Below are 72089 nucleotides of genomic sequence, written 5' to 3' on the forward strand. Positions count from 1 at the left end.
AGAGTTGATGTGTTTAACCACTATTAGGAAATCTGGGCAACTTGCAAACCAGAAGAGAAAATGTCTGTGGAAAAAGAGAAAAGATTCTTGAAAGTGTAAAATGGGGGAGACCTCAGAAGGTGGGAAAACCAGGAAAGGAGAGGACAAGTGGTTAGTTAGGTAAGAGTTTATGCTGTATTCAAGATTACATCAACCAAGCTTAAAAGTTTCTACAGGGGAATGGAGAATACTGTTGCTTTACAGCCTTCTCTAACAATTCCAATATGTGGATTCCCTGTGGATCTATTTTTGTTGTCTGTTGTTTCTGTTCTTATTTGTGGTCTAAACTCCTCATATATCTGACCATCACTGCGTGCTGGTGTTGTGTTGTGTTAGAAATATTTTGAAGCCTAGAATTATATAACCATCCTCTAAATAAGACTTGTTTGATCTAGGCTTGTGCTAGATATCTGGGAACAACTTAATTCAAGTTCCAGGCTTGAGGTTTTCAGAACCACCAGATGGCAGTAAGCCAAGCCTTGCATGAGCTGGTTTATTTCAGATTTACTCTTTCTCCTGAGGAAGGACGTCTGGGTCTCAGGCCAGAGCAAAATACTATTTACCATGAGGAAGGTGTTATTAAAAACAATGAGAAAGCAATGAACAGATTGCTACACATTAAAAAAAAAAAAGTTGGTTTTGCATTTCCTATCTTAGACCTCTGCTTTCTTTGTCCCTATCAAGTAATGGTGATTTTGGACTATTGATTGCCACAGGTGACATAGTGAAAGATCAGGGTGGGGAGCACCATCAGTAACCCAGAAGGAGAGAAAGAGGTACAAAAATGGTTGAGTCTAAGTTAGATGCTGAGCTTTTAGGAAAACCCTCAATGACCTGACCTCACTCACTCTGCTTAAGAGAACCAAAATTACTAATGAGACTGCTACAAGCTGCTTGCTGGAGTCATCCTCTCATATCATGAAGACAATGAGAATGGAGGGAGGAGGCTAAGAGGGGCCTGCTCAAGCACAAAGGGGCCTAGACCAATGGGCTCCTTGACATTGTTATTCTGTCCCTACTTGTCCCTTGGCTGCTATGGGGGCTCCAAGGAGCTGCTAAGGGGAAAACAGAACACCGTGACTCAAAATTGACAGAGCAGGGAAGGTCATGATCTGGGACTTGATTTTATCATATTTTTAGGCAAATACATCAATCTGTTATTGTTTCATGAGTGTTGGCAGAAGACATCTGACTCATGGATCAGAGAGAAAGGACTTTAATACTCGTGGCACGGAAAGCATGACCACCAGCATGTTTGTGTTGGTTCTTCTTGCCTCCCTCTGCCAAGTCCCATGGGGGTAACACAGAGTGGCTCAGATGGATGCCTGCACATGCAATGAGTTGCATTACAGGAAAAGACATTGAACTTGAGGAACCCACTGCTTTATAGCAAGCAATAAACAACTTCCCCTTGTCCTAGAGAAAGATATTGCCTCATTTCTCAAGGGTTCTCTTTGTAAGCATAACCCTTAGAAATAGCCTAGAAAAAGACTGGCCAGGGCTTTGTTTCTCAGTGTTGAGGCTCAGAACACAATATCCCAAAATGTAGCACATTAGCAATTAAAGCTACAGAAGCAAGAAGGTGACTCTGACCTCCCACTACCTGCCTGTGTGTGAGTTGGCCATAAAGGAATTCTTTGACTGATCTTGCCTAGAAGTAGGTTACTAGGCCCTCATTCAAGAGGGGCCCTGCCCTATATCAGAGGAAAGAAGTGCTACACAGTCCAATGAGAATCTGAACAAACAGGCATTGCTGAGTTCCCTGTAGTTTATTACCATTAGGTCATATGCCTTTTTGTCCAATCACATTTCTACACAACTGTCCCCTCTTCATATAGCCTAGGCATAAACATAAAATTTTTCATGGGTCTTTGGGTCTTCATTTCTGAAGTCTCCTGTGCTACATAAAACATAGTTAAATAAATTTGTTATTCTTTTCTCTTGTGAATCTGTCTTTTGTTATAGGGGTATCAGTCATGATCCTTGCAACAGGTGAGGAAAAGGTGTTACTTTTACTTTCCACATTGGCATACCCAGCTAGAATGTATAGGGCTGTTCAGGGTTCACAGTAGATTGCATTTCTCAACAGGCAGAGTAGGGCGTGACTTAAAATGTGCATAATCTTTAAAAATTATCATTTTCCATTTGTATTCTCTAAATTTGGGTTAGCTGGATCCAAGCCCCATGATTCTGCTACATATGGGATCCCAGTCCACCTATCTCTAGCATACTTCCTCCATTATTCTCTCTTGACCCTTGCCACCTCATTTTAGCCAGCTGTGCTTGTTTTCACTTATGTTATTTTATTAGCACTGCTTATTTTGACAGGAGCACACATAGTGGAATGATGGCTGGTTCTGGCATTTAAAAAGTTGGATTCACATTCAAGCTCTACCATTTGCCAAATAAGAAACCAATACTCCCATGAGTCAACTCAAGTAGTAAAGTTGGAATAACATAGTGCCTTTTATTTTTTCCCTTATAGGAGTGTAGTAGTGAAGGGTATGTACCTCAAAATAATCTTGTTGAAAGTCAAGCTTCTCCTCCTTTCCCCAGAACTTGTTCCTCCACCTGAATTCTCTACCTTGTTACAGTCACCATCCATCCATCCTGACCTCCTCCTCTTCATACCTTTGCATCAAGGCTTACCAGTTTTACCTTCTCAGCATTGTTCTTCTACCCTTCTCTTGACCTCCTGACTGCCATTGTCTACCTTTATCATGTATCAATTCAGTAGTTCCCTGAGGGAGCTTCTGGCACCATGCTGGCCACCATTCTATGATGTCTTTCCACTGCCTGAGTTTGTCATTTCTCTCATTGCAAACACCTTTCATCCTCATACAGCCCCGTTTCCTTACACATGTTTTTGCCTTAATTCCTTCTACATCTCATCTGCTGTTGTTTTACACTGTAGTATTAATATATTAATTATTTCTTGTATTTCCTAATATCCACCATGGCGTTTAACATTTTTTGTGTCTTTGATGTTCTTCCTACCTGGAATGCCAATCCCGTCTTTGACTAATTACAACTCCTTTAAAAATTTAGATCAGCATGGGACGTGGTGGCTCATGCCTGTAATTCCAGCACTCTGGAATGCTGAGGCAGGAAGATCAACTGGAGACCAGCCTGGCAACATGGCATGACCCCCATCTCTACACACAATTCTTTTTCTTTTTTTTTTTTGAGATGGAGTCTTTCTGTGTTGCCCAGGCTGGAGTACAGTGGTGAGATCTCAACTTACTGCAACCTCCACCTCCTGGGTTCAAGCGATTCTTCTGCTTCAGCCTCCCAAGTAGCTGGGATTACAGGTGTGCGTCACCATGCCCAGCTAATTTTTGTATTTTTAGTAGTAGGGATGATGTTTCACCATGTTGACCAGGCTGGTCTCGAACTCCCGACCTCAAGTGATCCACCTGCCTCGGCCTTCCAAAGTGCTGGGATTACAGGCATGAGCCACCATACCCAGCCACAATTTTTATTTTAATTAGCCAGGCATGGTGGTGCATGCATGTAGTCCAAGCCAGTTGGGAGGCTGAGGTGGGAGTGTGACCAAGATATGTGGAGTCCTCTGTTCTTAGTCTTCTTAGGAGAAGAAATTTGGCCAAGAGACTAATTTGTAAAGTAAGCAAAGATATATTAAGGAAGTAAGAATATGCTCCAAGAGAGGAGTGGGCTGACCCTGCTGGGAGTGGTAGTAGCAGCAGTCTGTTTAAAGAGATAGTATGCTCTGAAAGACAGGTCAGAGTGGGTTGCTGGAAAGAGAATGAGCCAGCAGCCCCTAGGGTTCTGCGTTGAGATTTTTATTATGTTGGGACTGTTTCTTTAAGTTTCTGCCTCAGTCTCAAGTCTCCACCTTTATCTTTATCTAGCTTCCCCCTTCTGCATTAAGTCCCTGCTTTTTTCCTGCTTGGTTCCTGCTCTAGGTTTGTGGGATTCTCCTTTACTGGTAGTTAAGGCACATGCAAGGACTGGTGTTGGGTACAATCCTACCTAATGGCAGCGTTGCTTATTACTGCCACTCTAGGAAGGTCATATAGCAGTTATATGTGTATGTATTGCCCCTGTGTATCTCTCAGAGTCTTAGAAATTTCCCCTTTGCCCTCTTTTTTTTTTTTTTTTTTTTTTGAGACAGAGTCTTACTCAATTGTCCAGGCTGGAGTGCAGTGGTGCAATCTTGGCTCACTGCAACCTCTGCCCCCCAGGCTCAAGTCATTGTCCCACCTCAACCTCCCAAGTAGCTGGGATTACAGATACCCACCACCACACCTAACTAATTTTTGTATTTTTAGTAGAGACGGGGTTTCACCATGTTGGCCAGGCTGGTCTTGAACTCCTGAACTCAGGTGATCCATCCACCCCACCTCAGCCTCCCAAAGTTCTGGGATTACAGGCGTGAGCCACTGCACCCGGCCACCCCCTTTGCCCTCTTTCCCTCCTTATCAGCATGTGGCTAGTTCCATTCTGACAGATTAACTGCAGAGTTAGTGATCACTTGGCATCTTAAGAGTTGTTCTGAGGTATTTCTTCGTACATAGGTATTTTCCCTCCTTTCTGCTCATATCTAGCATGCAGGTTTCCAGTGGTCTCTGAGGTGTGAGATTTTCCAGACCTCCCTTTCTCCAGGCTCCCCCTCCTGCTCATGTCTAGGTATCTGCCTGCTCTAACAGGAGAACTGCTTGGGCCCTGGAGTTCGGGCTGCAGTGAGCCATATTTTGGGGTGAAATTCCCTGTGCTCCCTCAGTATGTCCACATAATTGGATATTATGTTGCTATAAAAAATGAGAACACTCTATTAATGGGGTCCAGGACAAGTCAACCCAAAATATGACTTTAGGAGACCAGAATATGCCAGACTAAAATATGACTCTAGCATAAGGATTATTTTGAGCTGTTATTTTGAGAAATTGTAGACACAGGAGAGGCTCTGAAAAGTTATCCTGTGTGAGATAAATTTACATCAATCAAAGAAATCTCCATTTGTGACAGTGTCTCCCTGGCTATACCAGGAAGAGAAGGACACTAGATCGCTAGACTCTTAATCAATGGAGAAGGCATTGACTTAAATCTGCATAGCAAAACTTATCTTTGTTTATGGTGCTTTTCCTGGTCATCTTGTCGTACTGAAACTATCATCGCAAAATCATAACTGAGACAGTAAAAAAGATCTGACCTAACTAACTCCATCTTGCTTCTAACTTCCAAGCCGTCCTTGTTCATTCCTGGGTGTAGGCCGAACTAACTTTGGGAGGAACTTAGTTTATAGTTTAAAACAAAGACAATAACAGCCCTTTCCCAAAACAGACCGCCTTCTTGACTGGGAACTAGACTGCCTTTGTAGGACTAACAAATTAGCCAAAAGATATGAAATTATGGTTTAGGAGTCATGCAGCTGGAGGCTGCAAGATTCTGATCCTCTTCAAGTTGTTCCTGGAGATAACATCACTATTGTAAGGCCTAAGATCAGTACTTGAGATATTTTGCAGAGTCATATTTTGAGGTATCACCTCTGTAGGGGTGAAAGTGTAACTGCCCAACAAGTTCATTTTGCCCACTGCCCAGATAGAGTCAATTTATCAAGAGAGGGGAATTACAATAGAGAGTTTAATTCATGCAGAGCCAGCTGATACTGAAGTTTTGTTATTCAAATCTGTCTCTGAAAATTCAGAGGCTAGGGTTTTTTTAAGGATAATTTGTTGGGGGGGGGCTAGGGAATGGGTGCTGCTGATTGGTTTGGTGAGTGCAATCATAGGGGTTTGGAAAATGTGCCCTGAGTCTGTTTGTGGGTGGAGCCACAGGACAGGTTGGTGGGTCTGAACAGTCATCAGAAACGCAAAAACCTGAAAATACATCTCAAAAGGCCAATCTTCAGCTCAACAATAGTGATGTTCTCTGCAAGAGTAATTGGGGAAGTTGCAACTCTTGTGGCTAGTTTGTTAGTACTACAAAGGCAGTCTGGTCCCCAGGCAAGAAGGGAGTTTGTTTTTGGAAAAAGCTCCAACTTCTGCCTCCTGGGTTCAAGTGATTCTCCTGCTTCAGCCTCCCTAATAGCTGGAACTACAGGCATGCACCACCATGCCCAGCTAATTTTTGTATTTTTAGTAGAGATGGGTTTTCACCACGTTGGCCAGGCTGATCTCAAACTCCTGACCTCAGGTGACCCACCTGCCTCGGCCTCCCAAAGTGCTAGGATTACAGGCATGAGCCACCATACCCAGCCAATAAAATCTTTAAAAAGATTTCTTTAAAAAGGAAACTGCCCATGTTCACTTAAAATGTTTCATTTCCTGAATTTTAATTAAATTTTTTTAATGTCCCTCATATTCTATATGATAGTACTGAATTTTAATCTTTTTTATTTATTTGATATGAAAGCAGCATCTCTGGGGGTGGGAGTGATACCCTGCATAATTGTTCTCTAGGTATGTGTGTGTGTGTGTGTGTGTGTGTACTTTATTATTATTATTTTTGAGACACATTCTTGCTCTATTGCCCAGGTGTAATCTTTGCTCACTGCAACTTCTGCCTCCCAGGTTCAAGTGATTCTCCTGCCTCAGCCTCCCTAGTAGCTGGGATTATAGGTGCCTACCACCATACCCAGCTAATTTTTGTATTTTTTGTAGAGACGGGGTTTCACCATGGTGCCCAGGCTGGTCTCGAATTCCTAACCTCAGGTGATCCACCTGCCTCAGCCTTCCAAAGTGCTGGGATTACAAGCATGAGCTACTGTACCTGGCCTTCTCTAGGTATATTTTTGAGTTGGTTTGGAAAATTGTGACAATGATGCCTGGTGCATATCTAGATCTTGTTTGTTTGTTTTGAGAGGGAGTCTTGCTCTGTCGCCCAGGCTGGAGTGCAGTGGCCGGATCTCAGCTCACTGCAAGCTCCGCCTCCCGAGTTCACGCCATTCTCCTGCCTCAGCCTCCAGAGTAGCTGGGACTACAGGCGCCCGCCACCTCGCCCGGCTAGTTTTTTGTATTTTTTTTTTAGTAGAGACGGGGTTTCACCGTGTTAGCCAGGATGGACCCAATCTCCTGACCTCATGATCTGCCCATCTTGGCCTCCCAAAGTGCTGGGATTACAGGCTTGAGCCACCGCGATATGTAGATCTTTATGTGAAATTTGTTGACATCAGTGCTATCTATGCCATTGAAAGATCATCTGATCCATTTCTCCACCGCTCCTCTAATTTTTATAAAAATGTTCTCTTAGTTTGGCTAATTTACATATAATGAGATGGGGAAAATGTTCAAGCACAAGGAACCCATCTTTTCCTGTTATGAAAAGGAACATTTGAATTCATGTTAGAGAGCAGAGATTTTCTCTAAAGGAGGGGTTTGTCCAAAGCTGCTCTGGGGAAAATCTATCCAAGTATTTGCCACGCCTATGGCCTGAACTCCTAAAATATATTTTGAAACATCCAAGAGAGGCGGGGTGCAGTGGCTCACTCCTATAATCCCAGCACTTTGGGAGGCTGAGGTGGGCAGGTCACTTTAGGTTAGGAGCTCAAGACCAGCCTGGCCAACATGGTGAAAACTCATCTCTACTAAAAATACAAAAATTAGCTGAGCATGGTGGCATGTACCTGGAGTCCCAGCTGCTTGGGAGGCTGAGGCATGAGAATTGTTTGAACCCAGGAGGCAGAGGTTGCAGTAAGCTGAGATGGCACCAGTGCACTCTAGCTTGGGTGACAGAGTGAGACTCTGTCTCAATAATAAAGAAAAGGTAATCTCCAAGAGAGTTATAGTGCATGCCATACAGCATCACCTCCGAGATATCAGGTATTTTTTTCTACAATCATGATTAAGACAGGTAAGAAATAACTTGGTCTTTCAAAAACAGCTGTGGCATGCTGGAGGTCAGGAGGGCAAATCTCGCCATTAGATACATGTTGGCTGGTGCACATAATGTTTTTAAAATTACTGCTTTTTAATACACAAATCAGAATTTCTGGCTTCTTAGGAAAATCAAGCTATATGACAACACAAGGTCCACATTCCTGCATAAAACCATAGGGGCAGGGGTTCAGTCCAAGTGTCCCCTTTAGATGGGCAAGTGCTCCTCAGTTCACCAAAGGCCCCCACCTCTCTACCACTCCCTACTCCTCCACCAGGCCCACATGTTAGTTACCTGTTGATGAAAGAGTCGAATTCTGTAACACATTTGAAGAGATTTATTTTGCGCCAAATATGAGTGACCATGGCCCATGACAAAGCCCTCAGGAGGGCCTGAAAACATGTGTCCAAAGTGGTTGGGGCGCAGCTTGGTTTTATACATTTTAGAGAGGCACGAGACATCAATCACACACGTTTAAGAAATACATTGGTTTGTTCCAGAAAGGCGGGACAACTCAAAGCCGAGGCTTCCAGGCTATAGGTGAATTTAAACATTTCCTGATTGACAATTGATTGAGTTTGGCTAAAGACCTGGGATTGATAGAAAGGGAATGTTCAGATTAAGATAAAGACTGTGGAGACCAAAGTTCTTTCGAAATGTTATAGCGGCTGCCCTAAGAGATGACAGATAACAAATGTTTCCTATTCAGATCTTAGTCTCTTCAGGATTGGGAGGGTCTGGAATGAAAAAGATCTAGCTATGTTAAGAGAGTCTTTACAGATTCAAACTTTCCCCCACAAAGAACAGCTTTGTAGGACCATTTCAAAATATGGCAAAGAAATATGTTTTGGGGTAAAATATTTTGATTTTCTTCCTTGTCTCAAAATGTTATGATGCCAGAGTCTGTTTGAAAAGCATGTCATGATATATAGAGTTAAATAAAACCCATCTGATTAGAATTTATGATTTGTAGGGCATGACTCCCCAGACCTCTTAGGTAGGAATTTGGGCAAGATAAAAAATCAGAGTTTGGTCGTTATATCCAATGAGGGCATTTGAATTAATGGCTTCTGTTTGCTTTGTTTTGTTTTGTTTTGAGTCAGGGTGTTGCTCTGTTGTCCAGGAAAGTGCAGTGGCACAAACATGGCTTACTGCAGCCTTGACCTCCCAGGTGTAACTGGGGTTACAGGTGTGTGCCACCACACTTGGCTAATTTTTGTATTTTTAGTGGAGACGGGGTTTCACTGTGTTGGCCAGGCTGGTCTTGAACTCCTGACCTCAAGTGATCTGCACCTCAGCCTCCCAAAGTGCTGGGATTACAGGCATGAGCCACTGTGCCTGGCCTGGATTTTTTTTTTTTTTTTTTTTTTTTTTTTGAGACGGAGTCTGGCTCTGTCGCCCAGGCTGGAGTGCAGTGGCGCAATCTCGGCTCACTGCAAGCTCCGCCTCCTGGGTTCACGCCATTCTCCTGCCTCGGCCTCCCGAGTAGCTGGGACTACAGGAGCCTGCCGCCATGCCCGGCTAATTTTTGTATTTTTAGTACACACGGGGTTTCACCGTGTTAGCCAGGATGGTCTCAATCTCCTGACTTCGTGATCCGCCCGCATCAGCCTCCCAAAGTGCTGATATTACAGGCATGAGCCACCGCACCCGACCCTGGCCTGGATTCTTTTTTGACGGTTTTTAAAAAAAATTTTGATCATTATTTTCATCAGTTAATTGTAATTTTTCCTGCAATTAACTGATTAAAAGATGTCAGAATCAATATTTTAGAATGAGAAAAAATCTCCTACATTTTAAATATTGGTCACATTAAACATTAGGCTAGATTCTGGTCTTGGTTTGACAATTTGTGGTTTCTGGTACAAAACGTTGAGGAATGTTGATTTGTAAACTATAAAAATGTTAGCCCGATGCAGTGGCTCATGCCTGTAATCCTAACACTTTGGAAGGCCAAGACAGGTGGATTGCTTGAGACCAGGAGTTAGAGACCAGCCTGGGCACCAGGTGGAAACCCTGTCTCTACAAAAAATACAAAAATTAGCTGGGCATGGTGGCGTGTGCCTATAGTCCCAGCTACTGGGGAGGCTGAGGTAGGAGGACTGCTTAAGCCTGGGAGGTCGAGGCTACAGTGAGCTCCCGACTTGGGCTACAAAGTAAGACCCTGTCTCCAAAAAACAAAACAAAACAAAATGGGACAGTTACAGAGCAAATGGGGAAACATATCTATAAGAACACACTCATCAATCAAAAGCTGAGTTAATTTAATGAAATACACATGGGAGAAAAGAGGAAAATTTATTAAGGGAAGTGTCAGGTAATAAATATTGAATCAGGTCTTTGATTTGATTTTCAAGCAGAAATGAGCTATGTATGAAGGAGGTCCAGTAATTATAAACAACGGAAGATTTATTCAATAGAGGTGAATAATTTTCTAGGTACTTGTACATTCTCAGCTGTAAATACCACTGTAGAAGCAGCTAACATCATAAAATCCAAATACGAAAATTTATCCATGCTAAGTATTCACTGCAAGAATCAATTGCGTAAGTTGGGAATCTGATTTTAATAATTGGACTATATTTTTAATTATATTAAAATTACTTTTCATCTTGAGCACTGTAAAATACCATACAAACTTATTACTTCATTAAGTCCTGATATGACCCAATGAAGTAGATTATTTGTATTCCCACATTTGCTAAGAAATTAAGGTTTGGAAATGTTTCATTCATTCATTTGACAATTATTTAATTTAGTATGCAGTAGTGAACAAAGCAAACCAAACCTCCTGCCTTCATGGAGTTTAAACTCCAGATGAAACCAAGTAAACAGATACAGTAAATAGCCTTCCTTTCAGACACAGCACTGTTTTTTAATTCAGGCTTTCTTTCTTTCTTTTTTTTTTTTTTTTGAGGCTGGAGTGCAGTGGCATGATCTCAGCTCACTGCAACCTCTGACTCTGGGGTTCAAGCAATCCTCATGCCTCAACCTCTCAAGTAGCTGGGATTATAGGTGTTCACCACTATGCCTGGCTAATTTTTTTATTTTTAATTTTTTAATTTTTAATTTTTTAAAATTTATTTATTTATTTATTTTTTGAGACAGAGTCTTGTTCTGTTGCCCAGGCTGGAGTGCAGTGGCATGATCTTGGCTCACTGTAACCTCCACCTCCTGTGTTCAAGCAATCCTCATGCCTTGGGACTACAGGTGTGCACACTTGTATTTTTAGTGGAGCCAGCATTTTGCCATGTTGGCCAGGCTGTTCTTAAACTCGTGACCTCAAGTGATTCACCCGCCTTGGCCTCCCAAAGTGCTGGGATTGCAGGCGTGAGCCAGGCTTTCTATTAAACCGCAGCTACAAACCTTCTATTAAGTGGCTGATGCTCTTCATTTTATTTTATTTATAATATATAAAATATATAACTGTATAAAACAATATTACATATATACATGTGTGCATATGTGTGTATATATACACATATGTATAAAATGTATACATAATTTTTATTTATATATAAATTTATATATAAATTTTTATGTATAATATATAAACTTACATAATATAAATTTATATTACATATATTATATAATATATAATATATGTAATATATATAATTTATATATTATATATAATTTTTATATATTATATAATTTTATATATTATATATAAATATGTATATATGTTTATAAATAATATATAAATTTATATGTTATATGTAAAACATATATAGGTAGGTATGAGCCACTGCGCTGGGCCTGGATGCTGTTTAATAATAGTAGTAGTTTTGAGGCGCCAGCAGAGTGCAGACCTGTGACCCAGTGAACGGAAGTTCTCAGGACAGCTGAGCAGCTGCTGGTTCCCTCCCCAGCCACCTGACCTCACCAGACGATCCTCTCTGCAGTTGGCTGTCCTGATCTGTGATAGTGGGTATGGCAATATCTGCTCCATGCATGGATGAGTTGGTGTGAAAATACAGCAGGAAATAACACAGGAAAGGTGTAAGTGCATCTAAAATCATGTGTACATATTTGTGTAATGCTTGATGCATTACATGAGTGTTTTCAAGTAAAATATAAATCTAGTGTTAATAATAATGACCCACTCTGCAATGGTGAAATTTTTAGCAATCTGAAAATTTGCAGTGGTGTTCTGGGTGGTTGCGTTACCTTTAACATTGTTGATTTAAAGAGAAGTGTTATGTAGCTGCCTTAGAAACATTTAATTACAGCTGGGTGGCAGAGGGGACCAGGCAAGCTGACCCAGACACAGTAAGAGCTACTGGAGAGAGCTGACTTCATCTAGGGAGGACATAAGTGGACATTCTTTCATTCATGTAACAAATATTAACTGGTTGCCTACGACGTCTGTTTTGTTCATTGCTTTATCCTCAGTGCTCAGAAAAACTCATTGCCCTTGAAAGGTTTGCGTTGTAATGGGGGAGGCAGTTAATGTATTGACGTGTTTATCTTAGGTCATAGGTGCTACAAAGAACAGTGAGACTGTGGGATGGACAGGGGATGGGAGGGAGGGAGGGAGATTAGGATAATTAACACAGCTGCCTCAGCAAACCCTGCAATTTCAGTGGCTTAGTCGGACAAAGGATTTTTCTCTCACAAAGTGTGATTGGGGTCGGTGACTCAGGGACCTAGGCTCCCTCTGTCTTCCGGGATCTCCAAGGCAGGAGAAGAAAGGAGGGATGGAAAGCCCCCATGGTTCTGATCAAGTGAAGCGATAATGTGGTATGGTGGATCTCCCGGGGAAGAGGGCTCTAGGGAGAGAGAACAGCAAAGGCAAAATCTTCAGTGAGAAACGTGCTTGGCCTGTCTCAGAAATAGCAAAGCAACCACTGTGGCTTCTTTCAGTGAAAAAAGCGTTGGAAAGATAGCCAAGGGCCAGGCCATCTAAGGCCTCTCAGGCCAAGGGAGGAAGTAAGAAAATGCAATTGTTTGGGGTCATTTAGTGTCCCCTAAAAACTTTACAGAAGCATTATGGGTGGTTATAATGATTTTGTAAACTAAACTGTGAATAATATGCTCCATTTTCTAGAGAAATCTTTACAAAATGTGTTACTGTATCTATTTCCCTGAGTGAACGGTTATAGGTTGTTAATACTTCAGCACAATTTTCTACATATCTAAGACCCTCTAGAGGTAGGGGTTTTCCTGCCACTAGTGGCCATAGGCTCAAACATCATGACAGCCTGTCCGCATCCTTCTGGAAGCCCAATGTGTGGCAAGCACAGAGGCCTCCCACTGGACTCCTACAAACTAAGCACCTGCAGATGCCCATGCCTCAGTGCTACAAACAACCTCGGACACCCAATAATTCCTCAACCACCATTTCTACACAGTAGCTCAACCAGTCTGTAAAAAACCATCACCTTAAACTCCTGGAATTTTCACACCTGAAATAAGCCCAAAGTTACTGTACTTTATTCTAAAAAGAAACTACTAAACCAATAGAAGGGGTGAAACTATTTATCTTACATATTCTAGGTTAGCTTTTCAGAAGTAAAATGAGTTGTATTCTAGAGGTTTAGTTAATGTGGACTTCATGTTTCTGACCACATGAAATGTTGGCATTGAAATTCAATGACCCCTGTTGCTTACTGTGAGAACAGTCAAAACCCAGAATTTTCAGCTAAAAATGTAATTTAGAATATGCTTACTGAATTGAATTAAGGTTTTGCATTAGGATAAACACTGTGGGAGTGATTCTGGTGTAGTGGGTTGGTGGTTTTGTGCAAGATGCTTACAATACCACAGCCCTTAGAATAATTGTACACTCTTCTGGCCCGTTTCCCAGATTTCCTTGAAAAGGGTCAGAGGACAGGCTGAAATTAATGACACATGAATGCGGAACCCCAATTAGAAGTGTCTTCAAAGGAATAATTAGGCTAGAATTAATAAGAGGGGATTATGAGAAGAAAAAGCTTTGGGCAAATTATACACTGAAGGAAAAGAAGATAGGAAACAAGGCAACGATAGATTGGAACTGATTATTTCAGGAAGTCATTTTTGTTCTATTTATCTTAAAAATAATATAAATATAGTGAGACATGGAGACAACGGATGGATGGTCACTGACCTCATACTAGGAGTGGCAATGTGAGCATTGGGACGCTTCCTCGTGCATGTACCCTGCAATTGTGAGTTTAGTACCCCTATTCCCTTTGTGAAAGAGGCCAGGGATTTTGCTTCCCCCAAATAACAGTAACAACAGCAAAAGCAGCAGCAAACCCTTCAAATCTGCTTACCCTGCCAGATATTGTTTCACTTTCCTCATCTGTAAAACAGGGATTACTTTATGATGAAATCCCCACAACAACCCCTGGAGGTAGGAACGATATAAGTGACTTGCTCCAGGTCATACAGCTAGTTAGTGTCAGAACACAGATTGAAATTTAGAAGCCTGGCTCCGAAGTTTGAGCTCTCATTCACTGCACTACATATATCTTTGGGAGGAGAGTCAACACATGCATGTAATAAATGTGTGCACATTTATTGTACTGGAAACTCTCCCTCTTTGCTTCTAATTTTGTCAATCACAGCACCTTCCCTGGCTCTTACTTTGTTCTTGTCAATCTCTCCTTGAGCAGAAGAGGGAAGGGAGCCTGCTCCATAGGCGAACAGCCCCTCCGCAGAGGCGTCCTGTTTTCTTAGTGCAATCACTTATTCGCATTGCAAAATATTACATGCGTGGGTTAAGCCATTCTAGGAGCATTCACTGAGCGCTCAGAGTGGAAACGTTTATCATGCATGCAAATACTAACTTACTTTCTAGAGAATGTTTAACTTAAAAGACTAAAAAAATCTCAGATAATTCATTTCGGAATAGAAACCGCCTTCAGCCGCACTCACTACGGCGCCCGGCTTCGCAGCACCAGCCACGAGGGGGCAGTGGCCGCCGCAAAGCCGAGGCGGGCGGTGGGCTCGGCGGCTCGGCCATCGCTTGCTCTCGCCTGGCAATGGGCTCTCGGCCGTGGATTAGCGTTGCTGGAGACGTGGGAGGCCGCCGGCCCCGCCCCCGACCGGTGGCGGCTGCGGCGGCGCAGCGAGGCAGTCGGCACTGCGAAGTGGAGGCACCGCGAGCGGAGGGCGCGACCGGCGGGTCCGGGCAGCGTGGGTTCGCCGCTTTGGGGGCTCCAGTCCGCGCGTCAGGGTCGAGCTGCACCGCGGGCTCCTTAGGTGGGCCTCGGCTCGGGACGCCGGGAGTCGGGACCGCTAGTCAGGGCGCCGGGACCATGGCGTTGCGCGCCCGGGCGCTGTACGACTTCAGGTCTGAGAACCCGGGCGAGATCTCGCTGCGGGAGCACGAGGTGCTGAGCCTGTGCAGCGAGCAGGACATCGAGGGCTGGCTCGAAGGGGTCAACAGCCGCGGCGACCGCGGCCTCTTCCCAGCCTCCTACGTGCAGGTGATCCGCGCCCCAGAGCCCAGCCTGGCGGGAGACGGCGGCCCGAGCGCCCCGGCACGCTACGCCAATGTGCCCCCCGGGGGCTTCGAGCCCCTGCCCGCCGCGCCGCCCGCCTCCTTCAAGCCGCCGCCCGACACCTTCCAGCCGCTGCTGCAGCCACAGCAGGCGCCGCCTCCGAGCACCTTCCAGCCGCCCGGCGCGGGCTTCCCGTACGGTGGGGGCGCCCTGCAGCCGTCGCCTCAGCAGCTCTACGGCGGCTACCAGGCCAGCCAGGGCAGCGATGATGACTGGGACGACGAGTGGGACGACAGCTCCACGGTGGCTGACGAGCCGGGCGCTCTGGGCAGCGGAGCATACCCGGACCTCGACGGCTCGTCCTCGGCGGGTGTGGGCGCAGCCGGCCGCTACCGCCTGTCCACGCGCTCCGACCTGTCTCTGGGCTCCCGCAGCGGCTCGGCGCCTCCGCAGCACCACCCATCGGGGGCCAAGAGCTCGGCCACAGTGAGCCGCAACCTCAACCGCTTCTCCACCTTCGTCAAGTCCGGCGGGGAGGCCTTCGTGCTGGGGGAGGCGTCAGGCTTCGTGAAGGACGGGGACAAGCTGTGCGTGGTGCTGGGGCCCTACGGCCCCGAGTGGCAGGAGAACCCCTACCCGTTCCAGTGCACCATCGACGACCCCACCAAACAGACCAAGTTCAAGGGCATGAAGAGCTACATCTCCTACAAGCTGGTGCCCACGCACACGCAGGTGCCGGTGCATCGGCGCTACAAGCACTTCGACTGGCTGTATGCTCGCCTGGCGGAGAAGTTCCCGGTCATCTCCGTGCCCCACCTGCCCGAGAAGCAGGCCACCGGCCGCTTCGAGGAGGACTTCATCTCTAAGCGAAGGAAGGGCCTGATCTGGTGGATGAACCACATGGCCAGCCACCCGGTGCTGGCGCAGTGCGACGTCTTCCAGCACTTCCTGACGTGCCCCAGCAGCACCGACGAGAAAGCCTGGAAGCAGGGCAAGAGGAAGGCCGAGAAGGACGAGATGGTGGGTGCCAACTTCTTCCTGACCCTCAGCACACCCCCCGCCGCTGCCCTTGACCTGCAGGAGGTGGAGAGCAAGATCGACGGCTTCAAGTGCTTCACCAAGAAGATGGACGACAGCGCGCTGCAGCTCAACCACACGGCCAACGAGTTCGCGCGCAAGCAGGTGACTGGCTTCAAAAAGGAGTATCAGAAGGTGGGCCAGTCCTTCCGCGGCCTCAGCCAGGCCTTTGAGCTGGACCAGCAGGCCTTCTCGGTGGGCCTGAACCAGGCCATCGCCTTCACCGGAGATGCCTATGACGCCATTGGCGAGCTCTTCGCGGAGCAGCCCAGGCAGGACCTGGATCCCGTCATGGACCTATTAGCACTGTATCAGGGGCATCTGGCCAACTTCCCGGACATCATCCACGTTCAGAAAGGTAAAGCCTGGCCCTTAGATCAGGTATAATGGAGTGTATTGTGCAGGCTGAAAGGGGTGACTTCGACAGCAGTACTACTGTGGGTAGTAGTACTGGTAGACTCATATTCTACCGGTGGGGAAGCGAGCAGAGACGTGGACGCCTGGCTCTTTTACCGAGTGTAAGGTGGATTGCTCGACAGGCAGCTTCCTCCTCGAGTATCTCCCAGTAGGGAGTGAGTACTCTTTCTCGAAGGTTCAAAGAGTACCTTTGATAAGAGTGCTATAGTTTTAGAGTTTGAATAGTTGAGTAATGAGCTGCTCAGATCTGTAATCTTCAGACGAGGGTAGAATTAGAAGGGGACCCAAACCATGTTGGGCATCTCTTTGAACACTGCACTGTCACTTAGTGATCGGTTTCAAAATGTGAGGAAATAGTGGAGAAGAACGGATGTCTGTAAACAAAGAGAAATCTGCTTTCACCCTTCCACACCTCTCAATCTCTGCTTCGGTAGAGGAATTAAGATTAATTCTCTGAGCTTAAGAACTTCCTGCAAAGAATTCTTGCCTGCAACCTTCGCGAAGTAAAGTAAAAACCCTAATTTACTTTGTGAAGTGAAGTAAAAACCCTAATTTTAGGAAAAGCGTACTCATTTTGAGTTTGGAATCATTAATGTACTGAAATTGAGAACGTTGTTTAGGAAAATTGTATAGGGAAACGACGTAGAGTGAATATAATCTGAGGATTGGATCTGAGAGCGGCGTTACTGGTATCCCTGTAAGTTAGCTGTCCAACTGTCAGAGTTCATGAGTTATTAATAGTTGTTAGTGTCTCTGACCTTTGCTAAAGCACTGGAATTTGCAAATTAAAAAAATATATATATAGCAGTAGTCCTTGTCTTAACATTTCTCACTAATGTGCATTCTGATATAATGCCTTGATTGAGAGAATGGGGAGGTGTGGGAGTTAGTGAGGCAGTCTTGCCTGTGAAAGTCCAGTGTAGGGGCGGCTAGGCAGCAGGGAAGCCTACTGTCCCTGTTTCCTGAGCAGGTCTGGCCTTTACTGATGAAATGCTCACTGCCTTTCTTGTGGGCCAGTCCGTTTATGAGCAATCCTAATCTCTAGCATGTCTTTTCTTGCATTGAACTGAAGTTTGCGTCCCTTGATTGTCTTTCTGTTCCCTGGGACCGCCTTCAGACATTTGGAGACAGCAGTCTCGCTTCCTTCCTCTCTGCTTCTCTCCTTCCCCTTCCAAATGTGTGACTGGTCTTCTGACTCTTATGGGGAAAGGGGCCTGCTGGGAGAATGATCAAACGCTTTCAGTCTTGTTGCCGCTGCTGAAAGGGAGTACCCTGGACATCAGTACTAATTTTAGTAGAGAGCGGTAACTTTCTTGGCAATTTGCAATTTGTAAATGCAGTCTAATATTGAATTCGGTTTTTGTGCAATCACATTGCTGTTGGCCTATATTAAACCTGTATTTACATTCCCTATGCCTTTTTTAAAAAATATAAATTATTATGAATCTTTGACTTTTTTGACTGGTGTTGGTGGAACTCCCTTTGTGAGCCTTAATGGACGGACTTAGCGTTCAAATTCCATTGTGTTACATCATTCTGGACCTATGCTGGCTGCCCTTTTACACATTTCTGTGAGTTTGTGCAAATTACCGGTAAATAGTTGAAAGGATGGAACCAAGTACAGACACTTGGACATGTGTGCTGGGCCGCCGGTGTCTGTCTACTTTAGGTTGGCATCAGTTCATTCACTGTCAATCACACCATGCACTCAAGCTTTTGTCAAGTGGTCTGCTTTTGAAATTATGTATTAGAAAAAGTATGGTGTGTGTTCTAATATCTATTTTGAGTTTATAGCAGTGGTCTACTTAGTCTATTAAACCATCTGGTTATGGCCAGGATCACGCCTGTAATCCCAGCATTTTGGGAGGTCGAGGCAGGAGGATTGCTTTAACGCCAGGAGTTTGAGACCAGCCTGGGCAACATAGGGAGATTCCCATGTCTACAAAAAATAAGGAAGTTAGCGTGGCATGGTGGCTCATACCTATAGTCCTAGCTACTAGGGAGGCTGAGACTGGAGGATTGCTTGAGGATAGGAGTTTATTTGAGGTTGCAGTGAGCCATAATTGAACCATTGTCCTCCAGCTTGGGTAACAGAGCAAGACCCTGTGTCCAAAACAAAAAAAACAAAAAATACGTAGTTTATTTACTTATTTATTTATTTATTTTGTAGAGACAAGTGTCTTGCTATGTTGCCCAGGCTTGTCTCTAACTCTTGGGCTCAAGCAATCCTCCCAGCTCAGCCTCCCAAAGTGCTGGGATTATAAGCGTGAACCACCATGTCCAGCCTAGTTTATCTTTTTTTAATTATAGAACTGGATTTGTCTCCTGTCACTTGGGGTTTGAAAAACTTCCTTCATTAAAACCAGTATCATTTTATATGGCTTAAACAGATTCAAGAGCACTAAACATAATCTCTAGGAACTTTGAAAAGAACAGCAGTTGATATTCAGTATAGTTTGTTTCTGCTGTAATCTTGGTGTGTAATGTACAGCGAGCCTGTGTCCCTAGATGACACATCTTTAGAAAGTACTACCATTTAAAGTGACAGTGTGCAGCACATAAGGTTAAAAGCATTTGCTTATAGCCAGTGTTTATCAAGGATGCTAGTGTAGGCCATTTTTAGGAGTATAGATGAGACGAATATCATAAGCCAGGATAAAAGCTTTTTGAGCGTATTCAGGACTTGTGATTGTAAAGAGCACCTCAATTCCATCACCTCCCCCACTCCAACTGTTACACACTTGAAATATGGCTAATGTGACTAAGGAACTGAATATTGGTCAACAGAGATGATAGAACTTTTCCATCAGTGCTGAAAGTTCTATTGGGCAATGCTGTGTTAAACTGCTGGCTGCAGTTTAACTATCAACCCCATCGTAAGCTTCTCCAGCAAATTATTATCTTTTAATGTACTTTCCTGATAGCTTGATTTTTGCCTGGTCATCTCATGGCACCTCCTCCTTCCCATGTAGGCTTAATTAATAAAAACTGGGAAGGAGAAGCAAGTCCTGCTAGACTCTTCTTTGCTGAACTTCCCAGGCACTCTGCCTGAGTGACATTTCAGTAGTGTGAGCATCTTTTGCAGTGTGCCTTTGTGTCCCATTTAGAAAACACACTGGTTTCGGGACAGATGTCTGAGGCCATCCTGGTGAGAACCCAGCTACAAAATGAGGGTGGAAAACTTGAATACTCTTAAATGTGGTGGGCTGACATTTTCCTGACTGTACTAAATACTGAACCCATTCTTTAATAATGATTTTAGTGTACTCACTTTCTGCAAAAGTGAAGAAAGCGATACAGTTCCCTCAGCCAAAAGAGAATTCTGGAATTTTGATTTTTTCCCATCGATGAATGGAGTCTTAGATAAACAGAACTATTTAGGTTAATGGAATTGAGCGAAGAAAGATGGTAGTTTGCTATAGTCTGTAGTACATTAGATGGGAATTCAGAATCTACTGAAATTTTATTTGTGTTTTGCTTTGACCTAACAGGAGTCCTTTAAGTTCTTTGTTCATAGGCAGCTCATCGATCCCCGACTAGGCAGTGTGCACATGTTTGTCACTGAAATGTAACCCTTGTGGTCTTGATTTTTTTTTCTTAAGTGATAGCATTTTATTTTCTCCCTCTTTATCATGCCTGTCTGCAGTATATCTTTATGGTATTGATGTTGGTGAGTTTGGGGTAGTACTGAGGAATATATTTTATTATTACTTTCTTGGCATATTCAGTTTTGTTTCCAAAGATGTGATTGATCTCTAATATTTAATAAAGCTAAACCTAGGGGCAGCAAGTTGAGGTTTAAAAGCTTTAGGTTTACCTCTTGGGGTTATTGCAAAAAGGAAAGACTGTAAAAGATGATGAGAAATACTGGTTTCATCCTTGTTTAGGAATTTGGACTAAATAAAGATGGCTAGAGGGAGTTCCTTTAAGTGAAATGTCTTTATTCTAGAGAAAAGGTGTATAATAGTGTTAAATTGATTTGTTGGTTTGGGCTGTGTAAAGCAGGGAGGCAGGACTAGATAAGTAAATAGGAAGTCCTGTTTTCTGTACTCTTTAAATATACAGAATCTACTTCATTGCTCTCTTAAGTGTCCCAGATGGAGCCTTTTTTCAATAAAAAATAGCCCCAGGACCTCAGGAATGGTATACCAGTAGTGGGCCTATCAGTCTTGCTGGGTAGAATTTCACCATTGTGCTTCCTTTTACTACTAGTAGAGTTGGCCTCATGTCCTTCAGACATTAATTAAAGATAGCTGAAGTCCCAGCAGAGCACACAAGGTAAGGCTGGGCCACACTGAGACCTTCCCTGTCTGCTCCCCATTCTCCTGTAGCTAAAAATAGCCCTGAAAAGGTGGTGCCAGGAATACAGAAAAAAGCTCTAAGAAGTCAGGGCAAATTGCAAATTCATCCTTATTTTTGAAACCTCTGGGCTAGAAATTGAGGCTGTTCATTCTTTCTGTTTTCACGCCATCTTTAGTTGAACCCATTTCTCCTCTCTGCTGCATTTACCCCCAGATGTTCTCTAAAAAGACTTCATGTCTCTAAAAAGAGAACAGGTCTGGGGCTTACCCTTTGCCCCAGTTTGTGTTTTCTTAGGGAAAATAAGGTAACCTTTAGTGCTTTTGAAATACATGACTCAGTTCCTTGGTTAAAATATAAATGTGACTGCCCAAGGACAGTCTTGGGCATGAAACTGGGTGTGGGCACTGCTCACACCACCCTGTCAGGGGTTTCTCAGACTTCTTTTTTGAGCCACATAGCCTTCAGAGTCTCACCGATCACAGTGGGACTGAAGGGAGGCAGAGGACCTGCATTCCCACCCTCCTCCCAGTAACTCAGGGAGCCTAGGGGGTTTCCTTGTTCAGAAATGTTGTCCTGTCTGGCCATCTTAGGACTTCCAAGCATGACGCCAGAACCCAAACAAGTGAGAAGTTCTGTGATTCACTTACAAACCCTTCCCTTAAACTATTTAACATGTTCCTTCTCTTTGGGCTGAATAAAAAACTATTATTGTATTGCCTCATGTATTTTTAAATCAAAGTTTAAATATCAAGTTAGATTTAATTTGCCATATAATTTTGAAGCTCCATATCATTAACTAAAGGATTATAAAGTGGCAGAGTAATGCTGAGCTCTGTTTGACGAGATTATATCCGGAAGGCAGACGTGTATCATATCCCACATTTATACAACGCCAACTAGAACCTGGCCGCTCTGCCGGTGTCTGCAGGAGGGCTGGGTAGGCCTCTGGTCTTTAGTGAGTTCTTTGACTAGCTATAAAGACAGGTCAGTCAGCCTCGGCAGTTCCTTGTGCCAGGTTTCTGAGAGCCTGGTAGATGGGCCAGTCTGCCCCAGAAGTTGCACCAAGGGGATGAGACTAGGCTGGGTCTGCTGAGAGAGCTGTGCCAGTGAAGGGCACAGCCAAGCCAAAAAGCCGTGGGTGCAGAGCCTCATCGCCATGGGAGCTGGCCTGTCGGGACCAGCATGGGCTCTGGAGAGCCAGTGTGCGAGCGTGGAGGAGTTTTGGACAAGTTATTTTAACCTGCGTAATGCTCAGTTATCTTTGGCCAAGTGGGGGAACTTCCTCACAAGGTCAGCATAATAATTAAATGTTATGGTTCATAGTAGCTAGTCACTAAATGTTTATTTTTGAAAAATAGGTGAATTTAAAAGGCAATGACAGCTAGGCATGGTGGCACATGCCTGTAATCCCAGCTACTTGAAAGGCTGAGGAAGGAGGGTCACTTGAGCCCAGGAGTTCAAATCCAGCCAGGGCAACACAGTGAGACCTTGTATCTTAAAAAGGAAAAAAAAAAAAAAAAAAAATTAAGAGCACTCTCCTTTGAAGGACAATTTCAGTAATCTTATCATCCCCCCTGGCAAACTATTGCCACCCGAATTGCAGGCAAAAGTACAAAAGCTCAAGGAGTCTTCAGTCTAGCAATTAAATATCTACTTTAATCAGTTTGCCCTGTATTGCACACCGGAAGTAATGGTAACTGGGATAAATGTCGATGTTATTTGGAGTAACTGGTTTGTTGTTGTTCACATTGAAGAGTGTATGTTAACTGTCTCCTGCTGGCTCCCCCCAACCCAAATCACTTGTATTCTGGTGCAAATCACTTAACTTTCTGAGCTTCAGTTTCCTCATCTGTAAAAGTGAGGTTCATCATTTCCTAGGTACCATTTTGTTAGTTGACTTTTTAAGAAAATAAGATGAGTCTTAAGTATCCAGGAAACTTTTAGACATTGTTTCAGGCTGGTTTTAATAGTGTTCTGTCTGTTTATGTGACTGTTATCTGGGAGTTTGAAAAGCCCTTACTAATTGGTGTGAAAGAACATTTATGTACGTTTTAGTTCAGATCAGCAAACATGCATTGCAGGCTTACCTCACTAGGAACTCGGAATGTAAAAGTGATTAATACCTGGCCTGCTGCCGCCTGGTGAGGGTTCCCAGGTATTCTGAAGCTGCAGTGTGGTAGACAGCTGGAGCGACTTCTCTCTGACCCAAATTAATAGGACCACCAAAGAGATAAATTATGATAGTTTTTTTAAGATGGAGGCTTGCTCTGTTGCCCAGGCTGGAGTGCAGTGATGCGATCTCGGCTCACTGCAACCTCCGCCTCCCGAGTTCAAAAGATTCTCCTGCCTCAGCCTCCTGAGTAGCTGGGATTACAGGCATGTGCCACCAAGCTTGGCTAACTTTTATATTTTTTTAGTAGAGATGGGGTTTCACCGTGTTGGCCAGGCTGGTCTTAAACTCCTGCCTCAAGCAATCTACCCACCCACCTTGGCCTTCCAAAGTGCTGGGATTACAGGCATGAGCCACTGAGCCCAGCCTCTGATATTGATCTTATAGCTTGATTAAACTTTAATTTGAACGAGTTTTAGTTCATATGTCATTTCTGTACCTTTTCTTATGACTTATCTCTCACTGTAATTTGACTTTCCTCTTCTGCTAAATAAATTGTTATTTAGCAGGTAAGGGGACAGTGAAGGAAGGGGAGCTAAAATCATTAGATTTATTCATAGAACGCTCTAAAAGATAAACTAGATTTTATTCAACAAATAGGTGTGTACCCTTCATTGTCTAGGCACTATTCAAGATGCTAGTGTTGCATCAGTGGCCAAAACAAAGATCCCCACCCTTGTGGAGCTTGCAGTCTAGCAGGGTGGAGACACTCAATGAAAAACAAACACAGGAAGTAAGTTTTAATGTATGTTGGAGTTTGGTATGTGCTAGGAGAAAAAAGTAGAGCAGGGAAAGAGGGCATGGGAGGCGGGATGAAGTACTAGAAAGAGTGCTCAAAGTAGGTCTCATTGAGAAGGTGAGATTTAAGCAGAGACCTGAATCACTCTGGAGTCGGGGGAGTCATCCAAGCAGGTATCTCAGGGGAGAGCTTGTCAGGCAGAGGGTTTAGCTAAAGTGAGGCCCTGGAGTGGGCATGTGCCAAGCAGGTTGAGGAACAGCAAGGCCAGGTGGTTGGAGTTAAGAGGATCCTAGGAGATGAGGTCATGGAAAGTGAGATTTGCAAGGCTTTACAGGTCACTGTTAGGACTTGGGATGAAAGCCCAAGTCAGATGGATGCAATTAGAGGGTTTTGAGCCAAGGTATGACATCCAACTGGACATATTAACAGACTTAGTCCAGAGCAATGAGAATAGAATGGCGTGGGGCAGTCAAAGGTGGATGGAAGCAGGGAGCTAGTAGGAAATTCTCAAGTAATCCGGGTAAGAAATGCTGGTGGCCTGAACCAAAGTGGAGACAACAGAAGTGGTAGGGGAGGGGATCCCCCTCCGGATATATTTTGGAGGTAGAATCAACAGGTTTTCCTGAGGGATGGGATTGTGAAGGATGTGACATGCGAGAGAAAGAGGAGTCATCAAGGGTGACTCCGCAATTTTGGCCTGGCCTACAATAAGAATTGTCAGAACAGCAGTGGGGAGCAGCAATCAGGACCTGAGTTTTCTCCTTTTAGGTAGATCAGGCTCATGCATTCTGTTGCATGTCTCCCCACCCCAACGCAAGCACTTTCAAGCTTCAGGTCTAGTCTCCTTCCTTGGAGTATCCCCCTTGGATTGTAGTCCTTTTGTGAATAATTGTCTTATGCGGTGCTCAGTTATTAGTGTGTGGGTTTTTTATGTTCCTGTGTTGTGTAGCTGTTAAATACTGTTTTATACATGCATAGCAAAGTACTTAATGAATGCTTGTTGAATTAATGAAGTAAGCACTCAGTAGCTACTTGGTTGATCTTGAAATAGATTTATAAGATGTTTTTGTTTTTCCATTTATATGATGATGGATAACAGTCTAAAAGTGTACAGGAAATAAAGATAGAATCTGGATGTATTTAATGGATGAAGTCATTAACAATGTGAGTAATTTAAAAGTCTTAGAGTTATGTGTTTATGAAATGACTTTCCGTAATTCACTGGGGAGGGGAGAGGAAGTTTGAAAATGCTTAAAGTGCCAGAGAATTAATATTGTATACCTCATGATTTCACTTTATATTGATTATTGGTGTTTAAACTTACGCATGCACACACACACATATACACACACACATTTTCCTCATTAGTAAGTTTTAGTTATAATATTTTTGCTGGGGTCTCATTTGCTTAATTCAGAGCACAAGATCCAGAGAATACATTCACCTTGTTGCTTGACTTGGATGCACATGGAGCACTGAGCTCATGTGTGGAGGTACTTGCCCTCATGGAAGGCTCTCTCAGTTCCATGAGGGAAGTAGAATGTGTGCACAGGAGACTGAGATAGAAGGTAGATTTAACTTAGTGCTGCGAATAAGACGGTGCATGGGAGTCCAGGGGATAGAGAGGAATTGTCAGTTTATGTCACAGGCTTGAGTGGGCAGCATTTGGATTCTCCCTTTGAAACATGGTCACAGTGTGACTTTTGGAGGAGCATAGGGGGAGAGCGCACTCCTGATCTTGAAATGCTTTAGCATAGGTTTGATAAGCATACAGTAATTGATAAGCAAAGTACCCAGTGCTCAGGTCAGTGAAGGGAACTGAAGTGAGGAGCTGTCACTGTACTGTGCGACACACAGTCGTGGACATGCACCATGATGTGAAATAGTACAGAAGGAGGAGTAATTATGGAGAGTGGATGGGAAGGTTCAGGGGTGGCTTCTGCCAGTCTAAGAAGAGTCTTGAAAACAAGTGGAAGTTTGCCAAGCCGGCAGAGTGGGGGAAGGGCATTCTGGGCCGAACCATATGGGATCAATCTTGACTGCCTCTCAGAACCAGCTGCTGAGGGGATACAGCAGAAAATGGGGCCCTACCCTGGATCTGAATCAGAATGTCTGTGCTGCCTAGACATTGGTGTTCTTTGAAAAGCTCCTCACATGCTTTTGATGTACTGCTGGGTTTACAGCTGCTGTTGGAGGTGATAAAGGAAACATGGAAGATCATATGGGATGCTGACATGGTCAGGCCTGCACTTAAGATGGACAGGTCCTGGTGGCAGGTGTAGAACGTGGTTGGGGGTTAAGTGAAATGGAGAGCTCTCACAGTAATTCAGACCAGATGTGATAACATCCTAACGGGGGGAGTGTCCATGGGGGTGGGAGCAGAACACCGAAGGGGCTGCTTGCCTGCAGCGTGGGGTAAGGGACAGGGAGAAGTACAAAATGGCCTGCAGATTAGAGGCTCTGGGTCACCAGTAGAGATGGCCTGGAGTGGGGTCTGCAGACTACAGCCCACGGGCCAGATTCACCCAGGCACCTGTTTGTTACAGTGCTTGAGCTAAAAATGGTTTTTGTATTTTTAAATGATTCTGTGTTTAATGGTTCTATAAGTCCCCACATAATAACCTCAATTTTCCCTCTTGACCTGCAAAACCTAAAATGCTTACTGTCTGGCCCTTAAAGAAAATGTTTGCTGACCCTTGACTTGGAGGACAAGCAGGTTAGGGCAGTGGGAGTGGCTACTCTTTATTGAGCACTTACTATGTGATAAGCAGTATTCCAAACATTTTATATATGTCCTTTTTTTTTTTTCCCCACTAGAAAATTCAGAAGCAATACCTTGTCTTAATTCCATGCAGGAATGGGTATGACAGCAGTGTGGTTGTTAGCATGGAATAAAACCAGATGGGTTTGAATTCCTGCCAGCTTCACTGTGTAACCTTGGGCCACACACTTCTTAACCTCTGTTTCCTTGTGTGTAACATGGAGTAACTATGTTATTAATACAATAGCTGATAATGCTGAAAAATATTTTTCAGCATTAATTATCAGCTATTGTATTAGTTTCCTGTGGCTGCTGTAACAAATTCCTACAAACTGGGTGATTTACAACAACAGAAATGGATTCTCTCAGAGTTCTAGAGACGAGAAGTCTGAAAGGACATTGTGGCAGTGCCGTGCTCCCTTTAGAGGCTCTAGGGGAGACCCCTCCCTTGCCTCTCCAGCTTCTGGTGGTTGCCAGCAGCCCTTGGTTTTCCTTGCTCTGCAGCTGGATCACCTCAGTCTGTGCCTCCATCCTCACGTGGCATTCTCCCTGTGTCTCTGTCCCTGTCTTCTCTTAAGGACACCCGTTGTCCTAGATTCAGGGCCCACCCTAATCCAGAATGACCTTACCTTAACTAATTACATATTCAGAGACCCTATTTCCAAAAAAGGTCACAGTCAAAGGTTCCATGTAGATTTTAGGGGTACACTATTTAACTCAGTGCAGTTTTTAACTCCCCCAAAGAGGTGTCATCTCATTTGGTGGCTGTGAAAACTGAGGCTCAGGGAAGTTAAGTGATTTCTAGGCTCACGGAGCTAATGAGGAGAGCTAGGATTTGAGCACATTATTTGCCTTAAGTTGAGACTGGTACTTCTTATGCTACAATACGTAACATGCTTGTTAGAAAATTGACTTATTCTACAGGCAGTCAGCAGCCACTAAAGGTTTCAAACTGAAGAGTGACATTTAATCATAATCAAAATAGCTATCATGTTTTGAAGACTTCCTGTGTGCCAAGCATGGTGCTTTGTGTTTTATATTTATTATATCTATTTAAGCTTCATGGGAGCTTTTGAGATAAATGCTCTTCTTATACCCATTTTGCAGACAGGAGCTGAACCACAGATTTTTTTTTTTTTTGAGACAGACACTTTTGCTCTTGTTACCCAGGCTGGAGTGCAGTGGCGCAATCTCGGCTCACCGTAACCTCCACCTCCTGGGTTCAAGCGATTCACCTGCCTCAGCCTCCTGAGTGGCTGCGATTACAGGTGCCTGCCACCACGCCCGGCTAATTTTTTGTATTTTTAGTAGAGACAAGGTTTCACCATGTTGGCCATGCTGGTCTGGAACTCCTGACCTCAGGTGATCTACCTGCCTCAGCCTCCCAAAGTCCTGGAATTACAGGTGTGAGTCACCGCGCCCAGCCAAACCACAGAAATTTAAACTGAGAGTTTCCGGAGGCATCCTTTGCTGGTGCACCCTGGCTCCCTGAGGCAGGGCTTTTGGAAGTTACTCCTGTTGGTCGGGCAGAGATGAGGAGGCTTTTAGAGTACTCCAGGGGAAGAGTTGGTTTTGGAAAGGAACAGGTGAACTCGAGACACCTGCTAGGTATCATGGCAGGACCTGGTGAGGCGCTGGCTCTCCTGAGGAATCTAGTGTTACCTTAGAGGTTTTAAGTTTGGGTGGTAGAAAGTAGTGAAGCCAGTGATAGAAGAGGTAGGCAGACTGAGAAGAGGAGCAGGACTAAAAGGAAAGACAAGGAATGGGGCTGAAGGGAGTCTTAGAAAATCCTATTTTCCAGGCCTTTTATTGTGTTTAGTTATGTTGACATTTGTGATTTTCACCAGAACCACCTATTGTCTGCAGCAAGACATTTTTAACTAAATACTAATAGATGTTAGTGTGGATAATCTGTAAATTTTCACGTTTTATGATTTGTATTTCACGTATATTTTAAAACTTGATACATTTTTAGATGCTTTGTTTTGTGTTTAGTTGGTTATTTATGATTTCATGCAAGGATGTCCAAATGTGGTCAGAGTAAAGACTCACAGCCACCGGACACCTTTGCCCTGCCAGTGCAAGGCAGCAGGAAAACCACAGGAGTGAGGAGTGTCCTTACGTTTAAAACAGCTGAGTTAGGAATTATCTCCACAGCCTCGTGATCGTGAAGGGATGTGAAGTGGTACTCAGGATAACGAAGAGTGCTTGTGCTGTTCACCAGTCAGTACCACCATGGCATACGTGGCAGTTGGGACAATGGCGTTTACAATTTCAGATAAAAACTGGAAAATTACCTGAAAACAAGAAATGCATTCTTTGCAAATATTCTGCTAACTCCAGCATGAACCACAGTGCTCTCAGATAGGGTCCCATAAGTGCCCTGGCTCCGCGCGTGTGGCTCGCCTTGCCTTGGCTTCTCTTCTAAAGAGCAGGGCCACTTTACTCTCTTCCTGGCCCTATCTAGTGGGACTTCCGTTTAGATTTATTTTAGCAGCTTCTATTTAGATAAAAAGAGAATAAGGTTTTACCTTTCATTAAAGGTACTTTCCCGAGTTCACTCTTTTCTTTGGTACAGATATGCTTGTTGTCATGTGTCAAAAGTGTTGGCAGCTTGCAAACATATCTACTGTTGCTTTTCTTTTTTGGTAGAGACCAGTACCAGTATCTGTGCACATGCCTCAGGTAATTAAAGAACTGGGCACTGCAGACTTCAGGCCCCAATTTGTGTTCTCTGAATTTGAACCATTATATGAGTTTTACTTTACAAAGTCAGTTTTTTAAAAGTTTCATTGTATGGTCAGCATTATCAAGGATAGTATGTCTACCTTATTTTATTAAGATTCTATGGGTATCAGTTCTTTAAGAAAAGAAACAATACATGGTTTTCTTTCTCATTCTCAGATTTTAAAGTCTTCATCTATATTTGCTTGGCTATAGGCAACATTTTAGCCATCATACCCAAAAACACTTCTCAAATAAAGACACTGTGTTTTCAGAATTCTCCTGAAACTATCACCCTAGTAATTTTATCACGTATTTAACATTCATTGTAGACTGGAACACAAGAACCTTTATATATATTTAAAATTACCAGCAAGAAACAGTTTTGCCAAATAAACCACAAGAGGTACAATCATGTGATTTCTCTCTTCATTTTTGGAATGAGGTGAACTGTATAAATACATATGCAGAGTAAGTAAAAGTAATCATGTTTTAAGGTATTTATACTCAAGTGAATATTGGTATTCAAACTGAATGTCATTCTGCCTTTAGACATTAGGTGATTGCTGAATGAAACTATAAGAACTACTTAATTAGAGTATAGCAACACTTTTACCTGAAACAGACTGATGATATCTTCAGGATGAAGTCAAGCTTAGAGGCCTGAATTCTTTAAGTGATTTTTTTTTTCCATCAAGCAACCAGGTTTTTTTCTTTTTGCAATTGACTATGCTTGTCTTTTTCCTCTTCCCTCCTTTTCAAAATGGTTCAAAAGTTCTCTTTGTCATTTATTATATTTATGAATTTAAAAGTGTATTTTAAATTATCTTTGAATTTTGATAGTTATTAACTTTAGGGACCTTTATTAGTCCATTCAGAAAATTGCTTTCCCTGACGAGTTCAGTATTAATTTTGTACCCTCCAGGGTTTATTAATGTGGTCCAAATCCTGGAGCCCACTTAGTACGAATCCGTGCAGGAATAGTATTTAGGGTCTGGAGGTTGTTTGTGGGTTGCTCATCCCTATGTTGGTGGCATAGGCTCCTAGGAGGCGTGGGGTACTAGTGTAGTGTGCTGTGTTTGAGGCCGGTGTATGGGGCTTATGCGATTGCCATGCGTAGGGCATTCCCCCTTCGGCCACGTATAAGGGAATTGCCTGAGTTGGGCAGACCCAGGTTCACATGCAGCTGGACACTGAGTAAAATTATTTAGTTTCCCGGAGTTTCACTTTCTGCCTCTGAAAATGGTGGCAATGATTACTTTTATTTCAGGGTTAAAGAGAAGAAAATGAGACACGCAAAGTGCAGAGCACAGGTGTGCACAGCGCAGGCACTCCTCTGTGATGGTCGAGTGGCTGGATGGCTGTCCTGCTTCTCTATTTTAAGTGGATGCTGGCCTTTGCTTTTTGAGACGTTTTGCTCAAAACAATATGAAAAAGTAAAAATAAATATTAGAGCAGGGAGGGGGAAGGGTAATCAACAAGTAGGTGGAGACCAACAGGGAGGAAGGAAAGGGGAGGGGAAGAAGTTAATGGGGAGTTAGCAGGGAAGGCCAGGGTGTGGATCCCAGCAATGAGAGGATAAGAACCCAATAGGCCACGTTGACCAAATTAGCATTTTCTTTCAGCATGTTACATGTGCCAGGGAATGAAGAAAAACAGGCCAAGTCCAGTCTTGAGTGACTTCTAAACAGCTGTCCCTGTTGCCCTTCAGCCTGTCTCCTGTTTTTTCCCATACACCATGGCTTCTGTTTTTTGGGGAAGGGCCCCTGGAAGACAGAAATCGAGTTAATGTTTTTGGCACATTCATGATTTCAAAATTAAATAAGGTGCTTTCTTTTTTCTTTTTAAGGGAGAAAATGTAGCTTTGGATTCCTGTTGCTTAGTGACTGGGCCTTTTGTATAATTAGTCTTAGAAGAGACAAAACATACTGAGAATAAGAGATTGGATTGAGGAAAAGAAGGCAAAGTTCAGGTACAAGAACTGGATGGGGTTGGGCGGGGACCTCTTGGAGCCATGGCAAGCCTCATGGGGGCCTGAGTTTGGGGGCAGGCAGAAAGAGGGAAAACAGGAAGGAGGCCAGACAGCTTCTTTAAACGGAGGGTAAGGCCTTGCCTGGTTAAAATGGCTGAGGCAGTACAGTGTATGAGGGCTTTTTTTTTTTTTCTTTTTTTTCTCCCCCTGTCTCACTTTGATGGGTCAGAAGTTTCTAGGAAAATTCTGGTTAAAATGCCTGCGGCAGTACAGTGTATGAGGGTTTGCTTTTTTTTTTTTTTTTCTTTTTTTCCCCGTCTCACTTTGATGGGTCAGAAATTTCCAGGCAAGCTGTTTCTCCCTGCGAATGAGAAGCAGAGGAACATGAAACAGAAAAGTTTAGTGCAGTGCAAGTGCATCTGCTAGTGTGCTCATTGAGTTTCAGCTTGCAGTGCATTCGTAATATGTGCACATGGGCTACATGACTCAAGAGATTCACTGCTCTCATACTGTCATTCTAGGAAAAAATTGGCATTGAAATCTTAAGTGTTTTTACTGATGGAAACAGTTTAATGATATGCTGTGTAAGTAGTGTGATGCTTTTGAAAATGGTGCTGATTTCTAATTCATAATTTATAAATGATTTTTAAAAATTTGAGCCTTTTAAGGTAATATTAATGAACCTTGTTACATGATTAAAAATTCTTTTGTTTTCATTGTTTTATATTCATTGCAAACATGAGTAATATAATTCCTCTGAAATTGAGAACATATGTATTATAAACAAAAACATAGTTATTTCTTGCTTTCCTCATTTCAGCCTGAGCATCCTTTAGAGCTGCGAGATGGCTTACAGTGGTTAGATACAAAGAAAAATGGTAGGAGGGGGGATGGAAGTGAATTTAGGACATTTGCTTTCTCTGGAGCTAGGACTGGTGATGGAGAAGTGGGGCAAAGTACCTTTCTCTGAGCTTTGGCAATTGCACTGATATGAAAATGAGCCCTGTTGGGAATTTTACAGGTACAGAATCAGCTTGGGAATCTAGGAGATTTTGTTAATAACAAATCCTAAACCAAAGTAAAAATATTGGTTTAATTTTCCTTTTAATTCTCAAAATGTAGAAAGGAAAGGATCCTTTTCAACAATGTAGCAGGTTCAAGTCTCCATCTCAGGCCTTAATCCACTCAATCTATGCCCACAAAAAAGGTAGTAGGTCTCCTGAATGAGGATGCCCTGCTTGGAAGGGAGAATGGGACATGCCAGGGCTGGCAGGCAGGTGGAGGTGAGGTCTTTGCCATGAATTAGCTGTGGGACTTTGAACAAGTGGCTCACCCTCTTCTTTGTAGAATGGAGAGAATTGTATAGAAACTCTTCTAAGACCTTTTTAGCATTAAAAAAAAAAAAAAAAATCTGAGAGCCAGCTCTGCCGTTCTCACCTGGGAAGCAGCTCTGCCTAGCCTTCCCCAGAGGGCGTCTCTAGGACTGGAATGTGAGAAGGTGCCTTCCGGCTCCTTCCTCTCCTTTAGGAATTAGAACTGAGGGTTTTTAGTTTCTGAGTTCACTTTCTATCCTGTGGAAGAATTCGAGCAATCCACCAAACTAATGCAATAATTAAGTTGAACTCTCTACCAAAACTTCACTTTCAACAGGTAAAACTTTTTAGGAGGAGCTTACTCTAGGATCCTTCCTGCCTCCTTCACAGAGATCCCCTGAGGAAGAAACAGCTGCAGTGTGTTGGAGGCTCAGCCTGAGGGGGGGCACTCTGGGCTCCTATTGCCTATTCAGGATCACTATCTTGGGATGTCGTTGAAATCTATTGCCTCACTTTAAATAATTATTTTTCCTGTACTTCAGATTCATTTTAAGAATGTATTTTTCAGGCTGGGGGCGGCGGCTTATGCTTTTAATCCCAGCAGTTTGGGAGGCTGAGGCGGGTGGATCGCTTGAGCTCAGGTGTTGGAGACCGGCCTGGGCAACATGGTGAAACCTTGTCTCTACAATTTAAATTAAATAGAGAGAGAGAGAAAAGAAAATTTCTTTTCAGTTTTGTAACTTGGGAAGGCTGCACTACTTCACGTGTAAATAGTGTTTTCTTCTGAATTGGAAAAGTTACTACTTCATTGGTAGGTTTTTTAAAGAGTATATTCACACTGGTCTGTATTGTCAGCCTCTTATTTAATCTCTCTTTAATGTGCACCTGAACTTTCTTTTCATAATAAAATCGTAATACGTTCATGCTATTCCAGATGCAGCTAACTAATGTCTTACTTTAGCCCAAGAAGCAGTTTCAGTTTACAGTGACGTTGTCATTGGAAAATGTTTTTCCCTCTGATTACACCTGTTTATTATTTTCTTTCATCTTAAAGCTGTTCTCCTAACTATGAGTACTATGGGATCTTTTGTTTGTTCTAACAGTGATGCTTTTGACCTTAGACTTCATTGTATAATTGCTCCCCCATTCTTTCATTTCCCTCTTCTGTTTTGAAAGCAGCGTGGTGGCAATATGATGTTTATGAGGGGAGGGGGCTGGCAAGGGGGCATGTTCCTCCTAAATTAGCCTCTTAAAAAGCAGAGCTTTTGATGCTATTGCCTGTTTTCATGTTGGTTCCATGATAAAAATGTGTAGCCCTTGTGTTATTTAGATTCTGGGCAACATTTTTAGTTTTCATTTACACTCCTCTGGTTTGGTTAAAAAACAATGCAGTATAGCCCTGAGAATGCTTAAAAAATGCTCTCCTACTTTGTTACAGCTCTGCAGAGTATGATGAAAAAACGCTGTCATACTTTGTTACAGCTCTGCAGCTGGTTGTATTGTACCTCTGCAGTTGTTTCTTAGGCAGCTACAAATTACTTAATTTCTAAAGTTATCCTAGAAGTAGCAAGTCTATGATGATCTAACTCTGCTCCAATAGTTTCTGCCTCCAACGTGCTAGAACTGAAAATTTTGCTCTCTGCCTTTCTTGTGATATTTAAAATTTTGAATATGAAGATAATTGTGAAACCTAAAAATATGTACACATAATTCCCAGTTTGAGCAGTTAGATCAACTGTAAGAACCCAACCATTTGTAACAAAACCAAATTCTACTTCTAATAATAATACTATTTCACTCACATCTAGCCAACGCTTGTAATACGGTTTCTATTGGAAAAATATGTTTCCACTTTCTTTTTGATTGAACTCAGAGTTAGGAGCTAGGCAGAGTTAGGCAGAGGTGGGTAGAGGGAAGCTTCCTGGGAACCCCAGAAAGTGGTTCTGTGTGTTAGTCCCCAAGTGTTAAACACTCATGCTGTCTGTCTGTGGATCACTTGAGCTGTTTAAAAGATGTCATTTTTTTTTTCCTGTTTACTTCTAGTCAGAACTAGTCAATTGACTTCCATAATTAGCTTACCGTTTTCATAGGGAGGAGAGCACTGATACCTTTACTGTTTGTTAAAAGGGGTACTGAAAAAAACTAATTGGAAAGTTGTGAGATTAGTTTTTAAAAAAAGAAATTATTTTCTTGGGAAAAGATGTATATATTGTAAACCTTTGCAAAGTATTTTATAAGAGTTAATTTTTTTATTTGGCTTCAGATGTTGGAAGGTCCTTGGCGTTGTCATTCTGAACATTAACAGCTCTTATCTTCAATTCAGGATATATTCAGGAACTCTCGATTTTTAATTTGTTCTAAGTATATTACTGTCAACTTGTTTTATTGCTAATCTTCTTTTAACTTTCTTTTGAAGGTGTATCTGGGAGAAAATCAATTTAGTTACATCTCAGTTAAAGGAAGTTATTTTTGTTTTTAAAAACTTGTTCTACATTTGTGGCTACAATTTTATGGAGACATAATCTTCCTTGATTACACGTAGCTCTCCTTATTCTACAAATTTGTACATTTAAAGTATGCTATTTAATACCTTAGTTTACCATTTTATATAGTTTTTATTTTTTAATTTTTTAGACAGGGTCTTGCTTTATTACTCAGGCTGGAGTGCAGTGGCATGATCACAGGTCACTGCAGCCTGGAATTCCGGGACTCTCCTGCCTCAGCCTCCTGAGTAGCTGGGAGTACAGGTGTGCGTCACCACACCTGTCTAGCACGTTCTCCTCTAAATAGTTGTAGTGCTTGCTTTGAAGTCAGTTATGCAGTCAGATCCCATCTCAGCCTCCTGCTGGGTTATGTGGATGACGGTCAGGCTCAAAGACGTTGCATAACTTCCTCAATTTCCTTGTAGTAAAACTAGGAGTAATGTCTGTTGTAAAGTTGTAGTGAAAGTTAGATGGAAAATGTCTAGCATATGTTATTACTATTTATAGCAGCTACCATTTACTGTTCAGATATTCTATTCTCTACCTTCCACCCTGCCACCATCCATAGCGCAGTGCGCATGTAGCGGGCCCTCTGAGCATTTTCTGTTGTCACATTGGTCACATGTTATCTTGGAGAAAGCCGTATTCAACTCCCATGCAGAATTGTGTGCTTCGTGGACCTATCTCACTTTGTGTCAGGGTAGTTTGCCTGCCCTGACGGTGCTTTGCGGTGTGGCTCCTATTTGAATCTCCCTGTTCTATCAGTGTGCTCTATACGTGACAGGCTTTCCATAAATGTTCACATTAAAATTATCACCCGGGAGCCCAACCTTTTGGGGACTTTTAAAAACAGCAACATTTTGTGTTATTCACTTAATAAATTCATACTTGGGGAAAAAATGAGTCTTTGGGGGTTTTTTTGTTTTGTTTTGTTGTTTTCTTGGTTTTTTTAAGATGGAGTTTCACACTTGTTGCCCAGGCTGGAGTGCAATGGTGCCATCTTGGCTCACTGCAACCTCTGCCTCCTGGGTTCAAGCAATTCTCCTGCCTCAGCCTCCCGGGTACCTGGGATTACAGGCGCCTGCCACCATGCCTGACTAAAAATGAGTCCTAAATTCTTCTTGGCTTCTCTAGTATGTATGCTTAGGAAGCTTGAAGTTGTTACATGCTGGCAAGATCCTGGGGCCTCAAAGAGATATTAATACTCATTGTTGTATCCGAGACTTTGGAAAATGTATGCTGATATAAGTTGTAAAAACTTTAGACTTGTTCTTTTTTTTTTTTTTTTTTTTGAGATTGGGTTTTACTCTGTCACCCAGCAGGCTGGAGGTGCAGTACTGTGATCACAGCTCATTGCAGCCTCAACCTCCCGGAATCAGATGATCCTCCCACCTCAGCCTCTGGAGTAGCTGAGACTATAGATGTGCACTGCCAGGACTGGCTAAATTTTTGTATTTTTCATAGGAATGGGGTTTCACCATGTTGCCCAGGCTGGTCTCAAACTCCTGCCTTTGCCCATCCCCCTGCCTCAGCCTCCCAAATTGCCGGGATTTTAGGCACAAGCCACCGTGGCAAGCCTTAGACTTGTTGATTTTTAAATTGGTTGTTACAGGTGCACATCTGTAATTCTATATAATGCAATGCAGTTTCTCAAAATATGGTGAACTAATTTGGAGTTTGACAAGCTGCAACTTAGTTGACATTCACCCAATTCAAGGCCAGGTTTCAGAGCTTCTCTATACTGGACTCTATTCTCTATGGTGAAAAGCCAGGCTCTAGTAGTTAGAGCAAGTAATACTTGCAGAATATTACCAATACAGGCAATAGCTGTTACGTAGGTCAGGCTCTGAGCAGGGCAGGATCCTGCATTCTGGTCCTTAGCATTTGAACATAGGACTGTGGCTTCCTCGGGTACCTTGGATTGAAATCAGATGGAAAATATAGTCAAATCATTTGAGATTTTTCTCTTTTAATTTCCTATTCCCTTTATCATTATAAAACATGTATTTTTTCACTACACATTCTCAGTCTTTTTGAATTTTTTTTCCTGTAGTTTTACCTGTTATACTTTCCTCGTCTTGTCTTTTCTTTTCTTCTTTCTCTTTTTTTGAGACAGAGTTTCGCTCTTGTTGCTCAGGGTGGAGTGCAGCGTTGTGATCTCAGCTCACTGCACCCTCTGCCTTCCTGCTTCAAGTGATCCTCCTGCCTCAGCCTCCCGAGTAGCTGGGGTTACAGGTGCCTGCCACCACGCCCAGCTAATTTTTGTATTTTCAGTAGAGATGGAGTTTTACCATGTTGGCCAGGCTGATCTCGATTTCCTGACCTCAGGTGATCCACCCACCTCAGCCTCCCAAAGTGTTAGGATTGCAGACATGAGCCACTGCGCCCGGCCCTCCTGTCTTTTCAACTTCAGTTTCTGTATATGAAATGTGAAACCTGTACAAATATAACAAAGATAAATGTTTTACAATAAATTATTACTAATTTTTTATGTTGGGGAGATGTCTTTCTCTTCAAGCAGGCAAATTTTAGTGCTTTGCTGATACTGTCAGCCATAGTAGAAATGTTTAAAAGGCCTTACTTTCAGAGTGATGGCTTCTTAGTAGAACTGGGGTGGGGTCTTCCTCTGTCTAGCAGAGCGCACTTCTCTGCCATGGCTTAGGTGGAAGTGGTGTGGGCATGTGTGCTCCTTGCAGCTGCAGTACCCATGTGTTCTTGTTTCAGGGCTTTGCTGCTTTTCACTTAAAGGGCTCATTTAGAATAAATCAATGAAAATAAATGTGTACATATGTGCACACCTGCACATACATTTATATGGATGAAATTTGCTGTTGGTGCTTTTTCATTTCTCAGGTCTTTGAACTATGCCAAAAAAGCATACTGCTTTACCTTAAGGGTTTTGTTTAATATTGTATTTTATATTATTCTGTAGGAGATTTGAAGAAATTTAGAAATAGGGCATCTTCCCTCGTATATTTCACCATTGGGTAAAACAACATTTCCGAAACAAAGTCTCTCAGTTTCTGTACCTCCTTCTACTCAAGGTTCCTGGTTCCCTCCTCAGTAGTACTGTGTTCTCAGACTGCCAAGCCAGGCACTCTAGCTGCTTCTCTCTGTGTTCTGTCTTGTCTTTCAGTATGGTTTGGTGGAATGAGTGCTAGGCACAGTAGGGAAATCTGAATTCTTAAGCTGGCTTTGTTCAAGTGATTTCAGCTTTATCATTACTCATTCCCAAGAACTCAGGAATAGCCTATTTCCTACCCCTAAACATCCTCAATCTTTTGTGTCTTTGTATGACTGTGCTTCCAGGGGAAGGCCTGCCTTCATATGGCACCTGCCGGAGTGGCCAATCTTTCACCCCCACCCCTGCAACACCCTCTGTTGATACTTCTAGGCATGAGATTATGGAACCGCTGGCATCATTCCTAGGTCATCATCGGGGCAGAGTTAACACTCAACAATCCTGATAGTCCCAAAAAAGGGGCAAATTCTTATTAAAGCCCTTGTACTCCAGGTGTGGGTCTCAAATCAGACATGTGTTCGCAATTCACCCCTTCACCAGGCACTTTCTGTGTGTTGAGCACTTCAGCTAGGTGTTTACTCTGGATGACAAGATATGGGCTTGGCCAACCCTGATGAGGGTGACCTCCAATTGTAGACTGGCAACATTGCCAAGCACCCTCTACGACTGTGACATGATTCCGAAACACAACCTGTGTTGGTACTAACTTGTTTCAGAGACTGGTTCTAGAGTCTTAATTATTTAGTGAGACTTTCTGAGGAAGTGGGTTTGGATCCTTTACGGAATGTTTTTATAAACAGTGTAATTCTCTTAATATATGTGGAAATAATGATGTCACACCTTTTAAGCGTGTGAAAACTGCATTTTCTTGTTGCGTCTTTTAAAGGACATTTCCTTTCAGTTTATTATCAATTATGTATAGCATCTCTACCTGGAGGAGATGAGATACTACAGATTCTTGGTCAGTATAGCAAACACTAGTTTTTGAAGAGAAATTTTAACAAAGGGAGTGTTTTCAGAAACTTTACTGGATTCCTTCTTTTTTTAAAATGAGTAATTATGGTCCTTACTTTAAATTTCAAAGGTATTGAAAGTAGTTTGGGCAACTATTTGCAATGCCCAAGATTCTGTTTAATATGTAGTTATGTCATTGGGATTTGTGGATATATAGGATTTTAATTAATTGTTATTTTTAACTACAGGAGCTCTTACCAAAGTCAAGGAGAGTAGGCGACACGTGGAGGAAGGGAAGATGGAGGTGCAGAAGGCTGACGGCATTCAGGATCGCTGTAACACTATTTCTTTTGCCACTTTGGCTGAAATTCACCACTTCCATCAGATTCGAGTAAGAGACTTTAAATCACAGATGCAGCATTTCTTACAACAACAAATAATATTTTTCCAAAAAGTTACCCAGAAGTTGGAAGAAGCTCTTCACAAATATGATAGTGTTTAATGACTGGACATTGGATTGTGGACTTTTTCAGTTCAAGGATAATTTCTACAGCAGAATAAAAACTGCTGTCAAAGAGCTATTGCCAACTATCAGTGGTGGTACAAGGACCGTTTTGTGTTCAACTGAAACCCAGCTGAATTTATAATTATGTAGGAAATAAACAGTTAATATGGTTATATAATAGAAACAGTACCACGCATTGTAACTAAATTATACTATGTATGCCTACACTACCATTGTAACTTTTGGAATAATGATTATACTATTTGCCTTATTGCTTTTTGAAGTATGGGTATTTTAGTGCATACTTTGTAGACCTCAAAACCCATGAAGGGTCTCAAAGAAGCTGGCTGGATAAAAGCCTGCTGTGGATGCCTTTTTACTCTCATAGATTGGGATTACCTAAATTCAACGTATTCTCTGTTTACAAACTCCAACTAGAGCAGCTATGCGACCTTGTGCCTTTAGACTCTTGGTTTTTCATTTCTCCCCGTCCCTTCCCCACCTTTTTAAAGTAAGCCACAGCTTTTCTGATTGAAAGAGTGAAAGGCCAGTGCATATAATGACAAACTGATGATAACCTCATATTGGCAGTAGGGAATGGGGTGGGGTGGGAGGATCAGCTGTCATCAATTTGCACAGCAAGTATTATCTCCTGATAAGATGCTGGTAAATGCAGGGGAGTGAGATTTATTGCTCATCTTTGGATATGAAGTCTATTAGGGAAGAAATGGTGCCACTATTCCCTTAGATGCAACAGTAGCATAGCCTCTTCACCCAGGTGTCCCAAAAGCTTGGCGTGAAGATTTCAGCAAATATGTCTTACAACATGAGGAGGAGGAGTCTAAATCAGTCAGGGGATAAAAGTATCGAATCATTGACAACACACACTTGGCTTTAGTTCTTAGGAGGGTTTTGTTTTTGTTTTTAGCTTGAAGATTTCTTTTAATATTCAGTTTTTTTTTTAAAAAAAATGGATCTACACTGTTAACTGATTGAGACTCCACTGTGATTCACTCGTTTACTTAAAAACTTTTCAGGGATGTCTGTAAATTTCAGTGTTATATGTTATGAAAAGTGGTGTTGATTGATCTAAGGAGGGACCAGAAATAATTTTTGCTATTCCAAATACTGAAGGAAAAAGATAATTGATTTATACTATGTTTAAAAAAAAAAAAAAAAAAAAAAAAAAGGTCTTGATGAGCCCCCGCAGGACATTTAACCTTAAAATTTATTTTAAATATATTCTTTTATTATTATAAGGGAAATACAGATGGCTGATAAATACCAAAAAGATTCAAAAGCAGCTTAATTTAAAAAGCACAAAGAGATTCTGGCTTACAGTGCCCCAATCTCAATGTTTTTATAGTTGCTGAGCTAACTAATGTGATTATTGAGTTTACAGATTTAAAAACTGTCACTGTTACAGTATCTACTGTTTTTATGAAGTCAAACTTATGCTGCCTCAGAAATCCCTGGGTACTGAAATGGTAACACAGAAGTGAAGAGGTCACTTTGAAATATTGGTGAGTCACAAAGATTAAAGAAAAGGATCAGTTTGCAGATACTCAGTAAAGGTTATTGAAATAATTACTGAACAGCACATTTACTCTCTAAAAAGTAGTTTCATATGGGTTGAATTTTTAAGATCAGATTATCATTTTGATATTTGGTCAAAATTTTGTACCTTAGGTTACTTAGAGCCAGATTTAACATCACGAACATTATGTGGCTTTGTCTTTACTACAGATATGTGGAACTGTAACCAAATATATTGTTCTCTAAAGCTTGTTGATTGCAAAATACAGTTCTATAAACAAAACCCATATGTATATATAAATGTTAATTTTGCAGAAGTCTGGAAATTACAACTATAGCATTTAAGTTTGAGTCTGTATTGGACAGATAAGCACCATGCTTTTCAAATGATTTAAAAATTACTTTTATTTGCCTCTTTATTTTGATGGTGGTTTGATTTTTTTTTTTTAATAGTAAAATCACTAAACTTGTGCAATGGTAGCATGGAAATTATCTGAGGTATATTGTATGATTGTACTTTAGCCAGGGTGGACATAGCTTAAATTATAAAAACTAAAGATGAAAGTATAAGGAAGTATAAGTATAAGTTATACTTATATAAGTATAAATTCATGCTGCCTACTTATAAGAGAACTTTCATTCTTCATAACCACATAACATTATAATGCCACTGATTCATAAGGGGTTTACATTAATTCTATGGGGGAGGACACTAGAATTATTAGTGTTCATTTTCATCTAAGATTTTTATTCTCTAACGTTCTTGGTCCTATTGAAACATTGCAGTATGCAAAACTACTGCAGTGTTAAACCCAAGAGAAAAGCCATTATCATGTGTATGCTGGTCATCATGATCAGTGTGGTACAATTTTTTAAAATAAACTATCATGCCCTTCATGCCATTATTTGTCTTTATTTCTATGATTTGTAATCCTGATATGTGATGTGTTTGTAACACAGGGTGTGCACTTGAGCCTGGTTTTGCTGTTTTAATTAGGCAGAGTTGTTGATGTGCTGTAACTGTAATGCAGCGAGACTGGTTCTACAGCCATGCGGTGTGACCTCGTTCCCCATCCAAGCTGTTGTATATGAAGGTACCTACCCAGTTTGTGCCCAGAATGAGGGAACGCATTTGAAAGCGAAACGTAAAGCCAGTGCATGAATATTATAGTGATTGAGATTTTCCCAGGCTTCACTGATACAGTTGTTTTGCATTTATTCACAATAATACAGCAGATTCTTACATGCCGATATTTAATTGTCTTAAATTTTGCTGCTGTTCTCATAACTAAGGACTTGAAAAATATTTGGGTCTGTCAAGTATGTAAAGTTTGTGTATAAACTTTTAAATGTCATTCTTAAGTTCATTGCCATAGCCATTTTCCATTTATGTCTTCATTTTCTAAAAATCAAATGCCATGTCTGGTACCTTTAAATCCATAAGCATTCAGTTTTCTCATTTCCAATTTCATCTTTGGTTAACAGAATAAGTAAAACAGGGTTTTATTTATTTGTAGTCTAGAAATGTTGAATATTGTTTTATTTCCTTCAAAATGTTATGATTAGTGCAGATCAGCCATGTTTATCTTTTTAAAAAATAAACAGGTTGCTTTATTTCTGAGCTTCAATGGAATATTATAATTATTTTTTCTCTACTCGTCAAGGAGGCATTTATTTAATGTGAAGAATTACACAAAAAAGTAGAAGAGCATGTTCTCTGTCTCGAGCTTCATCTGTAGTTACCATAGAAATTATTCATCAAACACTGTAGCTAATTTGATTAATTTAAAACCGTAGTTATTCAGATAGTGCCATGGAGTATCTGCTTACATTAGTGACATCAGGAATTAAGCACATAGCAGTAAGTTGTGAGTGAGAGGTTTTGAAATAGTAGCTCCCATGAGTCCAACACCTGAGACAGAAGCAGGTGCTTGAGTACTTCACATACTGTCTGTTGGTTGCCATAAATAGGCAAACTCCAACACACATAAGCCAAAATATAATGGCTATGGGACCTGGCAAATCTTGCAAGGGGCCAAAGTCCCATTTGACAAAGCTTGCCCTCTTTGTGGGGCTTTGTAGTCTTGTATCTGCTTATCTTTACAGATTTGTTTTACATATATATTTTTTTTTCTCCTGGCCTGCCTTTCTTATCATCTTATAATGTCTAAAATGGCCTAGCCATCTTTTAGTTCACAGATATACTTGGACCAGTGATGGACATCTGGACAAATCACCTATGGTTTGGGGAGGCTGTGAGAAGGAGAGGTACACTTAAAAGTATGCAAGAGAAGAAAGGACATGGCTGACACCTCTTAAGATGACCTTTGTCTGGTCATCCTCACAATGAAGCTATGAGGAAGATAATATCTCTAGTTTATAGATGAGTTAAAGAGATCAGTGAGGTCTAGTTTCTTTTGACCAAGATCACACAAACTAAATGACAGAGCTGAGATTCAAATTGGGATCTGGCTGAAGCCTATTCTTTTTAAACTAGATTACACTGAATGCAATTTCTCTGTTTTTCAGAAATCCCTAATATCTTCCCAAGTCTCCACTGCTGGAATGATAGGGATTCCATCATTCTTTGGGCACTGGGCACAGAAGTACAAAGGGAACTTCCCAGAATCTGCTGTTTGCACCCATTTCTGCTGGAAAAGCTGAGAGTCTGTGCTGCTGTGCCGGGTCTGTCAGCAGAAGGGCTGACTGCAATCTTACATAGACTGGGAAGCGCGCCAGATGTTACCTTCCAGTATTGTTACGAAGAGTGAGAGAAAGGGTCCAAAACTGACTGTTTCCCCTTCTCTCCAGCTTCCACCTCCATGCAATGACAATAGAAGCACATTCCAGTTGCCGTAAGAATGGCCTTGGCAGAACCACAGGTCGAAAGTTTAACTCCAGTTGGTCAGAGTCAGGGTTACTCATGAGTACCACTTGGTCACAGGTGGGACTCAGGTGACAGCAACAGAGAATTTGCTGAGAAATGAGCTCTGGAGAGTTTGAAGAGTGGCAGGGTAGACTTCTAGGCAGTGTAGAGAGGGATGCTGCTGTGCTAGGGCTCCATGGGCAGGAAACCAGAAAAACCCAGCAGTGGAAGCCAGGCCTCTGAGGTGGGGGAAGTTAATCTGGGATTGGCCCATGGCTATAGCCTTTCCAGGGATCACAAGTCTTCCCTACTTGGCCCTGATCCCTGAATGTCTCAAACCTATCATCCCTGTGTCAGAGCTTCTCAAACTGCCTGCCTGTCTTAAAGGCCATTTCAGCTTCATTGGGTGACTTGTACCAGAAGCATGCCAAAGGCAAGACCAATTGTCCATTTGAAGCCACCTTCAAGGGAGCTTAAAAACAAGGTGTGTGGTATTTGGTTGCTGTGTGTCCCATCAACCTACCCTGGAATTGATCTGTAAGTTTGAAGTGGCCAGATGCATTAGACCTTATTTTTGCAGTGGTTTAAATTTGCTGTCACTCCAGGAAATGGCTCTCAGGATGGAATTGCTGAGTTGTTGAGCTTCTCTGCAAGCTGACCCAGCATATCAGTGAGAAAGGCAGCAATTTGGAGCCAGAGACCTGGGTCAGATCCTAGTTGCTCCACTCTCTGACCTCAGGCAACTCACTAACCCAGCTCTGACCTTCAGTTTCCTCAATTGTGTGATTGACTGACTTAGATTGTATTGAATTCTGGAGGGCATTAGATTAACCACCATGTGAAGCCTTAACCATTTTGCAATACTCCCTCTGCGACAAACATGGGAGATGATAACAATTTTAGAAGTAGGTACTTAGTAAAAGTTCTGTTCCTGAACATCATGTGACCATGTGCTAGTGACTTAACCTGAGTCAGTTTTCTTATCTATAATGGGGTATACAGTCATCCCTCAGTATCTGCAGGGCATTGGTTCCAGGATACCCCAATCCCACCCCACTCCCTGCAGATACCAAAATCTGTAGATGTTCAAGTCATAGAATGGCATAATATTTGCATATAACCTATGCACATTCTCCTGTATACTTCAAATCATCTCTTTATTCCTTGTCATACCTAATACAGTGTCAAGGCTATGTCAGTAGTTGTTACACCGTTGTATTTTTATTGTATTGTTACTCCCTATTGTTTGAGGGATTTTTTTGGAATATTTTCAATGGTCCATTGGTTGGATCCACAGATGTGGAACCCACAGATACTGAGGGCCAACTATACAATCCCCTTTGTGGACATATTATGAGAAATGAATGGCAGGTGGAAAGCCCTGAGCCCAAGGCATTGACAGTAGGGACAGAGTAAAGACCCTCTGTGGTTATGTGAGAAAGGAAGAGCTGCAGGATTTAAATAATAAGAACACTGTGTCAGCTGTGCTATGGAAAATTAAGGAGTTCACCCTTGGGTCCCAGGTAGGCAGAGGTTCCTGCATTAGCCCTGGTAACTTCACCTTCTGCCCACTTTGCCCACCTGGGTCATAGGAACAAACCCCATTCCAGCTTCCTGTCTTGCAGAGCCCTGGCACAGCATCCTTCTTACTCTGCCTGGAAACCTACTTCTCCACTGCTTCTCAGACCCACCAACACCTCCTGTTAGGGTGGGGAGGGGCTCAGCTCTCCAGAGATAGCCCTTTGCAGCAAGGCTCCCCCTTGGTCTCCAAAAGCTAAGTGCTAATATGTTTAAGAATTTGTCCTGTAGCTCTAACTAGGAATATCTGAAAAAGACAGTTCAGAATTTGTCTTTATTCACCAAATTAATAGTGATTTTATTGAAATCTTTTTACATCCTAAAAATATGTACTTGAGACCTAGGACAGAGAGAGGCAGCCTACTCTATGTTCACTATCCCAGCCCTGGCCTCGTGTTAGATACAGACGTTGTAAGATGATGGTCAGTGTGTCACTCTGGGAAGTTGAATGTAGTGCCTCTGAGTGGCTTTTGCAGCAGCCATGCCTTGAATCAAAATAGTAGCGTAGACCAAGTTTGATTAGGCAACTTGTTTGTTCCACTTTTGTTCAACCCAGCAGTTTTAAAAGAATGCAGAGTCTTAGTTCAAAATAGTTCCTTTTGCATGAAAAATCTTTAAAATAGTGGAGTGCAGTTTAGGATTTACCAAATTAAGGTTCAGCTTAAAGCTGATGATGCTTCTGTTGATGTTTGTTCAGAATCTGTATTTTTAGTCACTTTTTAAAAAATTACTTGGCTGCTGTTTGTGAACTCTTGTAAGCCAACTGAGTTACCTAGATGCTAACTACATATTCGCATGTGGCTGTAACCTCCTAGAGTGTCAAGTCCGTAAGTCTGTGTTTCCTGCATGAAACAAAGGACTTATGGGGAAAGTGAAACCTGTAATTCCAGAGTAAAGGAGCTTTCTTCACAAATGTTGCTTTTTTAGTGGCTCCTATCCCAGAATCAATGGAAAGAAAATTGGATCTTTTAGGTACTTATGCTGACAGGTCATCTCATAACAAATTTCTCAGCTATCTGAAGGATTAAAAACTGTAGGTATCTATCATTAAAAAAAAAAAAAAAAAAAAATGAGGAAGCTCTTCATATACCAATATAGAATTTTCCTAGGAAAAATTAAACAAAAAAAAAGAGGCAGAGAAATATTTATATGCTACCCTTTGAGTAAAACAAAGTGAATGTGTTTGCTTATATATGCGGTAGATGATGATGATGATGATGATTATTATTATTATTATTATTTTGAGATGGAGTCTTGCTCTATCACCCAGGCTGGAATGCAGTGGCACAATCTCAGCTCACTGCAACCTCCGCCTCCCGGGTTCAAGTGATTCTCATGCCCTCAGCCTCCCAAGTACCTGGGATTACAGATGTCTGCCACCACACCTGGCTAATTTTTGTATTTTTAGTAGAGACGGTGTTTCACCATGTTGGCCAGGCTGATCTCGAACTCCTGACCTCAGGTGATCCACCTGCCTCGGCCTCCCAAAGTGCTAGAATTACAGGCATAAGTCACTGTGCCTGGCCTATGTGTAGATTATTTATGAAAGTAAATGCAGAAAATTAGTAGCAAGGCAACATTGTTTGCTTTCAGGAATGGGAATGGGGACAGGAGGGAAACTTACTGTATTCCCTATTATCTCTTTTGAATTTGAACGATTGACTGTATTTCCTATTTTTAAAATAATGAAATAAATGTTAAATTTGACAAGGGGACTAGAAAAAAAAAATGTCAAAAGGTGGGTGGAGCTGCAGCTCTGTGCCAACTCCCTCGAGACCCAGCAGTGAATTGTACAAGACACAGGAAGAACTGTCTTGTTTGGACAGTGGACTCAACGATCAAGTCAATCTTCATTGTGTTACTTTGTGAAAATTCAACAGCATTAGGAAATGGACTGTTAAGAGAATGTGTAATGTAGGCAGTAAAGACAGATGTCACTGGACCATAGTCTGTTGTTTTATATGGTACCAGGTATTCTTTTGTCTTCTGAACCAAAAATCCTTCTCCTCCCTTCCCTGTGAAGCCTTCCACGATACTCTCTGATCCCAGTGTCTTGTCTCTTCTCTGCCCTCCGATCACTTTTGTGATGGCATTTTGCAACTAATTACGTAACATCTTGGGCTAGTATCAGTTTCTCCTTCTTACCACATCGAGTGTTTATTTTGCTCTAGGAATGATACTGCCATTACATTCATTCTTGGATCTATAGAACTCTCCCACAAAACCATTTTACAAAGAGGAAACAGGCTTACAGATATTCCGTAATGGTCACGTAAAGCGGCAGAGCTGGGATTTGAATGCAGTCACCTGACTCCACAGCTTGCAATCTTAATTCTTTTCCAATTTACTTGAGACTGCCAAGCAAACATACAAGCCCTGATTAAGTGGCGATGTGGTGGTCTCCTGGAAGACAAGGCCTATCCCATCTTACGCTTTCTCTGGGGTCCCTGGAGCACACCAGGCCCAGACCAGTAAGTACAGCAGAACTGTGGTTTTAGGAACAGAGACCTTTGTGATCCTCTATGTGTGCACAATCCTAAATTGCCCTTTATGAAAGAAATAAAATAGTGATATGCTGGCCCTCAGTGTTGGCATCACCAGCACCAGCAGTCAGCCTTCTTAGGAAGGGCAGCTTTTCACAAAGACAGACCTCTGTGCTAGTTTCAGGAGAATGGAGGACTTGGCTCCAGGAGGAGAGAGCAGCCACAGTGCTGGCTTTGTTCCGCTGTGGGTGCTGTGTCTGTCCACCAGCCTGTGGAATTCAAATCTGTGCCTCGGCGACGTGACCCATTACCACGCATCACACCCTTCTGAGACATTCATGAGCGGCTGGCATTTTGACTGTCAGATCTGCGTCTGCCAAGTTGCTGCCGTTTGTTCTCCCTAAACACATCTAGCAGAGTTTAAAAGAGAGGCTCAGGCCGATTCCTCATGAGGAAATCTGGCTTCCGAGGGGGTGGCCCAAGGGGTCTAAAAAGGCTAAGACCAAGGAATTCACCACCATCAGAGCTTTTGCATTCTGAAGCCCTTAATAAGATGAAAAAGTAATAAATCATCATGCTGGTTCTTTGACTGTTTCCATACAAAACTTTCAAGGAGACCAGACTTCGGACCAGCATATTCTGTCCTCTGGACAGACCCTGTGGGAAACCAAATCATCATCATCTAAAGGTTGCTGTGAGAAAGGTAGTCACCCCAGTGCCAGCACACATTGGAGTCATTTTGCTTGAAAAGCTTGATGAAGCCGTTGGCACAGTGGAGACATCCTGGACGCTGGCACTGATAGAGTCCTTCACTCTATAGATACTTATTGAATGCTTGTTATGCTTCGGTCAAAATCAACAAAAATTTACATTCTCGGTGGTAGGTGAGGCAATAATAATGAAATAGATTAGTGAACTCGATGATACGGAGAAGGCGGTAAGTGCTATGGGGAAAAGCTAAGCGGGGAGGAGGGAGGGAGTGTGAGGAGAATTTGTTATTTTAAGTGAGGTGGTCCGGAAAGGCCTCTGAACCTGAAGACCTGAAGGACTGAGAGTGAAGTATGTGGAAGACCATGGGAGGAACATTCCAGAGCTTCCACAGTCGGTGCAAAGGCCCCGAGGCAGGAGCGCAGCCAGGAGTGCTGTGCTATGGCTGGAGTGGGAGAAGGCTGGGAGGGGATGGGGGATGCGGGCTGGGGAGGAGGAGACGCACCCAGAGGTGAGTGGGGAAGGGTCCAGGTCGTAGAGGGTCCTACAGGCTGCTCTGAGGACTTTGGCTTTTTCTCTGAATGAGATGTGAGGTACCCGGGGATGTTGAGCAGGAAAGAACATGATCTGCCTCATGTGACAAGGACACTTTGGGCAAAGGCAGAAGCAGAGAGACCAGATCGGAGGCTTTGTGATAAACCAGACATGGTGGCCCACACCAAGCCAGTCCCAGTGGAGGCTGAGGACCTGGTGGCCACCATGTCTTCAGTATAGAGCTTGGCAAGCACAGGAACAGGTCAGGGAGCTGATGGCCACCATGTCCCCAGTCTTGGCAAGCACAGCAACCGGTCCCTCCTCTGTATTCTGTGCGTCCACAGCAAACAGCCACCTGCTTTTGATCAATGATTTCTAGTTTAATTAACAATCATCTTGGTGTGTTGCAAGGAACATTCTCCTTAGAGTGACTCTTATAATCTATGAGTTAGCTCTCAGAATAATTTTATTTATAGGTTCTTGGGAACCTATAAATAAAACCCACTGCTGTCCCCAGGTATAATAGACTGAGGTCAGAGACAGAAAACTGCCTTCTAAGTTTCTGGGTGCACACATCTGTGTGTCAGCAGTAGATTATCAGCCATCCTGGTTATGGCCTGAGAACCTTGTCTCTCTTGGTGCAATTACATCTGCCTGGTTCCCATAGGGGCTGCCTCTGATTAGCTCTAGCATCTCCAACGTGGGGGTTGAGGCCCAGTGGTTGCCTCTCCATGCACTCTGGGGACTTTATAACTGCCCAGTCAGGGTGCTGCCACATGACATTTGCAAACTGAATCAGCAAACTTTAGCACACTGTTCACAATTCTTTTGGATTCCTTCCCATGCCCTAATGTGCAAACACTGGATTTGCTGTTCTGCATGGCTGGGCCTCCGTGGAGCTTCCATGCTCTGCCTGCTCACCAGGGCTCTGCTGCTCTTTTACCACCAGATTGCCTTTGGCGAGGCTTGTATTGAACCTTTCTTCTGCTTCCATTTGTTCATCTATTGTTACCATTGTTTGTCTTCTAAACAAATATCTGCAAATGAGCTGATAAAACTTTAAAGAATTCTTTCCACCATCTCTCCTACTTTTGGTAGTGGTATTTTTGGACCCTGGCTTTACCTTAGCATCAACTGGGGAGCTTTTAAAAATATTATCATGCCTGGACCCCACTTTAGACCCGTTGAATCAGAATGTGAAGGGGGGCTTGGGCTTCAATATGTTTTAAAAGCTCCCCAGATGATTCTGATGTACAATTTTGCTTTCTTGCTGCAAGTAGACATAAACGGCCTAGGTCCGCAGGCTGTTCAGGCTTCTCATTCACCAAGGCACTCAAAGGTTCATCTCTAAATGAGGCCTTGGAGAGTCACAGGGAGTAAAGGGGCTGAAACATGAAAACGTTCATTATATGAATTAAATTCTCTGTTCCATTACCAGAACACATGGCCTATAATGAACTATGAATTAATACAGTTTTAGTCCATAATCCATTTTGAATAGCACAATATTTCTTTGTATTTTGTGTGTATGTGTTAAAAGCAATGATGTGTTAATTTTAAGTGATTAAAATATAACACAAAATGTTTTCCATTCTTTAATGCATCATGTCTTTAAAAAACACTGAAGTTGCCCCAGCCTGCGTGAGAAGGGCAAGGAGACTTTCTGAGGAGCAGCCGTGGCCTGGGGAAAATGATAGAGAGCGGGGATTTCCAGATCATATCGGGGTCTTCCATTTTCTAGTCCTGAGACTCTGGGCAGATTCCTTAAGCCCTCCTCCAAAAGGAAGATTTTATGATTGGTTTATTGCCAAGGTAGGAAAACTGAGGTTCAGAGAACTTCAGAAAGATAATTGTGTAAAAGTCCTTTGTGCAGAGTTTGCTGGCTTTCTCATGCCACCCCAGCCATACAGCCACACACCCACACTGGACATCATGCCAGGCAGCCCTTTGTAAACTGTTTCCTCTGCTGGTTCAGCCTTCCAAGTCTTTGGCTGAATCCCAGTCTTCCTTTGGGATGGGGTTCAGGCATTACCTGCTACTGCCAGCTGTCCCTGTCCCATCTTCCCACCCTGTCTTGGTTAGGTGTCCTCTGTTGTACCCGGGGTACCCGATGCTTTCCTCTTCCTTGACATTTGTTGCACTTGGTATAATTCTCCTGCCTTCCTTATTCCTCCTTCACTAGTCAGTTGGCTGCTTTTCTCTCCATTTTCCAGTGTTCAGCATAGTACCTGGCATATCTTTTTATTTATTTATTTATTTATTTATTTATTTATTTATTTATTTATTTATTTATTTATTTATTTATTTATTTTTGAGATGGGGATCTCATTATGTTGCCCAGGCTGGTCTCAAACTCTTGTCCTCAGGTGATCCTCAAGCCTCAGCCTCCCAAATCGCTGGGATTATAGATGCACATCATGGCACCTGGCTAATGCCTGGCATATCTAAAGATTTACTGTAAGAATGAAATTGAGGTCAAGCATGGTGGTTCACGCCTGTAATCCCAGCACTTTGGGAAGCCAAGGTGGGCATATCACTTGAGGCCAGGAGTTCAAGACCAGCTTGGCCAACATAGTGAAACCGCGTTTCTACCAAACAATACAAAAATTAGCCGGGCATTGTGGCACATGCCCGTAGTCCCAGCTACTCAGGAGACTGAGGCAGGAGAATCACTTGAACCCAGAAGGCGGAGGTTTGCAGTAAGCCAAGAGTGTACCACCGCACTCCAACCTGAGCGACAGAGTGAGACTTTGTCTCAAAATTAAGATTGGGTAAAAGTATTAAAAAGTACTTTAAAAGTATTAAAAAGTATTAAAGCCTCAGTGTTGTGTTACATTTGCTACACATTTATAAGCAGGATGATTTATTAACTGGGGTTTCCTTGCTATAGTCTCCCTCCTTTCTAGTCTAAACTGCTTGGTCAGCCCTCACCAAAAGCAGAAAGAGAGGGCACCACCAGCAGCTTTCTTTGGTGAAAGCCTAAAATCTTCAACATCCATAGTACTAACACAATATCTTATCAGCCTCTTATCAGTGGCTGTTTAGGTTGCTTCTAATTTTTTATTATGGACGATGCCGCAATGAACATCCTTAGTCATTATGTTAGTTCCCTATTGTTTCTATAACAAATCGCCACAAACTCAGTGGCTTAAAACAACACAGATTTATTACCTTGCAGTTCTGGAGGTCAGAAATTCACAAGAGACTTTTGAGCTAAAAATCAAGGCATCGACTGGGCTGCATTCCTCTCTGGAGACTCTAGGGGAGAATCTATTTCCCTGCCTTTTCTAGTCGCCTTCATTCCTTGGCTCATGGCTCCCCTCCATCTTTAAAGTCAGCAAAGTCTCATGGAATCTTTCCCACATTGACTCACTCTGACACAAAACATTCTTGTCCACATTTAAAGCACTCTTGGGATTACATTGGCTCCACCTGGTATAATCTAGGAGACTCTTATATTAAGGTCAGCTGATTAGCAACCTTAATTCCATATGGCACCCTTCATTTTCTCCTGCCATGAATGTAGCCTATTCACATATTCTCAGGTTCTGGGCATTAGAATGTGGACATCTTTGGGTGGGGCTGGGGAGGGTGGGGGCATATTATCCAGCTTACTGCAGTCCTGTCTTTGAACACTTGCATAATTATCTTTGTAGGATAACTAGAAATGAACTTGCAGGATTGGGGGGTATGCACAAAAATCTTCAGCTGCCCTCGCAAAGTCTAGATTTCCATGAGCACAGTGTGGCAGGCCTTATTTTCCTCACTGTGACCTGTCTTGAATATTTTAATGTTTTAAATCTGGCATGTCCATTTACATTAAGAAGCTGATAGGACACTGAATCGTCCATGATCCAAAAGCTTGGACGTGTTTGCCTTTCAAAGGACACAAGCAGCATTTTTCATCTGCTTTATCTTTCAAACTGTGTTTTGCTTAGGTTAATATTTAAATAATTTGATGTTTCTTTGAGGACCATCAGTTGATTAGCAAAGATATAGCACAGAATCAATGGCAAGGGAAATGCCTTATGATGAACATTTTATTGCCAGCAATTCATAAAATAGTATTCTAATACACTGATGTATTAACCTAATAATCAGTTCATTAGTATTTATCATACACCCAATGCATGTCAGGCACCACCTGACCTCCGGGAATTTACAAAGCAGGAAAGCGAATATGACACAAGTGCAGAACGCGTGACAGGGAATTGGAGAATTGACTGGATTTGTGTAAAATCCATCCATTGCAACTTACGTGATCTAACTTGTTACAATGGGTCACTTTTATTTTGGAGAACTTCACGTTTTTAGCGAAATAGTTAGATAATCATACAATATGGCAACATAGCACGCAGTTGCCAAAACTTTTGTTTGAATGCAACAATTTCTCAAGCCTGAAAGAGGAATCTAAAAAATCAATGATCTGAAATAAGCCAACCACAAAAAGACAAATGTTGTTTGATTCCACTTATATGAGGTGCCTACAGTAGTCAAATTCATAGAGACAGAAAATATAATGGTGGTTGCCCCAGGCTGGAGGGAAGGGAGAATGGGAGTTGTTAAAATGGTACAGATTTTCAGAGTTTCAGTTTTGCAAGATGACAAAAATTCAGTTGTACAACATGAATGTACTTAATATTGCTGACTTGTGCACTTAAAAATGGTTGAGATGGTAAATTTTATGTTGTATATAATTTATACAAAGTTTGGAAAAATAGTTATCTTCTAAGCAGTCACGGGAGAAAGTTACTGCAAACATTTATTGAGTGCCAACAGTGTTGGACACTCCCATGTATTGTCCTTTTTGAAAAATTATTTTTATTTGTTTTTTAAAATAGAGACAGAACCTCACCATGTTGCCCAGGCTGGTCTTGAACTCCCTGGGCTCAGGCAATCCTCCTGCCTCGGCCTCCCAAAGTGCTGGGATTACAGGTGTGAACCACAGTGCTGTGCCCCGGGTATTGTTTAGTCCTCCCAACAACTCTATGAGGTAGGTATAATTGACCTATTTTGCAGGTAAAAAAGACTCTGTAACTTGCCCAGAGTCACACAAACTGGGATTTGAGCCCAATTTATCTTTTTTCTGTGTCCCAGTACATAAGTAAGATCCATGGGATTTTCACTGTAAACATCACCCTAAATATTTTCTAAAGTAGAAATACCCATATTAGAAATGACGCAAGGGCACAATTACTTAGCTAGAATATAAAATTCCTGGAAACATTTACTGGCTTCTCCAGATAAAGTTTATCTTACTAAATAATTAGGACTTTTATTTTTTCCTCCTTCCCTCCCTCTCTCCATTCCATCATTCTTTTCTCATTCTTTCTTTCAAGATTAGAGTAATATCTAAATCACAGTCACACAGAGCAGTAAAACCCATGTTGAGGTAACTTACTAAATTAGCCCCTGACTATACATTACTATTCAGAGGGCTGGGAAAGATCTGTAAGGGATTGGACAAAGGAAATGCTCCACCTGTTCCTCCTCTGACATGGACTCTTGATGATATCATATAAAAAGTCATTTCCTGCTTGGTCCTTATCTCTAATGCTGACTAAATTAATAGTCTTACTTCCTTTACTTGTGTGTATGGAATTTGGGAATAAAAGTAAAATCACTTCCTATTTGGTTTTATACTTAGGCTCCTTAAAGTTCATGTACTTGGGTGATTTTTCCTTCTTTGGGGACTACAGGTTGTTTGATGTAAAAAAGGAACAAATTATAACATATGCCATGCCGAAATTCAGTGAGAGTCATGGTTTATCTGGTACCCATGTCCTAATGAATGTATTTCCAACTCATAAACTTGCTGAAGATTTGAAATAAGTAAAACCAAAATCATACTATTATGGAGGTTTTAAAACCTAACTTAAAAGAGTGACTGTATATTCGTAATTGCTACAAAAAAAAAAAAAAAAAAAATACCTAGGAATACAGCTAACCAGGGAGGTGAAAGAGCTCTACAAGGAGAACTGTAAAACACCGTGAAAAGAAATCAGAGATGACACAAACAAATGGAAAAACATTCCATGCTCATGGATAGGAGGAATCAACATCATTAAAATAGCCATAGTGCCCAAAGCAATTTGTAGATTCAATGCTATTCCTATTAAACTATCAACAACATTCTTCACAGAACTAGATAAAACTATTTTAAAATTCATATGGAACCAAAAACAAGCCCAAAGAGCCAAGGCAATTCTAACCAAAAAGAACAAAGCTGGAGGCATCATGCTACCCAACTTCAAATTACACTACAGGGCTACAGTAAGCAAAACAGCATAGTACTGCTACAAAAACAAATATGTAGACCAATGGAATAGAATAGAGAACCCAGACATAAGGCTGTACACCTACAACCATCTGATTATCAACAAAGCTGACAAAAACAAGCAATGGGGAAAAGACTCCCTATTCAATAAATGGTGCTGGGATAACTGGCTAGCCATATGCAGAAGATTGAAACTGGACCCTTTCCTTACACTGTATAATCAACTCAAGATGGACTAAAGACTTAAATGTAAAACCCAAAACTCTAAAAACCCTGGAAGACAACCTAGGCAATACCATTCTGGACATAGGAACGAGGAAAGATTTCATGACCGACACCAAATGCAAGAAAAGCAAAAATTGACAAATGGGATCTAATTAAGCTAAAGAGCTTCTATACAGCAAAAGAAACAATCAACAGAGTGAACAGACAGTCTACAGAAAGGGAGAAAATATTTGCAAACTATATATCTGACAAAGGTCTTATATCCAGCATCTATAAAGAACTTAAACAAATTTACAAGAAGAAAAATAACCCCATGAAAAAATGGGCAAAGGACATGAACAGACACTTTTCCAAAGAAGGCATACATGCAGCCAACAAGCATATGAAAAAAAGCTCATTATCACTGATCACTAGAGAAATGCAAATCACAACCACAATGAAAACTAATTTACACTGTCAGTGGGAATGTAAATTAGTTCATCCATTGTGAAAGACAGTGTGGTGATTCCTCAAAGACCTAAAAACAGAAATACCATTTGACCCAGCAATCCTATTATGGGGTACATACCCAAAGGAATATAAATCATTCTATCATAAAGACACATGCATGCATATGTTCACTGCAGCACTATTCACAATAGCAAAGACATGGAATCAACTTCAATGCCCATCAATGGTGGACTGGATAAAGAAAATGTTGTACAGACACACCATGGAATACTATGCAGCCATAAAAAATGACATCATATCCTTTACAGGAACATAGTTGGAGCTGGAGGCCATTATCCTTAGCAAATTAATGTAGGAACAGAAAACCAAAGACCACATGTTCTCACTTACAAGTGGGAGCTAAATGGTGAGAACATACAGACACATAGAGGGGAACAACACACACTGGAGCCTATTGAAGGTTGGAGGGTGGGAGGAGGGAGAGGATCAGGGAAAATAACTAATGGGTACTAGGCTTGATACCTGAGTGATGAAATAGTCTGTACAACAAACCCCCATGACACAAGTTTACCTATGTAACAAACCTGCACATGTATCCCTGAACTTAAAATGAAAGCTAAATTAAAGTTAAAAATAAAATAAAATAATGGCTATCATTATGAACTAAATCACTTTGTGTGGCACTTTGAAAGATGTCCCATGCAATGTGGGACCCTGAAAAGAGCACTGGACTTATATTCCTATTTTGGCAATAGAATCCAGCACGGCCAAGGGGAGGCCATGGCACTGAGTGACAATCATGTCTGTGAAAGTGCTTGGAACCATCAAGCAGATCCTTCAGGCTTCCAGCCCCACAAGGAGAGAGAGTGGCACCCAAATCCATGTTCTTCTTGAGGGAACCAGGCTGGAAATTGAGTAGCCACCACCAAAGGGGTGACATCTAGGATGTTACATTTGGTCAGTTATAAATGTCTGTATTTACATAGCTCTACGGTCAAATCATAGTCAAATGTCTATTCTGTGTCCATTTGTTTATTTATTTCTTTGTTTGTTTGTTTGAGATGGAGTTTTGCTCTGATTGCCCAGGCTGGAGGGCAATGGTGTGATCTCGGCTCACCGCCACCTCTGCCTCCTGGGTTTAAGCGATTCTCCTGCCTCAGTCTCCCAAGTAGCTGGGATTACAGGCATGCGCCACCACGCCCGGCTAATTTTGTATTTTTAATAGAGACGGGGTTTCTCCATGTTGGTCAGGCTGGTCTCAAACTCCCAGTCTCAGGTGATCCACCCGCCTTGGCCTCCCAAAGTGCTGGGATTACAGGCATGAGGGACTGTGCCTGGCCTCCTTTTATTTTTTTAAATTTTTATTTCGACAGGGTCTCACTCTGTAACCTAGTCTGGGGTGCAATGGTGCAATCATGGCTTACTGCAGCCTCAACCTCCCGAGTTCAAGAGGTCCTTTCACCTCAACCTCCCAAGTAGCTGGGATTAGAGGCACACACCGGCACGCCCAGCTAATTTTGTTTTGTTTTGTTTTTGTAGAGACAGGGTTTCTCCATGTTAGCCAGGCTGGTCTAAAACTCCTGGCCTCAAGTGATCCTCTCTCCTTGGCCTCCCAAAGTGCTGGGATTGCAGGCATGAACCACCACGCCTGGCCTGCCCCCTTTTATTATCATAAATGCTCCTCTTCATCTCCCAAAACATTTGGGGTGCCATTTTGTTCATTCATTGATAGATGCTGAAATATACATTATGTATGCAACAGACTGAGGGTGATGTTTGTTGTGTAGAAATAATGGCCTTGAGAATGAACATACGCAGGGCCTTTTGACTCTCTACTTTTAAATAGAGCTTGTATGTCTTTATTATTCCTCTTATCAACAGGAAGCAGGTATACAATGGGCAGAACCTGATGCAAGGCAACAGGTATTGAAAGTTTGATATTTTTTCATCAGACTATGATTATTTTACTTTCTGAGGAAGATTAACATCCAGCTTGGATTTTTCTATAATGAGGTTTTTTTTCTGATGATAAAATTAATATATGATAAGTAATACTTGATATGTATAGTGAAGTATTCTAAGAACACTCACTACCACTTATTGAGTCATTTTACTTAATGGGATTCCCTGCTAAGTGCATGGCCTCCATTAGTTCTTTCAATCCTCAGACAGCTCTTTGGGGGCGGGCACAAAATCACTCCCTGTTACTGATGAAGGTATTTGGACACCAAGAGGGAGGTGACTTGCCAGAGGGCTATGGTAGGGGAAGGTTGTGCTGGATTGAAGTCTTCAGAACCCTTTCTTAATGATGATGGATTCTGGGTTTCTTCTAAAAATATTAAAAATATGAAGACAGAAAAATGTGGTGGTTAGATTTAAAAATTCCTTATATTTAAATATAAAAGGGACCATCTCATCTCCATCACCTTTTTAATGCACAGTTATGCACCAAATAACAATGTTTTGGCCAACGACAGACCCCATTGTAGGTTCGTGGTCCATAAGACTGTAATGGAGCCCCCAAATTTCTTTCTTTTTTTTTTTTTTTTTTTGAGACGGAGTCTCGCTCTGTCGCCCAGGCTGGGGTGCAGTGGCTGGATCTCAGCTCACTGCAAGCTCTGCCTCCCGGGTTTACGCCATTCTCCTGCCTCAGCCTCCCGAGTAGCTGGGACTACAGGCGCCCGCCACCTCGCCCGGCTAGTTTTTTGTATTTTTTTAGTAGAAACGGGGTTTCACCGGATTAGCCAGGATGGTCTCGATCTCCTGACCTCGTGATCCGTCCATCTCGGCCAAATTTCTATAGCTTAGTGACATCATAGCCATGGTAATGTAACATAATGCATTTCTCCTGTGTTTATGGTGATGCTGGTGTAAACAAACCTACTGCACTGCCTGTTGTATGAAAGCATAACACAACTATGTACAGTACCTAGTACTTGATCATCTTAATAAATGACTATGTTTACAGGTTTATGTATTTACTGTACTATACTTTTTATGCTTATTTTAGAGTATACTCCTACTTATGAAAAGAAAAGTTAACTGTAAAACAGCTTCATGCAGGTCCTTCAGGAGGTATCCAGAAGAAGGCATTGTTATCACAGGAGATGACAGCTCCATGCATGTCATTGTCCCTGAGAACCTTCCAGTAGGGCAAGATGTGGAGGTGGAAGACAGGGATATTGATGATCCTGAACCTGTGTAGACCTAGGCTAATGTGTGTTTGTGTCTTAGTTTTTAATAAAACAATTTAAAAAGTAAATACATAAAAATTTTAAACACAGAGAAAAGCATATAGAATAAGAATATTAAAAAGGAAAATATTTTTGGACAGTTATACAATCTGTGTTTTAAGCTTAGTGTTATTACAAGATTCAAAAAGTTAAAAAGTTTAAATAAAGTAAAAATGTTACAGTAAACTAAGTTTAGTTTATTACTGAGGAAAGAAAAAAAATTTAAAATAAGTTTAGTGTAGCCTAAGCGTCCAGTGTTTATAAAGTCTACCCTACCATGGTGTATAGTAATGTTCTAGGTCTTTATATTCACTTACCATTCACTCACTGACTCATCCAGACCAGCCTCCAGTCCTGCAAGCTCTGTTCATGGTAAGTGCCCTACACAGGCGTACCATTTTTTATCTTTTATACTGTCTTTTTACACTACCTTTTCTATGTTTATATATACAAATACTATTGTGTTACAGTTGCCTGCAGTATTCAGGACAGTGACATGCTTCACAGATTTGTAGCCTAGCAGCACTAGGCTGTACCATATAGCCGAGGTGTGCAGTAGACTATACTGTTGTAGTTTGTGTAAGTGCATGCTGCGATGGTCACACAATGATGAAATTGCCTAATGAGGCATTTCTCAGAACGTGTTCCTGTTGTGAAATGACACATGACTGTATGTTTTCAGTCTAGTGGCCCCACCTGATGCTTCACCTTTCTGATCCAGGTACAGGTAGTTGTGACCCTGGCAGTCTGATTTGACCTCTAAAGAGGCCCCTGGAGAACCCACTCCTACAGTTTCCTCCATAATTTTGAATGGATCTGATTCTTTATATTTCTTCTTCTATTTGAAATAGCTTGAGGGGAGCTCTTTTCTACAGCTGAACCATAACTAATATAACATATACATTACTCATATATAATGTGTATAATTATATATGTATATAATTTTTATAATTTTAGTCAGATAAATGTTTATACATTTCTTTTTCCACTTAACATTTCCTTGTAAACATTTTGCAAATTTTAAAATCAAGGCTGAGCACAGTGTCTCATGCCTGTAATCCTAGCACTTTAGGAGGCTGAGGCAGGAGGATCACTTGAGGTCAGGAGTTGAAGACCAGCCTGGCCAACATGGTGAAACCCCATCTCTACTAAAAATTCAAAAAAATTAGCCAGGTGTGATGGTGAGCACCTGTAATCCCAGCTACTTGGGAGATTGAGGCAGGAGAATAGCTTGAACCTGGGAGGCGGAGGTTGCAGTGAGCCGAGACTGCACCATTGCACTCCAGCCTGGGCAAAGCAAAATGAAACTCCATCTCAAAATAAATAAATAAATACATAACAAAATAAAATAATAAAATAAAGTGTTTATTGATTCCATAATATTTCTCCAAATAAATACAGCCTCATTTATTTTCTATTTCCTTATAATTGAACACTTAGATTCTTTGCATATTTTTACTTGCATAAATGAGTGCTTCTTTGACTAAGTTTATCAGTTTTCAATTACTGCTATAACAGATTAGTACAGACTTGGTGGCTTAAAACAGCATAAATGTATTATTTTGTAGTTTTGGAGTCCAGAAGTCCAAAATAGGTCTCACTGGACTAAAAATCAAGATGTTGTCAGGCTGGGCGCAGTGGCTCACGCCTGTAATCCCAGCACTTTGGGAGGCCAAGGTGGGTGGATCACCTGAGGTCAGGAGTTCAAGACCACCCTGGCCAATATGGTGAAACCCCATCTCTACTAAAAATACAAAAAGTTAGCCGGGTGTGGTGGTATGCTCCTGTAGTCCCAGCTATTCGGGAGGCTGAGGCAGAATTGCTTGAACCTGGGAGGCAGAGGTTGCAGTGAGCCGAGATTGTGCCACTGCACTCCAGCCTAGGCAACAGAGACTCCATCTCAAAAAAAAAAAAAAAAAAAAAGGTGTTGTTGGTCCGAATTCATGTGGGAAGGTCGTCTAGGGTAAAATTTTTTTTCTTCCCTTTTGCATCTTCTTGAGGCTGCTCATGTACCTTAGCCCATGGCTGTCTTCCATTTTCACAGCCAGCGATGGCTGAGTCCTTCTCACACAGCATTACTTGGACACTGATTCCTGTGCCCTTTTTTCACCTGTAAGGACACATGGGTCTACCTGGATAATCCAGGAAAATCTCATTTCAAAGGCACCAGATAAGCAACTTCTATTTCATGCAATATAACTTCCCCTTGCCATATAACATAAAATATTTGTTCACAGGTTCCTGGGATTAGGACATGGGAGCCCATTTGGGGGACCATTATTCTGCCTCCCACTCACAGTAATTCTGCTTCTACGAGTCCATCCTGCAGAAAGAATCACGTCTGTAATCCCAGCACTTTGGGAGGCTGAGACAGGAGAATTGCTTAAGGCCAGGAGTTTGAGATCAGTGTGGTCAACATAGTGAGATCCTGTCTCTACAAAAGAAAAAGAAAAAATACTGGGTGCAGTGGCATGCACCTATAGTCCCAGTTACTGGGGAGGTTGAGGTGGGAGGACCACTTAAGCCCAGGTCATTGAGGCTGCCGTGAGCCATGATGGTACCACTGCACTCCAGCCTGGGTGACAGGTGAGACCCTGTCTCAAAAAAAAGTACAGTAAATATTTTCATGTTTATAAATATATGTATTCATGATATTGTTCTGCAACCTTCTTTTAAAAAGTATATCATTTTGTGTAAATAAAACTTTATATACCTGTTTAAAAGGGGCCTAGAAGGTCATATTTCAAACTATTATCAGTAGGGACTTGAATTTGTCAGCAGTGGAATGAGAAGGTTGAAAAGTTGAGGATGGATGGGGTGAGGGGTAAATTTGTACTTTCGACCTTATACAATTCAAGTCTGTTTGAGATTTTGCTCATCAAATGAGCTGCACATTTATTACAAAAATTAACCAATAAACATGTTCCCATTTAGGGAAAAGAACCCACTGCATTTCTCTGGGCCATACCTGGAGATGCACAAGGGTGCCTGTTGCCTGAGAAAAGCCTGCAGACTGTCTTTTGAGGGTGCTCACCAGAGTCCTTCCCTACCCGAGTCAGTCAGCTGTGTCCATGTCCTGACCTTCTGCCTGGTGAGTCGGACACCTGGATGCGGTCTTATTAACCAAACTCAGGTGGTCCAATGGCTACAATCAGAACAAATAAATAATAGCCACATAGACTGAAATGGTTTGCTCTGCCCTCGAATTCTCTTTCACCAGGCTGATCTTCAGAAAGATGAGGTGAAGAGCACAGACTTTGGTATCCAATATGAACAGCCTGAGTTCAAATTCTGACTGTCAGTTACTATGGTATAGAATGGACAAGTTGTTGAACCTCTCTGAATCTCAGTTTTCTCAACAAGAAAGGTAGGATATTATCTCCTAAGATGTTGTGTGGAGTAAATGAGATGACGAACTTATAATGATTAAATGCCAGCCAGTACAGGGCATCTCTCAACTGCTTCTGCTTCAGCTGGTGTGGACAAAATATATGCAGCTGGCTGGATGCAATAGACATTAGAGCCCTTGTCACAGAAGCTTAGATTTTTCCCCTAACAAAGAGACCTCATGATATAGTGACTTATGGAAGTTTAATTCTTCTTCACGTAGCTTCAGGGACTCCTCTGCTCCACACAGTCACTTGGGAATCCAAGGTTCCTTCCACTGTCCCAGGTTCATGTATATGTGCATTGTTTTAAGGGTGAGGCCAGAAGTGGGAAATTGCCTCTCACCTTCCACTGGGAACCTAGGCATATGGCCTCACCTAACTGTAGGGATGCCTGAAAACAGAGGCATCACCCCAGGTCCCCCAGCTAGGGACTCATTACTGTGAAGGAAGGAAAGAACTGGTGTTGGTGGAAAGCTGTGCTTCTCCAGCACAACCGGACTTGCCAACAGGACTGGAAGTAGTCTAAGTTCATTATGACTCCTCATCCCAACTTCAGAGAAAGTCTCACCATTGGGCCTCATGGCCAGAAATCACTGAAGTTCATTAGCTGGGTCTCACCTTCCCTGTCAGCATTTAAGTGGATTTTGCCGAATTTTGCTTCTCTTAGTACTCTTCTTTTCTAGGATTTGAGAATGTATCCTTCCCCACCCCCACTCTCCTTGGCTTATCAAATCTGTGTTATTACGATCAAATTTTGCTAGCTTGGGAGCAAAGATAACTTTGTCATTAAGGTTAAATATAGCCATTTGGAGCAGAGGCATAGATGTGTCTGTGTGTGTGTGTGTGTGTGTGTGTGTGTGTGTGTGTATGTGTGCATGTGTGGAGATGGGAGGATGAAGTCCCCAGTATGTCATGGTCCTCAGGAATTGTGTGTGTAGACAAAGGCAAATGAGTGACAGTGGGCTTTTTCTGGCCCAGGAAAGGTTGATGAGGGGTGGAGCATGAAGAATCCTATGCAAGCTGTATCCACAGGAAAGGCCAATCAGAAGGGGACCTGCTGCACCCAAGGTGGGGATTGCGGGGAACAAAAGGAAGAAGGAGACCTGACATAACCCATGGGTATTGTAGAAATTCTAAAGTTGGAAGGTTTGGGGCCTGGGAATCCAAGATGTTTCATTTTGTCCTTACAAAAACATCAGGACGATGCGGCAAGAAGAACAAGAGGAGGGAGCTGGAAGGAAATGCATGATTTTCACTCTACGCCTTACTCCCCTTGTACAATCCAGAACCACTTAAGTCATTAACTTGAAGCACCCAAGTGTCTGCTGATGAGCAGGTTGGTTACAAGACAAGATGACAAGTTTAGCAGAAGTGGCCATGGGATGTAAATACAGTGATGGCACCCTGGAGGATACTCGGAAGGCACCTTACCTCGGCCCAGCGTTGCCCAGAGCGTCCTGGCACATGCTGCTTGCTTGGTCTCTGAGGACTCCCTCCACGTCCAGAGTCCACTGGTGCTGATTGTGCCTGGGCCTCCTGATTTGGAATGTTCTGTAGGAGTGAGAAACTGCTGCTGGACAGGAAAGCATTGATTTCTGGGTTTGGGAACTTCTATTCAATTTAATGAGTGTCTTCCTCACTGATGCACTATTTGCTTTTAAAGTTTCCTTAGAAACCATGCATATCATGCTTAACTCACCCTTGGCTCTATTCGAACACTTTTTCTGTGTGTGTGTAAGTCACAAGGTCTGTTCTTTTCAGTTGTGGCCTCTTGCTTCTCGCCACTTTCCCTTAGTTTCTAAAGTGTGACCATTCAAGAGGGCAAAGACCTCATTTGTCATGCCAAGATTTGTGTCTGTGCTCTTGGCAGAATGTGTTGCTAACCTTTGAATACTATGTCTCTGAAGGAAAAGGATGTAAGGATGTGCTCTAGTGACACACTTTATGGTAGGAACTTCGCTAGCAGTGGTAGAAACAACATTGGCAGTCCACAGGCCCAAATCTATGGTTCGGATGCGCACTCCTTTGCCAAGCTGTAGGGATGCATAGACGTTCTGATCCCTGCCAGGCAAGGATGCAACAGCACCCTGGTCCCCACATTCCAGGCCCTCAGTGGACACCCCTACTTGACTCGTTGCTCTTTCCACCATCTCCCCTCCCCAGACTGTTGCACCACCACTGTCCTCCCCTGCTTCGAGCTCTGGCCTGGCCATCCAAAGACAGTGCCAGAGAAAGTGCCCGAATCTCCTTTTCAGTCACTGCTGCTTCCATATGACCCAACTCTAAAGATACTAGACTCAGCCCTCGGAGCCCTAGTGGACTTATTTAGCTAAAATGAGCTTTAATTGCAGAATCATTTGTGCGTTGATTATGGTTGCAGGACAGAGAAGACTCAACTACTTTTAGGAGTGCTTTAGTTCTTGCAACTGGAAGCGCAACCACTATATTTCAGTGGTACTTTTTTTTTTTTTTTTTTTCGAGACAGGGTCTTTTTTTTTTTTTTTAATGAGTATTTAAAATTTTATTTCATGTTTGCTTCTTTGCTTGTTCCAGGATTCCTGGAGGAAACATTATATCCCTAAGTTAAAAATTATGATTGAATAACTTGCTTCAGAAATGAAGGTATGAATTTTACAACATGAGCTAAGCATTAAATACTAAACTAGTTAGACAGGTACATTTGGAAAAAGCTTTGAGTATTCAAATATTTCAGGGAACACTTGTTAATATAGTTTTTCACAATCACAGATATTGATCTCTGTTTTATCCCAGGCTTTGACTGATAGTTTGAAAAGGAAAACATTAGAAAATATTAATTATATTAATATCTTTTTATGGCTATTTTATGCCTTTGTAGATCAGACGCTTAACTATTTATTTGCTAGATGCATTCTTGAAGGCTTTGTTTCTGTGTTTCTTAGAGAAAAAGTTCAAACTTGATTCAAAAATGTCTTCATTTCAATTTAAAAAATGACTTGATGCCCATCGTATGCTTATCACAGTGAGGTTAAAGTAGAAGCTTATGACATGTGTCTTCTCCTAAGTTCCTACCAAAAATGAACACTATTATGTTTGGGATGATGAGGAACGAAAGAAACCAAGTATGAAAAATCATAATGGGCAAATTAGCATTTAGATGAAAAAATACAGGTGTGGAAGAATTCCCTCATTTTAGGATTTTAAAAAATGCGTCTTTGTTTTCCCCTCTTAATTTGGCTTCTTGTCTTTCAAAAATTTTATTTTTATTAACATACTAGTGATTTTTGTACATTGATTTCGTATCCTGAAACTTTGTTGACAAAACTGTGTGACTCCACTCAGTTACATCGGAAGTCAGTTTATACTTTGGCAGGTACTGGGCAAATGTTGTTGTTCTTAGCATTGGTCAGAGTGGACACTGCCCCTATGGCTTGGTCCTCACTACAGAGTGCAGCTGAAGCAGGAAATGGTCAGATGTATTTATTATGTTTTGTGTAAGAATATCGGAGGATGCAAGAGACCTTGGAAGTGTGATTAGAATATGCCCCCCGATTTCTTGTTTCATTTATTCTGAGGAAACTATTTGTCCTGTTATTTGGGTGAGACCTGGAGGGGACGGGACCCAAATCTAAACTCTGAATCAAAAAAGAAGATGCGGCTAAAAGAAAAAGGAAGAAGTCCAGAATTGGTGGTTATATAATCCTTAATAAATAATTTTAGAGCTAATTCACACCTTTTAGAGCTAAGTCTAGTAGAAAATTTGCATATATTTATATGCATTTTGAGTAGAGATGAATGCTTACTTTAAAAATAATGTCATATCTGAATAAAAATAAGATCGAGACTAAGATAAACTGACAAACAGGAGACTAAAGAACAAGAAGTTCCATAATAAAGCATCTGACTATAAAATTAATTTAGCTATATGTTGGCCAAATCAGGCTTCTTGTATCTATAGTTATATGTAGTATAAATATCTCACCATAAGACTGGAAACATATGACAGGTAACTCTTATCTTGACAGCAGTTTCACGACAGGGTACCCATCTATTAACAAAATAATTCTACAGAGTATGACTACGATGCTGAGTATTTCAGCACACTCCATAGATACTTGTTTTACAGCTTTAGACTTTTTCATTTTTTTTATTTTTTTTTCCCCCCCTGAGACGGGGTCTGGCTCTGCTGCCCAGGCTCACTGCAACTTCCACCTCCTGGATTCAATTCAAGTGATTCTCCTGCCTCAGCCTTTCTAGTAGCTGGGATTACAGGCACCCGCCACCACTCGTGGCTAATTTTTGTATTTTTAATAGAGACAGGGTTTCAGCCGGCCAGGCTGGTCTCAAACTCCTGATCTCTAGCAATGCACCAGTCGAGACAGGGTCTTGCTCTGTCTCCTAGGCTGAAGTGCAGTGGCACGATCTCAGCTCACCGCAATGTCTACCTCCTGGGTTCAAACCATTCTCCTGCCTCAGCTTCCTGAGCAGCTGGGATTACACGTGCACATCACCACACCCGGCTAATTTTTGCATTTTTAGTAGAGAAGGGGTTTCGCCATGTTGGCTGGTCTCGAACTCCTGACCTCAGGTGATCTGCCCACCTTGGCCTCCCAAAGTGCTGGGATTACAGGTGTGAGCCACTGTGCCCAGCCACATGTTTTTTCCAAATAAAAATTGCTTTAGTTTTTTCCTGGTTGAGAAGTTCGACAGGGCACAGTGGCTTTCCTGTGATGTCATCTGGGAAAACTCAAATGGCCAGGGGTGACTGGAGCATCTAGGATCTGGAAACTTCCGAAGACTTATTTCTTCACTTTCATGGCTGGCACCTGGGTTGAGTATTGGAATTCTGAGCTCACTGGGATTGTTGACTAGAGTGCCTGCATGTAATATCTCCATGTGGCTTGGACTTACAACGTGGTGGCCTCAGGACAGTTGGACTTCTTATATGGTGGCTCAAGGCTCTAAGAGTGAGTGTTCTACCTAGTGAACAAGGTAGAAGTTGGGTAGCCCTAGGCTTGGAAGACATATAATGTCACTTCTCTCATACTACATTGGTCAAAGTGGTAGCAAGGCCACCCAGATTCGTGAGGAGGGGGCAAGACCCCACTCTCTAAGAGAGGAGTGCCAAAGAACTTTCAGCTGTGTTTTAAAACTCTGACAATCTATATATATATATATATATGACAGTATATTGGGTTGAGTTGTGTCCCCCCGCAGAAATATATCCAAGTCCTAACCCTCAGTACCTGTAAATGTGGCTTTACTTAAAAACAGGGCCTTTGCCAATGAAAGCAAGTTAAGATGAAGGTGTACTGGAATAGGGTGGGCCCTAATCTAATGACTGGTGTCCTTATAAGAAGAGGGAAATGTGGACACAGACGCGCTGGAAGAGCGCCATGTGATGAGGAAGATGAACATTAGAGTCACACATCTACAAGGCAAGAGACACTAAGGATTGCTGGCAACACCAGAAGGTGGGCAGAGCCAAGGAGGACCCTCCCCTAGAGCCTTCAGAGGTAGTGTGGCCCTGTCGACTACTTAATTTTAGACTTTTAGCCTCCAAAACTATACCAGTATGTGTATGTGTTGTTTTCAGCTGCCTTAAGTTTGTGGCAAATACCTTGTTAAGGCAGCCCGAGGAGGCAAACACGGTTTTCCATATGTGCCTAGGTCTGCACCATCATTCCATAAGTGCACAGTATCCATTGAATGCTTAATATCATGTATTTAATCAATTTTAAATAGGCCTAAGACATGTAACCCAATAATTAGCATGAGCTTATATTCTATGCAATTAAGCATATGGCTCATAATCTCTCTCATAGACTTCCTTTGTTTCCTCCAGAGAGCCTAGCACAGTTACGGAGTTAGCTTCGGCAAAGATCAAGTAACTTGTCACTACCAGCAAAAGAGTATCAGAACACACAAAGACTAATCCCCTACAGCTCCTACGAGCATTAACTTAAAGGATTTCTAATATTAAGGATTTAAAGAGAGTCTTGGCTCTTCGGGAAACCTGGTTGGTTAGGTGACATAGAACAGTTAAAAACTTTAAAAGAGCGATTCAGTAAGGCTTTAAGTATTTTTAAATGGAAGAGATTATAGCACAAAAAGGTTAAAATCCATTGTACTTTACAGATGTAATGCTTTCAGTTCTCCAGCCACAAAAGAAGTATTAAACACTCAAGCCTCTTGCCAAGTGTTAAGAAATGAGTCAGAAATGTAATGCTGGCAGAGGACCATGGACACATACCCTATGCCTTATAGGCCTTGCACCCCTCAGTCCCTTTCTCCTGTCCCTTTATGATTTCTGGGTTGGAGGAGGCCTCCTGTGTTTTTTTTTCTCAAGTTCAATTTTCTGTTTTCTTTCCTTGGCCCCATTTGTGACTTCCTCTACGCAGAAAGGCAGACATGGGCACACGGGGAAAGGAGCCAGGGCGCCCCTCCCAGTCTCTTGGGAGGGGAAAGGAGCAGCGGCGAGGCTGTCTGTTCTGTAAGTTATGAGGCTGAAAGCCTTCCAGGCTTGTTGGGTTTTTTTCTTCTAGAGTCCATGAATCTTCTAAAGAAGTGCTTGTAGGAGGAATAAAGCCTGTTCTAATTCTAAGATGCTTGGCAGTGTTTTTGCTATCTTCAAGGGATCTTTACCTGCTCTGGACACAACTGTCTAGAGACTGGAGTGCAGTAAGAATTGTTCTCTGAAGTCTTCATTCCAGTTTCAATACCGAGATCCCAAGAAAACCGTACTCCACAAATAGGGGCTCACTGAGGACTGATGGATTGGATTGAGTTGAGATTTTCACATTTTCCAAATACTTGGGAAGTGGTGTCCTTGGGACACGCCCTTGCAAGAATTTCCCCTTTTCTTTTGGTGTGAATGGAAAGGTATTTCCCACCTGGATGGAGAATTCTTTCTGCCACTCCCTGGGCTGGGTTCTGTGCCTGGAAGGGTAGGGCTTTTTCCTGGGCTCATGATTATGTATGGTCTCAGCCATCTCGGCTCACTGCAGCCTCTACCTCCCAGGTTCAAGTCATTCTCCTGCCTCAGCCTCCTGAGTAACTGGGATTATAGGCGCCCACCACGCCCAGCTAATTTTTGTATTTTTAGTAGAGATGGGGTTTCAGCATGTTGGCCAGGCTGGTCTCGAACTCCTGACCTCAGGTGATGCACCCACTTTGGCATCCAAAGAGTGGGTATTACAAGCGTGAGACACCATGCCCGGTCATGAGTAGCTGTGGGTTGTTCTAAGTGAGGACTGGATTTTGAGCTGAAGTTCAAACTTTCAAAACTTTGATTCCATCAGTTTCTAGCCATGACACCTTGGCAAGTCATTTATCCTCTCCCAAAGCATTTACTATCAATGAAATGGGAGATGAGAAAACCCATGTCACAGGAACATGTCATAAGAGTATGAGGATGTGGAACATAGATGTTTCATGAATGCATATGAAAATATCACCTCCAGCCCACCCCCCACCCCCACCCCTCCTCCCACCCCCTGCCCCTCCTTCCACCTTAACTGCTTCAGCAGCTGTTAGGAGAAAATATCAGAAGGGATGAATTCTGGAAAGTACAAATTAAAGCCAGCTCAGGGGAGACTGAGCAGAATCCTAGGTCTAGAGCTTTTGCTTTTGGTAAGGGCTTACTTTAATTAAGGAGAAAACTGAAGCCCAGAGAGAGTTTATGCAACTTGTCCACAGTCACATAGCTGGTTTATGGCAGAGCTAGGATTAGTTTGTCAGTCTCTGTGCTCCTTCAGCCACATCAAGATGAACAACGTAACTCAGAAAGAGGGATGCTAGAGGCTAAAGCAGATGTAGGGAAGGAGTGGGATCCAACACACGCTGAGGTTTGGCCTTCCCCAGGCATGTGCAAACAGAGAGTGGCTGAAGCTCTGGAAAGGACACCAGGAAAGCCAGCAGAGTTCCACACAGTCGTTTCCTTCCACCTAGTTCTGGGTTGTGTGCACAGAAATGGAGGAAGTGGCTATAACACCACATGGTGGTTGTGGGAACGCCCAAGAATTGGGAGGGTCCACAGTGTGAAGAAGTAAACTAAGTCAGATCCAAGCCTGACTCAAAGCAAGAAGAATTCTGCAGATCTGCAAGTTAGGTTGCTCATTATGACACAAAAATGCCCAGTTTGCTCCCAGACTGGCCAGGCCCCACCTCCTTCTCATCTGCAATTATAGCTCTTCAAGGTGGGAGGCTTGTCCTAGAGCTGTGGAAGATTCCAGGCAAATCAATGCACTACCTCTGGATGTCAGGTGAGCTTCACGAACACAAGTCTTCAGCCTTGGCCCATTAATCAGGTCTGATGACTTAATTTACTTTGGAAATGAACGTGCCACTTACAATGTGATCCATCACAGACATTTCTACTTCCCAAATTCCAGGGGAATTACCTCTGGAGAACAGAGAAGAATTAAACCTTTTGCTAAACAAAGGTATTCTCCCTTTGTGTAACCAGAGACAGGAGATAGAATCTGAATGTACTTTTACCGTCTTCTGTACTGGAGATGCCAATCGTTTTCTCCCTGTCCCCAACACACCTGCCCCTCACAGCCCTTCAGCAGAGGCCCTGTGGCCTTAGTGGCCCTGCCTGCAAGGAAGCCTGGGGTCAGCCCATGATGAGTCCAGCTGTATACTTGGGAATAGGCAGCCACCATCAGATAATTAAAGGTCATGAAGAGAGAGGAGCAGAAGCTGCCTTTGTGGGGAGCTGACCTGCTCTCCTGACAGCCCAGAATCAATTAGTTGTACAGCAGCAGTGAGAGGTCCCACTGCTCCAGGGAGAGATGGTGACAGAGAGACAACAGGTGAGCTGGTTTCACATGCTTTCCTGTTGTCTGCACGAGGCCAGCTGTACCTCCTGCTCTGGTCTTGCGAGATGTCCCCAGATCCTTAGAATAAATTCCTCTTCACTTCTGTGAGCTTAAGGGATTTCTATCTCTTACAACCACTTTTCTTAATTAAGATACACACTAGGCTCAGTCCTAGGTGGCGGGGAGAGGCAGGAATGTGGAACAACAAGGAGCCACTTCATCCTTTTGAAATAGCCTCCCATGTATTTTGTTCCGTCATACT

General features: G+C 42.4%; 1 protein-coding gene across 1 annotated transcript; it reads left to right on the forward strand.

Annotated features, from left to right (window-relative positions):
• The first annotated feature begins 14866 nt into the window (after window positions 1-14866).
• On the forward strand, window positions 14867-42902 carry SNX18 (sorting nexin 18). Its single transcript, XM_025389302.1, has 2 exons — window positions 14867-16743; window positions 39491-42902. Exons 1-2 carry the CDS (start codon window positions 15123-15125, stop codon window positions 39742-39744), a joined length of 1875 nt encoding a protein of 624 aa, XP_025245087.1. The 5' UTR covers window positions 14867-15122; the 3' UTR covers window positions 39745-42902.
• The last annotated feature ends 29187 nt before the right edge of the window (window positions 42903-72089 follow it).

The sequence above is a fragment of the Theropithecus gelada genome, chromosome 6 (genome assembly GCF_003255815.1).
Source record: "Theropithecus gelada isolate Dixy chromosome 6, Tgel_1.0, whole genome shotgun sequence".
Lineage (NCBI taxonomy): Eukaryota > Metazoa > Chordata > Mammalia > Primates > Cercopithecidae > Theropithecus > Theropithecus gelada.

Bases quoted from the DNA above. Each gene is read 5' to 3' on its own strand.
- SNX18 (XM_025389302.1), top strand. From the start codon at position 15,123: ATGGCGTTGCGCGCCCGGGCGCTGTACGACTTCAGGTCTGAGAACCCG. The intron at 16,744-39,490 runs GTAAAGCCTGGC...TTTTAACTACAG, and splicing joins CATCATCCACGTTCAGAAAG to GAGCTCTTACCAAAGTCAAG.